Source organism: Cephus cinctus, unplaced genomic scaffold (assembly GCF_000341935.2).
Source record: "Cephus cinctus unplaced genomic scaffold, Ccin1 Ccin1_scaffold0160, whole genome shotgun sequence".
NCBI lineage: Eukaryota > Metazoa > Arthropoda > Insecta > Hymenoptera > Cephidae > Cephus > Cephus cinctus.
The window spans coordinates 2246738-2318826 of NW_014332886.1; the positions used below are offsets into that span (position 1 = coordinate 2246738).

The window sequence follows — 72089 nt, forward strand, 5'->3', positions numbered from 1 at the left end:
TTGGTACGCGCATAGGTACATGAGCGGTCGATCAAAGGGACTCTGGGACTCGTTTAATGGCCGTGTGTGAATATCTTCGGTTCTCTGTTTGCACTGCATTCGTATACCAGGCCGCAAAAGCAGCCGAAACTCACTTTGGTCCCTCCTGGGGGAACTTCATTTCTTTTTGTCCTGGGTCCGTTCTCCTCGGTGAGGACATTGGGCCAGAGTTTCTTTTGTTTTACCGGGCAGAACTGCAAGCTTCCTGGTTTCCTCCGAATCATTCATTAAACGTCATCTGCTCCTTTACCTACGTATACAATATTTTCATTTGAATTATCCTTTCGCACGGCGTACAACCCGATTACCTAATTATCCAATTCTTAATGACTATTGCCTTATCATTTTTTCTAATTGAATCATTCGGCCGCGAGGTCATCAACTCGGCCTTCATTAATAAGGCTTTTGGCATTTCCTGGTGATAAATAACGCACGCCTGCCAAGACATACTTCGCGGTGGCATCGTCTATTTGTAAACAGAACAGATTCTCGTTATGTTCTTCACATACTTATGCATATTCCAGAGTATTTATTCGCACACGCTGGCAAGTGTGTCTAATGTTACGCGAGGATGCCAAATGGCAGAGTTTGCGTGAGATCGGCAACACCTACGCTCCGAGGCAGCTTTCACATTTCCCATAAATGAAAGCGGGGCTTCCACGTCTAGTATCCCGCGGCAGCACCCTGTTTCATCTCGTCTACAGATGCTCTCGTGTGAACCACGTAGATAGTTACGCAACGACGAACTAATAGATATACATACGCCCAACCTTGTAAGATGAAAAGTTGTTCCTTAACTTTTATAGCTGATCAATGACCGATCTATGGGATTGGCAAATAGAATTTATCTTTTCCTTTTTTTTTCTTTCCTCTTTTTTTCTTCTTTCTCTTATTCTTGTCGTCGAACTTTAGAAGCACACAATAGTACGTTTGTCCAAGTCATGCTTAGTACTTCCTTATAGCGATTTACGGTAGTGCGATCTATTGGAAGTCTTAAGAACAAAACCGATCTTCCCGTCATGGATTAATCGGTTGATGAATCGATCTTAAAATCCTTGAGCGATTTTATAAACAACACTCTGACGAATTGAACAAATGAAAAAGTATCGGTACTGTCTACTCTAGATCATGTTTGTACCGATCGCGATCGCTAAAGATCTTTGTATCGCGCTGGGCGCGTCGAACCAGTATCTACGATTGTAAAACGTTTCGTAGTTCTTCGGGTCATTCACGAGGGATTATATAGATTGCCTCTGGATCTTTCGTATGGTTGACGTAGCTTCCGGGCATTTATCATTTGGCTTTAATGGAATCTATGGCAGTTTATATATATATACGCGTCGAATTAATTAGTGGATTAATATTTCATAAATTAACGGTACTGCGACCAAATATCATGGGAACACCAAGGTGACAGCCCAGTACAGAAAGCGGTAAACTGACAATCAATCAGTCGTCGCACCATTGTGAAACAGTCATTAAGTTCGTTTCCCTTAACTTGGTCGATATTACGAGATAATAATTCGAATAAATTTTATATCAATAAATTTTCATTCATTTATTTGAGATTTATATAACTTGTAAATAATGATAATAATAATTTTATCCGACCGTGCGTATACATACAGCATCAATATGTACACGGATGTCCCTTAATGGAGCTAACTGACTTCTTACGGCGATCTTCATAGAAACGTCCCATTATGGCTATTAGCCTAATAGATATATAGTGTTCCAAGGGTTCCTTAAGCTCCTACATCAAATACCTCGGCGTAAACCGGGCGACCGGATTTTACCGTTTGTTTCATGGCGCCATGAACGTCATCCGAGATAATTTCCCACCTCTTGCACTAATTCCAACGTATAATCTCTAGGCATTATGTACATGTTAAGACGTTATGTCTTTCGAACGTGTGAACCTGTTCATTATGGTTAGCTAATGATATCTGGATAACAAGGAGTTACTTTTGGGTCTTCTTTTTGTTGATCCATCATTAGTATCACGATTACCCTTGCGAAGGATATCACTTTTTTTTTCTTATTAATCGAATCTCAACTATACATGTTATATATATGTATATATAGTATCTGAATATAACTATAATGGATATTAGGTAAAATCAACAGTAGCGATAAATTGTATTTCTAAGAAATAATTTTTAACGCGTTAAAGATGACACGCAGATGCACAGTCATCGGATTCTCGACCCGTGACCAACGACACAGTTCTCCTCGATTCCTTAACGAATGACTCTTCGTGATTTAGTGCAGCGTCACGACCGAGCGCAAGAGTGTCGTGGCAACCGTATTGCGTAATACGATTTCGTGCGGAAATTACAATTTCCCAGGAAAACTTGCGGCGGAAGAGGTAGCGAATCGATCGAGCAGGAGAGCAGAAAGATGTCGTAAATTTGAGTGAGAGCTAGAGCTATTACGTACAGTGTAAAATTGAATGATAAAATTACCTGGTTACAATAAACGTAAAAATTGTTCTAATAGATTTTCTATTACGTCATTGATTTCTACGGCGTACAAATAAATCTAAAACATGCGTATAACGAAGCCTCCAAAGACCGAAGCACGTCCCAGTGAAATTATTATAATCATCAATATGAAATATGCATATACAAATCACTTACTCGATACGATAATAAAGTAAGCATAATAACAATATTAATGCCAATAAACGATTAGGGAATATCCTATGTTATTTGAGAATTATCAGATAACCTGATATTAAGATATATCCAAAGTATCTTCGAGATAGTCTATCGATAAGCAAATGCTAGATTCTTAGGTTAGGTTATTGCGTGATGGAATATAACGTAGGAAATTTCCGAATCGATAGCAGGAAGAAAGTAACAGTAACGGCAATCGCCGGAGACTTTATTACAGAAATTCTCTCATGGGTTAACCGCCTCTAGGTATATACGTAGGCATAGCAAAGAGTTGAAATCTTTGTGAGATCCTCTTTCTATTCTTCTACGTCCATCCGGGATCGGCGAGCAGGAGGAAGGTAACAGTACCTTAGGTTGGTGTAGTATAAATCTTAGGGTGCGAGCAAATTGTCCTGGCCTCTCTTATTGTTAGATAGGACAACGGGAGAAGTAAGGTACGAATAACAGCTAACAGGAAACGTTGTAGGTTGGTATCTATTGCGCGTTCGAGCCGCCTATGGTAGTCTGGTTATGTTGCTAGGGATTTTCAGGGTTGCTCGTGGTGGCTGCTCGCTTGGTTAGTCTGCCGTTCGCATCTATACAAGATGAATTCTATGGATGAACGTATATGGGGTTCGGTAATTGTCTCCATAGGTGCCGCAAGTATTAGCTACAGACTCGGTAGTACTGTATGGTATAAAGTCAATTGTGAACGTGGGACGTGTCCGCGCGACTCTTATTTATCTGATAGACGATTATTGATTAGGGGATTCAATGGTTTTTGTTCTATGGGGACTTTCTGGATATGTGGGATGATAGTATGGAGATAATTTTTGTATACGAAAAGTTTTAATGGGATTTTTTGTTGTGGCGAGAACATCGTGGACAGGAAGTGTATTTTTATGTAGTGTTACGTCGATATTTGTGAACGTAGGTTGATCGTTGATGATTATGCAAGAGAGTGCCAGGCCTGTCTTTATATGCCGTTGAAATATTCGAGGTCAATGTGAAAGGTTGACCTCGGGAATCATTAGGCTGAAAAATCATCCGGTGTTATTCTGCTATATACATTATTCTGATCTTGTCTTCCGATTGGACTAACCTCATCATGATGCTCTTATAAATTAGGGGAAAGTAGGGTCATTGGGTTCGTTGTGTGTTTTTCTTTCCGGCAGTCGTTTAATTTTTATGTTTGCATTTGATCTTTGGAGATATGGGACATCTAGAAGGTTAAAACTGAATTGAATGTCGTTAAGATTAGAGGAAGTGCGTTGGGAATTATTCGTAAGATGCTTACTTATATTTTATTGTTCGTTTAGTTTTTGAAATTTGTTCGTAGAAATAGCCTGTAGGGTATTATTTTTTTATTCACAGTACACTGTATCGATCGTGACAAATTGGCATTCCGTGTACCAAATCATTGAATCGTATTCTTTACATGACACGATTGGGTTATTTAGGTTTTGTATTTAGGCCGCGATTTCGCAGCGAAATTGAGAAAGTCGAAATCAAATTTCCCTTTCCACTACTTAAATTTCCCTCATTGTCATTCGTTGTCATGTAAGATACATTAATGATATTCTCGTTCCCATTACTTGCCTTCATTGTCTCCAACGCATGTTCGATTTTTCTGAAGTTAGCGATCGACCCAAATTCCTCCTTAAAATTTCACGAAAAACTTACCGTTTATAACCTCCAACAATAGCAATTCAGACAGACTTCATTTACATTAACATTTCCTCAGATCATTTTCAAAATTGTTTCTTGATACAAGCATTACTTCAAATATTTTCAGAATCCCTGAATGTCCCAAGAAAACTTTATTAGAACGTATTCTAAATAAATATCCCACAATTCGACTCGTATACTCTATAATTATAAAATGACCAACTAATTTCAAAGAGGAAGGTATAAATGTATACGAAGAAAAAAAGTACGGTACAAACTGATAGTGTCGCCATTTCGAAAGAAAGGTAATGGCAATTACGATTATCGTCCAGTCTGGCTTCCGTTTCAAAGCAAATAATCGCAGCGTGCCACGAAGTGTCGCGACAAGTAGGCGTAATAACAATGAAAAGTGTCCCAGTTTCGGTACCGATATCCTTACAAAAGTAGTGATACTAGGCAGTACCGGCAGTACTAACCGGTAGCACACGGCCTTTGCTATCTTCTCATTTATCATTCTCCCAGGCGCTTCTTGCATGCTAATAAGGAAATAAGTGGAGTAGCCCGACCTAGTGTAAGTACCTGGTGAAAATATGAGTCCTAGTGAAACTCGGCCACTGAAGCGAACATAGCCATCCCGATATCCAAAATACAAGTCTAGAAAACTCAATGGAACGCAACCGGTATAGGTTTACAAGCTAGTTTAAACATTGGCGCCATCAAATATTTCTTCTCTTTCACCTTGATCCACGAACGACCCAAGTAGTCTACCCAAGTAACTACACGGAACCTCGAACTACGTATCTCAAAAGTGACTGAGTACCGTACAACCGTGCGACTGTCAACCTTGTAAAACAAGTAATAAAAATGTCGTGGATTTAAAATAGCTACAAGTAAAGTGCCTTATATACAATAGGAGTGTCGTTAAAAGAACAAAGGAAAATAAAAATATTAACGTGGGAGACATAATTAGAATAATGGACACAAGTGTCCTATTCGATTTTTAATGTTGACGTGGGCGGATTGGCATATCGTCAATTAACATAAATTTGTTTCCTCGCGATTGCCAACCGATAAACGAGATATCGGATTAGACTCGCTTCACGCGATCGGCATGTAACGAGTCAAATTTAATCCACGCAATGTAATTTATCGACGATAATCGTGCTGCACTATGGCCCATTCGCACTTGTACCTATATAGTAGTATCTACACTAGGTACACACTATTTCTGAGTGAGCAGCATAGTCACGCAGTATTATAAACTTAACGTCTCTCGCCACTACGTAATACGTGAACGCGCGTGCATCTTCATTTCTATTAAAATCGCTATAAATCAGATTTACACCAAGCATATGTTACTACGTTAGATAAACGCGAAGTAGCTGGATAGCTTGCGTGCGTATTTATACGTAATATAAACCCAGGGGCATTCCTGACGGTACGTCAGTGTCGCGAGACATTATAATTTTAGCATATCCTACGAACGTATATATTTATATCTATAATATACTATAGAACATAGATACACGTGGGTACTGCGAGTATATTGCCCTACGTATTATATTCGTATATAGATATACGTATACAAACTGTTGTATTGGAACTTGCCGTTTTATAGCCCTGAATTACGCAACGTACGGGCTCTCCTACGGCCCCGATACACCTTCGCATTACCCGCACGCTGATTAACAAAGTCTGTAATTAAGCAAGGACGCTAGTCCTTGCGATTTATTCACTATGTATGTAGTACGTGCATTAACCGAGTTACAGCAGTGTTATTACCCGAGCCGCGATTCCACGGCGTGCCTACACGCATTTTACACTGAATTAAGAGGCTTCGCGTATGCCTGGTGCTTTGGAGGGAATTAAAAAAATACATGGTACAGTAATGATTGTTATCAGTGACATAAGGCAACGTGAGATTTATACTTTTTTTGTTTGTAGATTGAAATTAGGAAATTTAAACTTGGCAACTTAATGGTGAATTTGCCGGCTGGCTTTTTTTTTCTCGAAATTTGATAAGTAAGCGAAGCACGGGGTTCGAGCATGAAATTGTGTCCCTACGCAATAAGTTTTGATATTCACCATAACGGAGATCACTTCCTCGTGAAGAAAGGCGGTAGGCTGGAATAATATCACGGCGTGGTAGCCGGGTGCCATTTCGTAATAATAAGGGGTCCCACCGAGTTATGCCAACAATGGATGCACAATAGGCGTCGTATTCGATGGCAAAACTTCTTGGAGAAAGATGAATATCTGATATGGGAATATCTGGCGTGAGAATGCGGACACCTCCATCTTGTCTGACGACGTCGAGGAAACGAAAAAAAAACCAGACCAGTATTCGGTGCCGCAATATAAAATATAATGGAGCATTGATACTATACAGGTAATTTCGTAGTTCGCATCATATGATCAGCTAGAAATTTGGTGCACGTCGCTTGTGCAATAACGCGGGAAAATTGAATTGCTAAATTCGAGCAAGGTGTTTGGTTATTGCATACATTACCATGGTTACGTTGAACAGTTGCTTTCCAGTAAAGGCTTGGGAAAAAAGATCCTTCAAATGTAACTGGTTTTCCGGTCATGCGCAAGAACGTGGAATTCCGTGAGTACGTAGGTATACCGTATGTAGTACAAACGAGAGGAAGGAAACGTAGGTTACGGCTGTAAAAGCATTGCGCAAGTCTTCTTGGTTAATTCCTCTTAATTCCTAGCAATTGTCCGCGCGAACGCGTATTTAATTTTTTTTGACTTCTTTAGGTTCACTGCCTGTCTCGGAACTCTTACTTTCTTCCTTCCTCCACTTTTGTCCTTTGGAATTAACACTACATCTTGGGCAGATAAAAAACTTTCTTTGCAAACCAAATCGAGAGTTGTACACGTGGGTCGAGATGCGCTGTGTAATAACGATTTTATGGTTTTATTTTCTTTTTAAGTATCCCATTAATCTTATCTTCCCGTGGCACCAGAAATATTTGAGATTGCAAAAGAACTCGATCCAAGTAAGGCAGAAAATTTATTAATATACATAATTTGTCGGAATATATTTAAAGTGGCTGTTGCGTGTTAATTAATTCGTTGCGATGTTACGTAAACGAATTTAATTAGAGCTTACACTGACCTTTCTCAAAAGTGATCATCGTGCATAACCGATTAACAGTGGCAGCCTTGTAACATTAAATTAGCATAGCGTGACGCTTTCTGGTAATATCAACGCACAGAAAACATTTACGAAGTCTCTGCACAAAGTTAGTACAAGTTACAAGGGATACTTATTGCATTACTGTTCATCTACGTACATAGGCAGAAGGTAACTTATTCTGCATTCAGAGAAGAATTTCCAAGGCAGACTCTCACTTTCCTCGGTATTCAATGTTCTTCCTTGGCGACCATGCATGGACCAGATGACATAAGACCCCATGGTCGTACGGTACCAACATCGTGAACCAAGTGATTTATGAAGCTTTCTCCCAGCAGCAAATAGCAAATCACAAAATGTTCCTTTAGACTTCTCTCTCTCTCTCTCTCTCTCTCTCTCTCTCTCTCTCTCTCTCTCTCTCTCTCTTCCACTCTCATTCTCCTTCGATTTGCTTTATTCGTACTCGATAACTTCTTGGCGGTAAAGGACATACGAGCCATGAGAAAGGGAGTTGAGGTTATAAGGATCTACGGTAGTAAACTCACAAGACGTTGACACTTAACACGAGCCATGAGTACTACCAACTAGTAGACTGTACTATCGTACAACTAGCTACAGTTCGCAAGCGTGTCATGCCTTATAGAAATCTTTCAGCGATTCTTGTCCGTCTGGCGATACGAACGCCTCCGCCGTTACAAACGATAGTTAAGGTGTAGCCCGGTATGTCGAACGATGGATTTACTTGTGAAACAAGCATAATTCTCGTGGCTCGTGTCGAACGACTGAGACAGCTTAATAAATTCGTGGGACCCACTGTCCTATCCGAGTTGCAGAACAATTCACGCTTGGCTGAACTCGCGTTTCTTACGGTAATGGCGTACCGGTCCATTTTTGGTAGGGTGCTGGTGCCCTGATGATGATGATGACGACGACGACGGTACTAGTGGATAGCCAAGAGGTACTTCTGGTTCTTTAATAGTTATTAGGGTGTAATACCAGCTTAAGGGCAGTCTTTAAACTGGAATAGCCATCGCTTGGTAAACTTCACGAGTCAGCCGGTTTCTTTTTTTTTTCTGTGGATTTGGCTCGGTCCGATATATTCAGATGAGAGGCTCAACCTTGAACGGCTGGGTCGTCGAACTACTGAACATGAGCATGGGTCCAGCACGGTACTTTGAAGTCCCAGGGGCCTCACCGTACCTCACCTTCATGCTGACTCGAACCCAACCTTAACTTAACTTACTGCTACTGGGATACACTCGTTCAGTGTAGACACTTACGTATGTGCGATCGGACTACTGGGCATGGAAGAGGATCTGCTGAATCGATCTGAAGTATCCAGCGCAATTTATTCCGTTTATGTATGAATTGAGTCATTATCCAGTACCGTGTAGACCGGAGTTAAGTAAATGGAAATTATACGAAGTAATAACGAGTTTTCACGATGCGAGTGTCGTTGCATTAGCATTTTGATGCGGTACGGTAAAGCTGATAGTATTTCTAAATTGTTTATTGATCATTGGATTTTCTCTTTCTCTCTCTCTTTACAAGCAGTCAGATTTTTAAATCTTTTTTTTTTAATAGAACTACCACTTAGCTTTGAAACTTATCCTTAGCAAGGCTCCTTCTCTCATCACAATGGACACCGTTACTCTTGGACTTGATTCCGGTTAATCCTGGTGTGGAAAAGTAACGCCATTCCCAGTGAATCAGATGCCTAACGCCAGATAGGACTTAACAGTAGTTGATTAATCAGACGATATCACAGGATCCTAAAGGTACTGTTCATTCGTGCGAATTAAATCTCTTATAGATCTGAATCAAACTGTTTGAATCTATTACCCCATAATATTGCTTTCATGCTGCAGCCTATCCGGTACCACAATGCAAAATGGAAATGTGAGACGGGTAAAACTAGATCGGTAGATCATTATTCCTCTCACGATCTAACCTAATGATTTTACAAGGTAAGTGTCGTTTGTCGACTTAAATCAAACTAATCCATTCGTGAAACGAAATGGCTATGCCGGTGGATTAGCCATGAGCCACAGTAGCCAGTCCAAGACTGAAGTCGTTGCTTGGTTGCCTATAATACTTAAGTAAGGGCCCCAATGGTTCTTGGTGGACAATACCCATACGTCAACCTGCATGAGTTACCGAGCAGCTCTGCTCCTGCAATATAGAACCAACCCCCATATCCCATACGTAATCCGGTCTTGTATAAATATATATGGCTAAGAGAGAGAGAATATCTCTAAAGTGAAATAGTAAGCGAAAGAGAGCCGAAGCTAGAGAAGGATAAGGGGGAGGAAACGAAGTCTTTGAGGGAGAGATGGTTTATAAAATATTTGGGAATGCGTATTTATTGGCGTATAACTCGGCGGGGCAGTCAATCTGATAATTGGAGGCGGGCAGCCATAGCTCGCTCTGACCGCAAGTTGAGGTTGGAGTTGGAGCCGGTTTCGCGCACTGCTACCGTACTAAAATATTGTTCGCCGTGGGTGGCTTTATGGCCTCTACTGATCTAAGGCCCTTTTCGATTCCTTTTCTTGTCAGATACAAACTTATTGATAGTTCCGCCGTTATGGGCCTTATCACGGTATTGGTACTGTTCCATAGAGATGTACGTGCACGCCAATACAAGCTGGATATACCTCGCGGCCGAGGGGAACGAAACTGAATTTATCTCCCTTGTCTCCGAACTTAATCTCTGCAGTGCAAGTTTGTATCATTCCAGTATTTATGACCTTTGACTTTTTCGGAAAAATTACAGAGACCAACAGAGACCGAGAGCCGTTTGGTTATACCTGGAGAATGTCTTTGCTCTTCTATCCTATCCCGAATGCTTCAGGTTGGGATAGAGCTGAGAAAGTGGAAGGTACCTGTAGGCAAGATGCGAAAGACTACTGTTCGTGTGGTGGTGGAGGTACGACCTTCGTGCCAATACTAGGTAGGTACGTACCTGTTCCGATCAAAATTCATGCAAACTGTGCTGCGCATTACCTTACTTCTTGGTAGGTGGTTGATTATGCCTTTAGCAGGATGATACATGGACCCAATCTCATTTGGAGCGGGCCCCCTCGAGGTGAGAATGGGCCAGGAGACGACCTTCGGTATAAACTTCGCATTAATATGCCGCGCGGTAGCCAATCACAACGCCCACAAATTCTCCGATTAAAGAGGCTCATTTTCGAGCGTGTAACACCACGTAATGACGATTAATTGCGATACCTGTGATGCTCGCTTGATAACGATCTTCAATATTAATAGGTACCCACTGTGAGATCATTCGATTCGATGAAATTAACTTTGTGTATACGAATGATACTTTACCCGTTTCCTACTTCTTTATTCTTGGTCCTCGAATGTTTTTTAGATTGATCGATCCTTTTTTTGTTACACACTTTTATCCTTGTTCTCGAGACTCCCGCCGATTTTTCAGTTACATCATTTTGTGTTTTCGTGTCCTCGGGATAGGCACCGGATCGATCGTTCCCGAAGAAGCATTTACAAAATATGTTCATTGACCTGGTACTTTGGCTACTTCGTATGGCAAGCCTTAATGACATACTGGGATTAATGAAAATTATATCCAATGAGTGTGTTAATTCCATTTCTATAAATGACAGTCATTTGTAACAAGATTAAATTCTAGTTATCGCTCGCTATGATAATTTGAGATATTCTTTTTTATAAGAATATGCTATTCAGATTAGCTTCTGGAAACTAGATACCGGTATTAGAATTTTACATACATCCATTCACTTAATTACTTAACCTATCCGGCTAGTTTCATGTGTACGGTAAGTACCAAGGATAAATGAGGAATTTATAATACGAATTAGGTAAAAAGAAAAAAAGACGGTCCCCACCGGATGCAGCAATTACAACATTTTTCTTTAAATCTGAATATATTTCACAGAGAATTTATGGTCTACCATTATGCGATGGCGCGATGGAGTTTCTTAAATAATTTATCGCTCCCACTCTTTTGTTCATTTATCGACCGGTCGCTAGTCGATACGCATCCCAGTATGGTATAGGTGGTTCAAGTGGATTCCCAGGGAAATCGATTCCTTAATCAATGAATTAATCGTCTTCACCCGCCTAGTCTTGCTTAACCCTTGACCCAGAGTACCAACAACATCAACACCACCACTATAGAAATAAAAACCCCATTCAAGCGCAAGAGTATTTCAACTTTTCTCTTGGTACCACGATGAAAAAACAATTATCTACACACATGCGTCATACGTGCAGCAGGATCATCGTCCTGTTTGCATTATCCAGTACGTGCTAGATGCATTGTACGTTTAACACGCGTGCCATACACCTTATTCCTTCCTCCGTATACAACACTGGTATCTATTTGTACCTAGGTACTCTTACCAAGGCCAAAGTACTTTGCTACACTATATTATTCTCCGTATTAATATCCTAGACTAGAAATCTTATTAAATATCACAGTGGATCGCGTTAAAGAGTTTTCACGAAGAGGTTGGTAATTAACTTTTTCAATTAGCTGTCCAAGAGTCCCACAGTCTTCTCACAGCCCACGGGCATATAGATCTAACAATCAACGTAAGAGGATGACGTTAAGGTAAGACGTATAGCAGATTGAGTATTGGCCTCCTCTGGTGGATATAAAGTAGGAGCCACTCCTACTTCGATCAAGAAGGTATAAATCGGAGGATGTAATCAATTGAACTTTTTGCTCTGCTGCCTTTGGTGTAACAGTAACAGCTCACCGTGGTAACGGGTCTTTTTTTTATGACGTCACATGTTACAACACGTGTTAACTGTACTGCGAATATTTTCGGACGTTAGTTACAGAATTTATTTCATCTTTGCTAATTCCTCACGTCAGTCTCGTAAGACTGAACTTCCGGTTTGGAGATTAGATGAATAGAAAAATACGTTCTAGAGAAAGTCAGGTGAGAATCATAGCGAGTAGGCGAAGGAGTTAATCGTTTGAAAATTTACTTTTAATTAAAACGTAGACTAAAGTTCTGGCAGATCGATAATCATTTATTTTTTTTTTAATGTCTATTTAACCGCTACGGATGCTTCGATTAACCTTAATTGTCGCTTAATGAACTTCGTTATACCAGCGAACAAGATTCTTGTCTGTATCCATACTAACGCCAATTACTCAACGCACCGTATGACGATAATTTTCGTGAAAATCGGTGAAAATATTCTAGGAAATTTTATATGGAATTTAACAGTTCTTTAGTTACTGATAGGGCTTATTACTAAGTATGTATTGTTAAGGCACTTCCGTTCGCTTTACCGGACACTGCAGTGCTTGAGCGTACATACGATTTTTAAGGTATATACTGGCACGGTAGATACTTGTTCAAATTGGTCATTAAGGTACCAAGTGGAATTTAATGAATTGGGTTCTCATGCCGAGCAAATGGCATTCGACATCTGAGCTAGTTTCGACACTAGCTGTTTCTATTAATCCAGTTGACCTATTTTTTTTTTCACTTTATTCCCAGATATTTTTTATCCTCCTTTTCTTCACTTTCCCTTGATTCTCTTTCGCATATTTTCAACGCAGCCGCTTATTCGTATTTACAGTCATGGCTCCTTTGATTCCCATTCGAAGTCCAAAGCGTTGCGGACGAACCTAAGGCACGTCAACTTCCACGAACGTGGAAATCTCACGGGCGTGATTTACCGTTCCACTTTCTACCGAGGATTTATCGAACGATCTATTGGTCCATGTAATAAATAAGTCGGCCCGGCCTTTGATGAAATCTTGCGCGCTTATATGTAACTATGAGCACTTTTCATACAATAACAAAAATGAATTGCCTGTACCATTATAATTTTCAAGATCATTAATTCAGACATCGCTCTTATCGATCCTATTAAAAAATCATCATTATCCACAATTTCGAAGCGTAACAAATCATTTGATTGTACTCATATAATAAACAAGTTAGATTATGCTCTTTCGCCTAATCGTATGGTCTGCCTGATATTTACCCGACACAGTGTATATTTCAAATGCGTGATTCGTTTTCGACTAAACAGAAGTCATTTTAATTGCCATAAGGAAAATTAATGACTACACCACTCTTAAGCCCTATCGTCCATATTCCTCGTTTGCTTCAAGGTGGCCACAGTTAAATCTTCATTCTCAGTCGTTTAAACTGTCCACGATGTGCTTCCAGCAGCGCGACAGGATTTTCTCGTCTTCTCTTCTCCCTATCTCTATAGTGCGCTCTATTCGTACAGCGTCGTGTAAACCAGAGGTTACACCATAAGTCACTGGTTGCACAATGGAGGCCTCAGTGCATTTCCCATGTTTATAAGATAGTCAACTGTATTATACACGGGACTCCCTGCTGACTTTTGCACAGTTTACCTACCAGTTATTCCACCAATTTGCTTACGTAACATCATACCGTAGGTATAACCCATAAGGCTACAACTACTAATTCCCAATGCAACGTGTTACACGTCAACGTGTAGTAATATCATAGCCATGTCCAATAAAAGCATCGCGAAATCGTTTTGCCTTTGGAAATAGAAACCGGGGATTTTAAATGAAGTAAATTCCAGCATATAAGCTCGGTAATAATGTTTACGAATAATAACGTACAAAAACCTTCAGGTCGATAATACCCATTGCGGATTCTATACGTCACAGAAATGCCCAGGCTAATATCCGACGGTAGGAGCGTCTTATAGAAATCTATTTGGAGTCCAAGAAGTCCTTCCGTCATCGAGTCGTAGGTCATCTTCATTATATTGGAATTTTGCTAGCCAGTCCCCACTGTCATGTTGTACCATCAGATGTTGCCTGATGGCGTAATGTTCACAATGGCTGTTAACCTCGGTTGAACGTCATGCGACGAATGAAAAATAAAAGTGTGAAGTTTGACAGAGAGGATTATTAATAAGGGACTGGCCACGGTGTCATCGGGCTATCGTCCTTTCGTCCGAGTCATCCTCTACGGGGTCCTTGGACGATGATGAGTTCGGTAATCCCCCCATTGCTTGGATGCCGGCGAAAGTAATTCCGTGTAGGAAAGAGAAAATTCTCTTTTACTTTTCATACAGATTTCTTCGTTACCGACCGACCAAATTATTTTCTATCAATTGTTCGATTTTTCCTTTAAATCCTGCGCCATTCGAAGACTCTCGTCCTGTTGTTGCTGCTTCGTAGCTGATATCCCATCCGAGTAATAACAATCGTCTAAGAAGATGGTGCTTTTCAAATCTGCAAATTTCACGCCTGAATGACGTACCTACCTTAGTAGCCTAAGTTTATAGATGTCCGGGAATACGTCAGAGGCTATGTTAGATGTAGCTATGAGAGTCTTGTGGATGTTTATTTTTTGTTCCTATTTCCTTTCTCCGCAGGAGTACGAGGAGGAAGCGATTAAAAATGAATGAGATGACTCTTCTGTCAGCGGTGGCCTTGGGCCATAATTGCGGTTCAAGAACCATTCGACTTCGTGTCCTGTTACCTCTATTACAATCTCTTTGGAAAAGAATGGCGCGGTTGTTTGACCTATGACAATGTCGAGATTTCATCGATATCCCTCTTAACTTTTCGAAAGGATTTCGTAATACGCTGCTGTAACTTGACTGGGGAGATGTTTTAGAGAAAGAAAATGGACATATTTATGACGTGTTCTTATATGGATATTTTGTATTCCGTGGAAGATTTCGAAGCGGCATACGAGAAAAACAGTCGCACCTCACGATAAGATCGAACGATGGTAAATCTCGGCACGTTTTGCTTTCGTTGCTTTCCACGTGCGTGGTGCCAGCTCCACTTTTTTGCCTCACCGACATTTCCGTTTCACGTGGAATCAGAATTTCCAATTGAAAATTCCCGCCACGATCGGTTCTTATAAGGTGAAGTCAAAATAAATGTTTCTTCATAGGGATATATACTACGAGATTATACGGACAATCAGATATTGGTATATCTGGACATTATTTTATTTTGACTGTACATATAATAGGTAATTAGATTTAATTATTTTCTTAAGACACAGAATCCATTTTGTCTGAACGATTTTGAAAAATTATAATTGAACTGAGTCTATCTATACGGTAATACATAAGCCTGCTAAGAGAATACATCTAAATTCATATCATAAATCATAGGGCTCAATGACCGTAAAAGTACGTTTACCATCCGATTCTGTACTCACGTGAATATCCTCTGTTCAGTCTTCGTGTTTTGACGTTCAGTTCTTCGAGTGTTACAAACTCGTGAGGGTCCGACTGCACGTTCCTTCCGATCTGATAAAAAATGTTATGCATTCAAAGCATGTCTGCCGACCGCCATATTGGCCATACTCGTAGGCACTTTCGGCATTCGAGTGAATTCCTAAGCGACCGGAATCGTACCCACAGTGAAACTCCCTGTAGCGAAGTCAGTCGTACCATAACAAAGAATCCTACAATACCCTAAAGACCAATTGCATGGTGTAATCACTAAAGTAAAACATATTAAAAATTCATTTCCTGATCCACGTGCTACCCGAGTGGTGCTGATTGTTCGCGGGGTGCAGCCCCTAAGGCCAGGCAATTTATCAACTCCGAAAGATCAGGGCAGGTGAGCAGCGTTCTCGAAGATACCGGAATGCCGGTTCCCGAGGGTCGGCTTAACAATGCAATTTATCAAAACTCTTTTTCTCCCAACCATCCACATAGCAATTAACGTGTCCACCGAAGGATATCATATTTTAAAGTTTATGGGATTGGCACGCCCATACAAAATTTGCTAGCCATCTTTTCGATCACTCCTAACAAAAGATTTATTCGCACCTCCGTCCGCACCGTAAAAACTCCTTTTCGATATCGTCCAATCACAATCCATCATTGACTCAGAGCAAGAAACAGTGGCCTCTTGGAGAAACAATCAATTCGAAGGAAAGTCACGAGTCATGAAATCAACAAAATCATGGAAGGGAGTAACAAGATGGCCAATACATAGTAGTCATCAGGGTATGGAGTCAGGAATGGGCGCTGGCTTGGTCGAATGCAATGGCAGCAGCCTTGACTGAACGGTCGTCGAACCCTGGACAGTTCGAATCTTCGACCCCCGTTGTCCGGGTGAAGTACCAACTACGAACAACCGAGTATCAAGTGTCCTTTTACCATCCCGGGTAACGAGTCTACCTAAAGACGCATACCCACGTACGAGAGACGTCCCTAGTCAATTTGGTAAGGATCATCCAGCTAGAGCCCTTCGTCCTGAATATGGTGGAGGTCAGGCCGACGTAAACGTGCGTAAGCCATTCGCGTGTATCCGAGTGTGCTAATAGCGAACTTCGTAATCTCAACTTTTACTCTTGTGAAAAAAGCTCCATTACTAAGGCGAACAAGAAGCTCCGTGCCACCTGCAGGAAAATAAAGTTATTATTTATGCGACGTACACCTATTTAATGAGCCGCGCGAATGTATCTCAGTAACATCTTGCGAGTATAATATAATTAGCATAACCAGACACGCGGGAACAACCAATACTAGCTTGTATATACTTATAACTTATAACTATAACTGCCCTGGATGCTGTATGGGATTAGAAGTTTAGTTTGATCCACGAAGATTTCAAAGACGGACGTACACTCCCCTTATTAATAAATTGCATCGATAATTGTGTCATTGAGTACTGAGATCAATTTTCCTAAGTACCTATTAAAGGTACCTACTATCTTGTATAACGGTTAGAAATTATCTGGATAACAGTAAATATAATATAGATATATATATTTATTTTTTATCTGACTCGTTTTATACTATCATGTTTTACATGTAGGTATAAGGTGTTGTTCGAGTGTGCTTAAATGATTTGACAAGATAGGTCCATATTGGTATAGATAAAATATCGTAAGAGACTAGTGCCAATAACCTCGTTATCGTTTCTTACCAATTGGTAACGGCTAGTTACCAATAACTGTAACCAGCTGGATCATAGATCATATTCTGTTATGAAACCGGCTCGGGCTAAGATTCTGGACAGGATGTTCTCATGGGAAGATTACATATCCTCTTGCACCTTTTTTTTTCTTATAGACACCTTTTTTTGACTTTCAATAATATTTTTACCATAAAACTTTTTCTCCCTTCGTCACCGAGTGAAAATCAATGTTAAATTGCACAACGCTCGCCTTCGCAATTTGCGGATACCGTAAAATGGGCTATACCCGACACGCCTCGTACTTTTACGGTTCTCGTTATACGGGTAGGTTATTTGCGCCATAATAGAATAGTATATGATACGAGAAGCGTATTACGCATGCTGGTTAAGCATAAATGTCTAGAGGTGATCTAATAATAAGTAACGCGTTTCTTACCCCCAATTGGTGGAGTCGCTGGTTTCTTGTTGAATGATCAAACGACGATATCCTTTTCGTAATTTTACACGATATTCAAATTATAAATAGTATTTAATATAGAAGCTAGAATTTTCATTATATTCGTATTTGGTCACGTTCGTGTTTTCCCGCGAAGTTTGCCGTGAGCTCGTCGAGTCGCTTCTTTCTCTCCTATAGGTATGTATAGACTAAATAAGTATGGGAAAATGTATGCAACCCGTACGTACTGCTTGCTGCACTACCGTTGCTTCTCTGATGCATGATGCCGCATCGAACGTGTGCACTTGTTGCAGTAGCGGGTTACTGGTCAGTAGTACGCGAGATTTCTAACGAGTAGTTGATGCTGTTGCTGCTGGTTGGTTCTGAGACTGTTGCTGTAGATCGGGGAATATCTTATAGAGGAGAAGGAATTTATTCCGTAGAGAGATATTGCTAGGAGGCTATTATTCCGTTATGGTTGTTTCAATGATCTTGAGACATTATTGTTTTCTTTTTATTGGAACGTAATACACGTATCGATCCTTCTTAATTGGAATTTATTCCCACGGGATTGCACAGTGGGATGATTTAGGTGTCGTTGATATTTCTTTTTTTGGGTTTCTTTATTTTGACTTGTCGATCCTCTGGAATTTCATTAAGGGTCTTTCAATTCGAATGATTTGTAGATTAACGTGCTGATTGTTAAAGGTATACATTTTTTTATCAATTGTTATCAGAATTATTGAATCTATTTAAAAGAAACGTTAGGCCATGAACGGTTTCTTATTGTTAGGTTTATTAAAGAAGCATTAGGTCACCGGTACGTGTTCTTTTGGTAACCGCTATTTGGACGTGACCTTAGTGACTGAAAAGGTGAGGTGATCAATGAGAAGTTTGGTATCTATGTGCGAAATGTTGGATGAGTGATGGATTCTTGGAAGATGGAATTAGTTTGAAATATATAACAAAGTGTCGATTTGGATTCGAATGTCTAAGACCCAAATGGTGGGATAGGCTATCGCGTCATTTTTAAAATTAATTTTGATACAGTGTTATTGGAAGGCTTAGGATCGTTTTAGAAATGTTATATTTGAATTGTTATGGTGTTTTATTTATTTATAATTTATTTGGTGATTTATATTTCTTGACTGTATTGATTAGTGAAATTGTTATCTCAAGGTATATGCCGCCTGCCTAATTTGATGTTCGGCAAATGAACCCTGTCCTGTTGTTACTTCTTATTTTACATAGCCGTCGTCTCTCGTTCTCCCTTGCCAAGGTACCACCAACTTAGATTTGCCGATTCAGATAAGAAACACAGCCAAACGAAGGGTCTAAGCGAAATCACAAGGGCCAGTTTCTTCTTCGTGGCCCGAAGGTTGCCTGGGGTGAGCAACCTTATTTGGCGAGGCGGTCTGCCGACTTACTGACAATCAGCGATGGCTTTAAGGAACACGTAAGACTGTGGATTTATTCAATATTTGCACACTTTATCACACATCAATATATTTCGAGCGTAATCACCATGAGAGTTACTAAATTTTTCAAAAAGATACCTAAAATCTGTTAAAAAATATTTTTAAGTAATTTCACTTGTACGAAATATTTTTAAAAATATTACAACTAACAATTACAAAACGAATAATCTATTTAAAAGAAAGTCCTCAATCTTCATTTAATTTCTTCAGTTAAAATGTACCTCCATAAATTAATATATTAATTCTTCAAAGATTCTACGTTCTTTCTAAGAAGTCGTGACAACCGATCCACTGCGTTCTCCAGGACGAGACAGAATCACGTGGGCGTCTAGGACATCGTCCTCTCTTCGGGATCCCTTTTAGGGTGCGTACACCCCAAGGTGTGCGGAACCTCATGGATCCTAAATCGTGGCGTTCGCATGGTAGATGCTGGAAGGATGCCCGAAGGATCTCGCAGATCGTTAGAGCCATTGTGAAGTGGTCATTGCGCCCACGTTCGCCAGCCTAACCAGTTATCGGCTCTCTCTTTAGAGTCTCGCTCGGTAATACATACTTGTCGGTAGCTGGGCAACATATTCGTTTGAATATTCGGACAAAGGACAGCCTAACGCGAGACACGTACTTTGGCCCGGGTGTTCAAGTTAATCCTACACTGTTGGATACAGTACCTCGGTACACGTGTGCCGGCATTACGCATACGAGAGACTCTTAAGCGTCTCGTTAGTTAAGAAATTTTCATATGACAGGCATAGAAAACCGGAAACGTATGTGTCATAGGATTACAGCAATACGTGATGGACATTGAGTATAAACTATATCTATTTCATAATACTGAACTCATTGTCATCCATAGTCACTTTCGACTCTGTATCACTTTTTAATTCGTAGGATTTAAATTTACTATCAGAAGTACCGTCATTGATTCTAATCAATTGTAAAAGATTATGGCATCGCACTATGACTTCTCTCGAACAAGTATCTAGTTTCAACTGTAGGAAAGACTCGAGTCTATCTTATATGGACATGCAAGGCAAGGCAAGCAGTGTAGCACGCGTCGGCATTCTGAAGTGCGGTGTTCCTTTCCGGTCTGCGTGCCTGTTCCGTTACCTAGATGGACTACGTTAAACGTCGTGATTGTGCTAATGGGTCAAATGGGGTACAGGACATTCGGAATTGAACTTACATCCGGAGTATTTAATTCGACAAGTGTCTAGAGTGGATTGACTAATGCGGGAGCAGTTCGATCCTGAATTTTGAACTATGGAGCTTAGATAAACGTTAATTAGTTTATATGTAAAATGATTGAATACTATAAATTTTAATTTCTAATAAAACAAGGATTAGGCTGATCCATTTTATGAATCTGAGAGTATCAATGTCCTGGTTAGATAATTATCACTTATTATCGGATAAGCATTCAAATCAAGTGGTCGATGGGTCAAGCTATCGATCGTCGATCGTTTTGCGGTTTTGGAGCTTTATAAGGAGAGAGTTCTGGCAACTGCGATAATGCGCCAGTGAGCATCTGCACGTACGCGCCTAGTCAGGACCGCTGAAGATCACCGGTCGATTCACTTGGATAGTCCGATTAAAGAATTGATATTTAATAATAATTTTATCACGCGAAAATAATGATCTCGGTACACTCATAAAAATACGAATAAATCCGTATCACTTTCTAGCCATTGCATTATACATTATATACCCACATTGTCAAGTAATACCAACTATCAAAATCCCCATATAACATTGAAATAAATGTCACGCACGCATTCATTGAATATCACCATGCTTGGCACTCTAGAAATGTTGGTACTGAACAAAAATTCTGTTTCTCTCTGAACAATACCGCCTGATTACTTACACGTAGGTGCGCACGATATCCGCGCAATGTGTTCCCCAAGAGATATATTTACTCCCATAACTGTAGCCACACACGTTCTAGCCACACGTCATAAGTAGATGTAAGCACGTATTACCCGCAAGCCATAGAAAACTTGCGCTATACGTAATCTTTACATTTGTTCTCCCATGTTATTCTTTATTTCCCTTCGTACCATCCTCACCATCAAACCACCATAGACTTCCCCATGAATAAACATGCTCGTATAATTACGACATATAATCCCCCCCTGATTTTCTCCCCATACAAATTAAACCCAAGGATTCACCGACAATCTATTCGTCCTTGTTACACCGAACAACGAGCAAGCTCACCGAGCATTACCAACCCCTTCATCATCTCGCAGCATCATCCCACAGTATTATTCTCCGGCATATCTCTCCCCCGAGATGAAATTAATCGTCCAGCTTCTTCGCGCATGGTAAGATCCACAAGGTATCCTTAGTTCAGGACACCCAACCGTGAAGGGAGGAGCACCAGGAATAAGTTCGCTTTCCTTGCCAGCTTTCATCTCGAGTGAAACATCCTGTAGGGAGGCTGTAAAAGGTAAACCCGTCGTACCGGCACCGTTCGTGGTCCGCGGGCATTCCAGGCGACGCCAACGTGCACTCTCCCTTCCCCTCTGCCTATCTCTCTCACTCACTCTCTCTCTCTCTCAGTCTCTTTTCTTCTTCGTTCCCTCTTCTTCCTCTTCGATCTTCCTTCACTACGGGTTGGCAATAATGCAACTGTATGCAGTTGCGTTACTACCGCGCTATACGTATCTACCTTACGGGGGTAGCGTATGGCGTACAGTACGTATATATAGCGCACGGATGCTGCAAGGCCAGTGCTCAGCCGGGAGAGGCTGATTCATTCAATTCCACGGCAGGCTCGGTATACGAGCTACTGCCAACTGATTTTCTAGAACTGCTTAGTATGCATTGGACAACGCGATAGTCCTCATCATCTAACGGGGATTCTGCGCTGGCCTCAGTGCGGTCTGACTACCGGCCGGCGCGCTGGGATTCACTGCTGCATCTAATATACCCACTGCTTCTTGCCCTACGCTCTGCGTGATACACTGCGCTGGATTATGTCACGAGTGCTTATACTCGAAGCTGATTTTCTACGGGGCACTTGTAGAACGTGCCTCTGCACACTGGTGCATTGGGTATTACGTGTCTTGCGTAACAGCCCTGATATCAGTCTGACGCGTGGATACGTAGCATGGCTTCCGATGGGTGGAATAAAGTGACTGGATGTGACTTGAGTCTCCACTTTTTTTATTTAACTTTTTTTTTCATCCCATCGTACAGTACTCGGTACACGGCTCAGGGCTTAAGATTTATTTAAGCTCCGTTTGTATGCTTCCTCGTCTCAGAGATCGACGCCTATTTGATATTCATAGGGTTATGAAACTGTTGAGCAAGTTCAGTATCTCGTGTGCTGTTGCCTTGCTCTTGGTACGGATACCGTTAGTTTCGTATAAAATGGAATTCTGTGTTACGCTGATATGCTTTGGATTGAGATGGGTATATGCAATGACTTTTTGATATGAAGAATAGTGGGTGATACTTGTATATATAGAGTGATGGGATCGTAGATTCTTATGTCTGACGATGTAGCTGGTACATCTACTGCGTTTAATAGAGCAAGGGTATTGATGAGCCTTCGCTTAATCTTGTTCCATTCCACGGTCATGAATAAAGAGCGCTCGTTCATCATATGGAGATTATGATAGGAGTTATATTGAATGAAGATGTTACATGTGTGATAGCTCTAAGATTGCGCAGTACGATAGTAGCACTTTGTATACTTACACGAGCCATAATTTACTCTTGTTAAAACTGGTCCATTATAACGTTACTACTTGGGATGATGATTTTTGCAAATATTTTTTCATTCATTTCATTCAGGCTGTACGCGAAAATTTTTCTAAAGATATTCTATGAGGATATTCTATTTATTTTTTTTTTAATTTCTCACGATTAACGATCTGCAGTTTCTCTCAAGGATCATCGAGAGGAATGGACCCCTTTTACGTTGTTCGTGTACTTCATCATAAGTTGCGAGTAACAGTAGCTCTTCACCATATAGAAATACATTGCTTACGTTATAGTCTATTTTTCAAGTACCATCTAGTAAGACCAACTATTATTCACCCTTAAACCCTTTCATCTTGGACAAGGATGCTGCGCGGGATTCTTCTTCGGAATAAGGATCTTTTCAAGTATCCTCGTTTCTCCATGAGGGATTAAGGATCACGAGTTATTTGTCAGCCTGTCAAATTTCATCCGCCCCTCTTATACCCTGACGCCACCAGACAGTAGTGCATGGGTCCAGCATCCGATCGGAGATTATAACAGAATGAATTTTCTAGAATGAAGACATTATCATTCAGCGGAAGATGCTGCCGGGGTGAATCTTATATAAAGCTTACACATCTGTGGTGTAGCGTTACTTACCAGCTCGATGTGGGAATGCGGGACGTGCATTTATATTGTAGCTGGGATGCGAACTCACTGCTGGGGATACTTTATTTATTCTCCCGTATAGAAGCTGTTCGGTATAGAATTTAATACTTGCATCCTGCCAATATGTCCTCAACGTGAAGATCTTCATTGAGAGATCTTCCGAGATCTCGTTTATGGCTCAAAAGACCATTCAGGTATTAATATTGTGTGTACCCCTATATAGGTACGTAATGGAGCGACCGAATAGAGGGTTGCGTGACGGGATAAAAGAAATTTTTTTTTGAAAATATATAATTCGGATAAATTTTTTTTTCTTTAATACGTTTATACGCGTCTTGTATCTACGGCCTCCCCTTTTAGCGTACCGTAATTTATATGGTTAGCGTTGGGAAACCAGGGTAAAGAAAGGCGTTCTATTTATTTTGATAACCAGTATTTTATGCGGGTATAATGGTCACACGTGCGTATGGTAATCCAGTTTGTCATTTTGTCGTAAAACAGACACAGCACTGGCTGATGGTATCTCGCCCGTATAACAGGCGTAGCCCAGATACTCGACAGGAGAAAGTAATAATACATTGAGTTTGATTAACGTAGACGTAAATTCATCACAATTTCATTTTTTCTCCATTTATTTAATAATCAGCGATCCGTTTATAACGTATATACTGTAGTTATAAGCGTGGCAGTGTGATATCGCAGAATGTAGCTTGTAGGTTATCTGGATCGATGACGTGTGGTGATATAATAATCCGAAAAATAAAGCAGTCCTATATTTATTCATAGGGGAAAATTGTGCTTCTTACGAAACTCAAGTACGATTAGGTTTGTGTATTAAGCATTATGATATTTACAAACTGGTTTGATTTATTGTCTGCGAATGATTTAAGGTGTAGACAACTGCGTCTGGATCTGGCAATATATTAAGACAAAATTTCGGCTAAACGCGTAAACAGAAAACTTTCGCCTATCAAGACGACCGATGGTTTTATATTTGATGACAAGATTTAGTATTTGATTTTACTCGATTCTTAATTGAGTGAAATGATTTTTTTTTTCAAAAAAAAAAATAATATTCCGAGACCTGCTAAAAGATCGTATCCACATTGGCTATGAAATATCAAACGTGAATCTCAGATTTCGAGATCGCTGGATTCGACATAAATTCTAAGGCGGTTAATGGCACAAGGTAGTCGGATTTCCAGTAAACGTATACCTTTTTATATTTATAATAAGAAACGAAAAACGGTGAAGGGGAAGCTTTCGAGTATCTTACGATCGAAATTAAAATCACGGCAATTCCGGGAAATCAAAGAAATATCCCGAGGCAAGATCGTGCGAGTGAGATAAAGAAAAGAAGATTGAAATTGCAGTCGCAGGTACAGGTGCATCAAAGAACATTTTGCCAGTCGTGAGAATCCTCTCGAAGCTACCAGGGATAGAACGTTCGATTCCTGGAGTCGGGGGTTGTTGGTTAGGGCTAAAAATGAGGAGTGGGGATTATTTGCATATTAATTTGCATATTAAAATATGCCTTCTCGATCAGTGGAGCAGCATGCGAAATATGATACCTTATTCCGCGCCCGTCGCATTAACGTTGTAAGGGTGAGTTACACGACCGCAAGGCAACCCGACGGCCATGAAATCGTTCACGCATGCCGATCTTGAAATATGCACCCGTGGACCAAGATCGCTAGTACCGATAAGGTTGTCTGGATCATCTGGAGTATCGATCTATCCTATTTATGTCAAAACCGCGTTTATATGGGACAGATCCAATATTAAATTTCGACCGGATGAAAATCGACGCACCTGTTCGACGATTCCATATACGAGTGCGCGAAATAATTTTGCTAGGATTTTTGCGAAATGTAATCATAAAGCCGCAACGACGTTCGCACTGCATTCTGTGTCGCCGGTACAACGTGGGTGGGTCGGCACGGGACGAGCCGCTAAAAATTAGAATTGTAAATGACGCGGTAAGTATGCAACATCACTTTAAAAGCGACAGCACTTAGTTCTCTCGAAGCCGAGGCCGAAAGTGTAACCCTTTAAGGTGCGTGCACACCGACCAGTAAACATATCACCCACGTATGTCAATAGAGTGAAAAACAATTTTTGCAATTTTTTCTACTTAAAATTTTTTTTTTTTTAAACCACATAGATATCCAACTAGCACGTGTAAGATGTTACCCATGAAAGTATAGATATGTGCATTTGAAATAATTAAAAAAAGATATAGGAAGCATGTGAGCTTTACAGGTATACAGGTAAGCAGTACAAGTAGGTATATGGGATGACATCACATTTTCATATCTCTCCCTTGAGTTCTCGTCATCGAATCATTAAGTGCAGCCCACACGTCTCATGCCATCGGGCACCTTCTTGACGCAAGAGAATGATGTTAGAATTCACCTTAATTAGAATTCGTCATTGTCTGTCACTCCTCATAGTTGCGCAGGCGCATACGAGTTTATCGTATTAATTAAAGTTTGCATGTAATCCTAACAATCTCACATCCCGTCGATAATCATTAACAAGGATGATAGACGTGTATTGCTATAGTGACCTTACTCCGATCATCTATAACCTGATATATCGGTACAGGAATAACCATCAAAGCGAATCGATATTTATTTGCATCTTCAATCCATAAAACTATATGAAGTATCCTGCACGTAGTCATCATGCCTTTTTCAAATCCACCGATGACTGAGTCTCACGGTCCAACAGCGGAACAGGAAGTAGACCTGTTTTCCATTTTCCATGGAATCCTCGCTGCGAGAATCAGTATGTGAGTTAGTTACGTATAAAGAACTCGACTGCAGTATATTATATAGACAAGAGTGTCTATGTTGGCGATGGCAACATACGTGGTAACCATCATGGAAAACTCTTCCCCATAGTTCTCGACAATTATCATTATTCAAGCTGTTAATATTAATGGACGTAATACGTGTCTGCTTGTTGGAGAGCAAAAGCTCCGTGGACTTCACTACTTGGAACGTAATTGAATAGTCGCAGCTGTGCGTATAGGACACGGCCTCGTAAAATGTTAACGGCCTACGGCTAACGCGCTAGCCTTAATCGTATTCCATTATTTCACAAAGTCACGGTCAACTGTTCCTTTGGCTTTTTGCACCTTCGCTTTCTGGGTTATGGGGGATCTAAAAAATAAGTGGATGTGGAAGACAAAAAGACGAAGAAAAAATAGATTTTTCATAGTGAAATATTTTTGTTACGGAATCCAATGTTTCTTTTGAGAGAGAGAAGGTTCGTATTTTTCTATCTTTTGTTTTCGAGTATTTTCATGTGGTTTCTGCGCGAGGAAGAAGCCGTTTGATATTTCTTCTTCGGGAGGATCCAATCATCACTTCCAAGAAACGATGTTGTAGAGTGCAGCCAATGTGCGTGTTGCTTTACCTTACCGTCATGGGATCCCACCACTTAACTTTATCCCGTGTCGCCTCGTTAATTAAGAGCTGTGATTAATCGAGGGATTCTTTTAATTCGCTTCTGTGTTCTCTTTGGTTGATTGCCCGTGTCTCTGGAGTTGACGAAAAGGAAAACGAGAGCAAAAATGTTGTTTGGAGAAAAAGTGGTTCACTCACCTTTGCGCTTGATTTACGCCGGCAGTTGTTCTTGCAATTTGGTCCTTCTCATTTATTTTTAGTAAGAAAATTGGAAATTGATTGTTTATACATGCACGTATATATATATGTATATATTTGTTTGTTATTTATTATACAGCTCCGCGCTAATATACACAACGTACAAATATTACAGGTTTCATTGAGTTCGGGAATCAATCTGTTAGGATGGACGTTAGAAGAGGTTACTCTTTTTTTTTTTCATCGATCGTTATCACGAATTTATTATCTTTCGATAACGTCAAAGTCTCTTATCAGGATCCTCGCAAAAATTATTGCAAGTCCCAGTGGGATAATCACAATGTTAGCACCATAATCATAAATGCCGCGCGTCGCACGTGCTTCCGCCTGAGGTCGGATGGGGATGCGTGAAGTTTACGTCATTTATATTTTACCATATCGATCGTATCGAAACTAAATACTTTTGGGAGATGTGGTACCAAGTAAAAAGTACTTAGGCCGCGTTGTATTCGTATATAAAAATTTGTCAAAATCCTAATTCAGCATACAGTATTATAAATGCCTTCCTCGTCCTCGGTGCTACCGGAAATGTCAGAAAATTCTGAACGGGTTGACAACTTTACGTAACCTCTATCCATTTCTCTGATAGAAGATCTTTTATCAGGAGGCAGCGGCTTTTCCTCGTGTGAACCTTGCAAATGGCTACCAGTGGGTTCGCAGATTTCTGCGTAAATATCCTCCATCCTGGGTGGTGGAGTCGGTGGTAATGGCGTCAGACTGTCCCTGACCTTGGAGTACGGAGGATCAAGATCAGGTTGTGATTGAATCTCAAGGACGCTGGTGGATATAGATCTCTGAACTTGCTGTCTCGATGACGATATTATTGGAACAAGAGAGTTCGCGTCTGACTCTAGACTCGCGTATCTTTCCGGTGTCCTCATGCCGAGTTCCGGTCTCACAGCGAATGTGAAAGACGCTGACTTCTTTGCTGGGTTCCTGCTTCTTCCGCCTTGTGCTATCCTCGAGATCCGATCGAGGAAACCGTTCCCTGTACTGTTGGCGGTTCTTGTGTTGCTACGATCTCGGATTGTTGTCTTTTTAATATGCTCCAGTCCTTCCTTCAGACTCTGGAGGATGGGCTTTGCTTCCGGTTTCGTTTTGATCTCCTTCAGATGGAGCTCCTTTAGTTGGGAACTGGTTGACGTTGGCTTTGGTGGGGCTACCCTGGGTTCAGTTGCTCTCTGGTCCAAAGCCCTTCTGTAATACAAAGCACAGTAACACTTTCCAGGATGAGATCAGGTCACGCAAAATATCTAATAGATCATAATCAGTTGTTGAATTGAAAGGAATTGAGGATTCTTAATAAATAATTAAATACTTTGAATCCAAGTACCTGCATGCTGATAATAGTCGTTGCATCTTAGGTGACGCCAGTAATCTAGCTTCGGATGGACATCCTAGTCTAGCCCTTTTTACTCTAGGAGCAGTTGGTCCGGTTGCTACCAATTCTAGAAGTTCAGGAATCGTTGACCCTGGTAAAGGTCGCTCAGGGACCAATGGCACAGCACAACCCAATACAATGGGTCCTCTCGTTGCACCTTCCAATTGCATCAGACCACTATAGTCTCTTGGCAATGGTATAGGTAACGGTCCAGCAACGAGTCGAACCTGATAAAAAAATATAGAGAAAACATATTTTAAGCTTTGTCAAAAGTCATACGTAAACATGCTGATTCAGTTTACGATCATTAAATTAATTACTACGGCATATTTGATCGTGATGGATTTATTATAAACAGGTTATTTTACCCTAAGGGGAAGATCTCTCCTAGCGAGCTGATGCACTCTGTAAAGTACTGCGTCACTTCCTGTATCAAGGCTTCCGCCCTGGCAAGTCGCGTAGAATTCACCTCGTGCCGAAAGCGGTGCAAAAAGTTCATGACCATGGGAATCAAGGCACTGAGCGTACTGATCTCTCTCGGATGACCTGGAGCTTTTACCCTCGGGCATGCTCCCGATAACACCAGATACACCAGTAGATACGGGAGATCTTCTGGTATCTTGAAAGACCGCGGCAAGCCGTAGTACCTCGCCAGCCTTGACCGTAGTTTTTGTATAATGCGCACGTAGATTTCCATTCTCTATTGCAAACAAAAATAAGCAACATTGTTTTGCCCTATACAAAAAAAAAAGTACCGTCAAAAGCTGCATCCCAGACATTAAAATAAAATACAACTGAAGGAAAATTAAATTTTTGAGGTTACGTATCGTAAAAATAATATTCTCTGTGGTAGAAATGAATTTCGTGAAATAATAATGAAGTATGGTGAATACGATGACGTAGCTTACAAAAGCTGTTGTAATATCGATACGTAGATGGTAAACCTTGTGCACGTGCAGAAAACGTAGAAATCGCATATACGAGCACCGATTGCACTGGTGTAATGGTATAACGTTATATCGTAAGAACCCCATGGCTTTCACCGGACCGCGTGCCTATTACGTTACGTGCGCAACTCGCCTACGTTTAAATGCACGAACGACACTCTACTCTGGGTTACATTAACAGACACATTGACATTCGTGTCACGGCCAGTCGCTGCACCCAAGAAAATAATCTCCCTTACGGCCTCTATCTATGTGCATTGTTGGGTCTATGGCTATAAGCATATAGCTATGTATATACCTATACAGCGCGTCTGTCGCGTCTACGTCGGCATCTCTTCATCGTCGTTAACGGTCTTTCACGTCATCGTCCTTGTACACTTCGTCAACGTCATCGCTGCAGTCTATCCGTCGTTTTCTATTCGTTGCGAAGCTTCGGAAATACCGTGACGAACGGGTATAGCATTTCTATGGAGAAGTTTCGCACATGCGTCGCGAGCAATAATTCAGCCCTAAGGACCAGTTACTGAGAGAAGAAAAATTTTAGGAGAGAAAAAGGCAGAAGCACAGGACATTAATTTTATTGATATTTTTTACGGTAAATTTTCTGAATTGCTTTGCCAAGCAGATAAGACAGTAAAGACGGTCGAGATATTATGATCCAATGTAGGTTTATCCTTTGTGCAAAGTGTGTCTAGTTTAGTACTTTGCGTTTCGTTTTACGAGGCTTAATCGCAAAAGCGGCGACACGTATACGGCCGGTGCTCCAGGCCATAAACACTGTCGGCAAGAGGTAAAACTCGTCGCGGAAAGTCACTGAAAAGTCTGAATACCGAGGAGCGTTCGCGTTCGCGTTAATTGCCTTTTGCGCGAATCGTGTTTTGCCGTGCGTCACGATGCGTGCTGTGCAGCAGTTCTCTCTCCCTGATGATGACGGTCTACTTCGGCCGTTACGCCGCTCTACCTTCCCGTGGGAAAACATGGAGTCTGATGGAGAAGTTTCACGTGGAAACGGTATTCCCTGGTGTCTCTGCGGGTGCGGCCTAATGCGCATCCCGTTTTGCAAAAATTACCTAAGCCTCTTATATACGTCTTGGGACCTTCCTGTCCTAGATATCAAGTATTGTCAAAGTCTTTTCTGCTAATAATTTTTATTTCCCATGCGATCATCAAAACTTACCCATCTTCGAGTGAGTCAGTGTATAAGCACGTAATGGTTTCGCCAGTAGAAACGCAGGCACACCAGCTCTGACCAAGGCACCTATTCTCCTGTAGACTCTGGCACTTCCTGTACCGCTATTGCTGGACACCACGGAGAACCAGCCTGAAAATTGATTAAAATAGGTAATTAAGGTAAACGAATTGACGTTTTCACTAAGCATTTCGAAACTCTTATTTTCCTTTCCTCGGGAAGAACAAGCAGTACCTTCCTTCTTGTACGGATGTATGTGTGTCAGAGAAGGTGCACTGTCATTCCGTGTCTAGTCTGGTAAGGCTGTTTGTTAACGTCCGGACTTCGGTTCCACGAAGGACGTGACAAACGTTACCGTTACCACGTGGAGTGGAACGTGCTCCAATTCAGGCACTTTCCAATTTAGGAAAATTCACTACTGGTAAAACGTGCTTCATTTCGTGATCATTAAATATACTCACGGATCCTAATAATTGATCAGAGTCGACCGTTTTAGGAAGTCAGTGCTACGTACTTCTGTACCAACCACGTCCACCCAATGGATTACATAAAATTCATTTAATTGATTGTCAACCAAATAACCTGTCCTATAATTCATTTACCCGTCATAATAATTCGTCGAATTTCACATAGTTAGGATATATCCAGATGGTTCTTTGCATACGTTAATATTATCACAGTACCGGGAAACATATATGTCAAAATCAAGAAACCTACTTACGGTTCGATACGTAATGCCATGTGTACCGAAAATCTTGGATGGCATTAATTGTAAGTTACCGATCGTAAAGGGGTTTTCGTACGGTGGTACTGGTCGTGGCAATAAGTTAAATTAATAATTTATAACCGATCCAAGAAGCGGAGGGCCTTTACGTACGCAGATAATCGCCGGATAATTTACAGTCGAATGTAAACATCCGTTTCTTGTCGTCGCTATTTACAAGGCGAGGCGTATAACTTGCCAGAGCGATTAGCAAGCCGCTCGCAGTTTACACGGTATCTCCGCCATCTTGGATTGATTTACAACGAGGACTAACGCGCGCTCTCGATGATACTTTTATTGGGCGATGAGGAATTTATTGGGAATCTAGCGGCGTACAAGGCATCACAATGTAATCTTATACTATGGGACCGCCCGAAGGGAATCTCCATAGGGGTGGATCCCTTTGAGATCCCCATAGGTACGATCGACTTCTAGCCGGTTTTTATTTTATTACAGATTTCAATTTTTTAAAATTTTTTATTACATTATTTTTAATATTCCCTTGTCGTAACTTTTCCTTTTTTTTTCTTCGAAACTTAAATTTAAGTGCTTCGTTATATACGTATGTTATATTTATTGCGTTACGTTTCCTCTAATAACTCTCATCGGTAATAGTCTCGGCAACGCGTTCTTAATTAAGATATTCTAGTGGTAAATATAACGAGAGCGAAGTAAAAAAAATATTATAGAACTGGCACACCACTTAATCTTTATTGCCTGCCGATAATTGTCTGACATAGTTGAGACAAGTTGCCGAATATCTGACAGTGCTTATTATGTATTACCTACTAAATCGATAATACAGGTACTGGTCAAAAATACGTACAATTGGTACCGACTCGGATTGGGCCGAAATTAGCGTTGAGATTAAAGAAAGCAAAAAAAAAGAAATGAGTATACTCAAGTCGTTTATGTAATTCTCAAAGTATACCCTTCGCAGCCCGTTAGTAAATCACGGTAAAAAGTTGTTGGCGTGAAAGGACATAAAAAAGGGTGAATATAGGCAAGACGAGAAAAAAAAGAATAGAGGCAATTCTCACACACAATCCTCTTCAGAGAATTTTCTGATGTCCTCGTACAACCCCGTTACGAAGTTCGCATTAAACTGCCTATGAATTAGAGACAGTACTTTTTTATCATTTTTACAAAGAATTCCATCTTTTTCCGTGGTTTACTTTATTGGCTGGTTATTATATATAATGACGATGTCATTCACCGTACTAGCAGTTACCTTTTGATTATTTTTCACTTTTCTTATATTATTAAACCCACCTTCGGTTCATGTCGTGATCTTAGGGTTACACGTGGGTAAGAGATATTGATCCTTTCTTGAGTCATCGATCGCTCATCCACGGTCCGGTAACGGTAACCGGTAAAAGATCATCAGTGTACGAAGATGACTCTGACGAAGGACGACAGCGAAATATTTAGACAAGGGGTTGTCTCATTGATCAATAAAAGACAAAAGTTTCTATTGGCTAATGCACAGTTGGTGGAATGGTTATTATTTATTGAAGATCGATAGATCAAATCGATTGCTCAATCACAGCGCTATTGCAATTGTTAGGACAATCGCGAAAGGCGCGTATACGCTCCTGCCTTGAAATTCAATGATGGATCATTCGAAGGTGGTAAGAAGAATAGACGTGGTTCTAGCCAATCGAGGTTCATGAATATACTCATATACATATTGTATAATAATCAAACTCACACAATGCCAGGGATCTAGGTTATTAAGAACCAGCTTGTTCGAGCTACTGCAATGATCCTGCCAGTCGCTTGAGCAAGGCGTGTCCACAATTGGCGACTCTATCATCGGCCTCGTGTCGATTACAGCGACAATATCCGGTAGTCATCCGCCGTCTGATTTGGACGTTATAACGAAATAATAATAATTCAATGAAATTACGTTATTTACCTGGTAGTTGGTATTCATGTCGCTGGTATATGAGTACGTCGTTAGGTATGTTTAAGCCGGATCCACAATAATGGCCAAGTCATTCTTTAACACCTTGCCAAATAATTTTTCAATTGATTTCACTGACTGTCAGATCGTCTAAAGTGTCAGGGCTGCGATAGTCGATGATAGGCTATTTGTGCGTTGCATCATTTCTCAAGACCATCCTCAGGTAGGTATTTAATCATCATAACTGATCTTGCTTGTGAATAGGCGATGCCACTTTCGCCGTAGAATAATTATTATCGAAAAGGACAGTTACGACGCTTCTTACTGTAATGGCGCTGGGTATATACGAGGATCCTGTAAGATCATCTAATTAAGAGCGATCCTTAGATGGGTGATTAATGTCGGAAGACTCGACTGTTATTTCCACGTAAATAGCGTAATAAGATCGCGCAGTAATTTACGTTCGACGTTACGTACAGGAGGTAGGTATGTATCCTACTGTAGGATGTGCATTTGTACCTATTGCCAGGATAAATAAAGGGTACAGTAATTCATATTATTCCGTTATAAAGAAGATCCTCGTCCGTGATAGTCCTAGGAGATGGTGCTTTTGTACGAGTGCCCAAGCCGATTTAATTATACTCGACGAGGGAGGTGGAAGGCAAACATCCCTTAAATAAAAATAATATCCATCCGAGTTACGTTGTTATTTATGGGGAACGAGTCCGAGTCGTGAGATACTCCAGACACTTCATGGTTCGGTTCAACCCGTTACTCAACCATGAAAAAATGAATCCAACGCCAGGATCAGGATCGGAATCAGGACTGGGATATGATCTCGATAAGAGCACCGCGTGTATTCTATGATATACATTAATGCATCAGCATGGGGTTTGTGCTGTTACAGTTAGCAGTACTGTTCGTCATTAATATGCGATTAACTCGGATTTCTATATACCCAAGATCACGACTGGACCAGAGTCTGTGATCTGGAAAGATTATGAAAAAATATTATTCCAATGGTCAAGAAACCAAATGATGCTTTACTATACACATTTTCTGTTATTATAGCAATATTATTTTTATTCAACGATTTCGCCGATCCAAATGTTTATCTCTGTTGGCGAATCTCACACAGGTCATAACTACCAATCAGAGTGAACAAGCTATTGGGGGATTTCGAAAAGAGATTTGCCACGATTTCATTCTGACAAGTGTGTAAGGAATTTCTCTGAGCACGTATGTTATTCGTTTCTCTTGTTTAGGCCATTACGTAACACGGGCCAGTTATGCTAAATTCGTTGGCTGGTTCAAAATACCGGTAATCATTAGTTCGGGCCACTACCAAATTCCTCGGTCCAGATCATACGGATCATTCGCGTCATCTCGGAGGTCAGAGCAAGTTGGCAGTAAGAGTGAATTCCTCAGTTGGCTTTCACGTTATGCAATAACTCACTATACCCCTCGTTATTGTGTGTAAGCGTATAAGTACCACAGCAGCATTCGCCTTCATATAGCATCGATTATACCGGACTGTAGATAGAGATATAAGAAATAACGGGTGTTCAAAAAAGAAAATTGATAAAAATAATCCTAACAATCTTTTACTACAAAATTAATCGTACTACGTATATTTCATTGAAGCAGTTACTAATTTTCTATTATTAGAAAATCAGTATATGCATGGAATTATGAAATGAGAACCAATGGCGCTTAAGGGTGAATTCTCAATAAATAATCGACACACTCTCCTGACCTTTCTCCCTCCTCATAAGGTCTTATTCTTATTGGAATTCTTCCTATATAAATGCTACGTGTCAACCTGAAAGGCAATCGTGCCAATCCCTGACCAGCATTCAGTATAACGTTGCGTAAGGCAGCCCATTTTCATTATGGCTCTCCTGCCTCCCATCTGTCCGGATAGTCTCGAGACCCCAACACTCCGATGCCACCGTGCCAATTTTATATGCAAAATCCATGCAAAAAGTGAGGATCACAATAAATAATGATCGCCTGCAAATTACACAGCAGCATCTCATTTTTACTTCATCCCGCGTATCCACCTCGGGCCACGTATCGTTATATACACGCGCGAATCGCGAACCACGCCTTTGAGAAAGGAGAAGCCGCCGCGATTCCTGTAGCAAATTGATTTTAAGGCACAGACAGCTCGTTAAGGATTTCGAAGGATGCGAATGATCGAAATTAGTCTTTGTTTCGCTAAAAGATCACAGTGCTTGTCCCACTTGACAACTGCCTTCCACTATCTCAATTTTTATCGTATTAGTTGTCACGTGTGTTCCTTTCCATGAGGTAAGTAGAATATACCATCAGCCAGTCCCATTAGTTCCGCTGAAATATTTAAAACTGTTGTCCGAATTATGCTGGATACCTCATTTCTTTACCATTACTCGGATCTCACGCAGGAAGATCGGGAAAGGCTATACGGTTCGCCGATCCTGAAGCGTCATTGTAAAATCATTTTTTTTTCACAACCGATGTTGACTTTATTCTCATGAGTCCGTTTCTTTGATCTAACGACAAGTAGCGTAGTTGACAAAGAAAATAAGCGTAACACTAAAGTTTCACTACAGCTACCGTAAGGAAGTAAAAGAAAAAAAAAGTCTTTGAATTTCCTGCAAAAATAAAAATTCCATAACAAATAAATACATATCAACCGTACTTTTCACTCTGAAAAACAATGACATTCTTACAGCTTCTCGTAAACCGACGAGCACTAAAATTAAATAAATTTCGAAATCTCCATGAAAACGCAAATGCGAACGATCCATAAACCAACGAAGAATACAGTGGCATAAGCCTGATTACACGATACCCGTATAACCAAGTAAGTATTGAGGTATGCAAGTAAGCAAGCAGACGAAGTAAAAGCAAGCAAGGAAATTGAAACAAACGATCCGTGCAAACGGTGCACGTAATGTACCGTTTATAAAGAAAACGAGAAGAGGTTCAGGAAATTCAACGAATTTTTACAGGTAAAGAGAAATACGCATCGAGGAAAAGCATTATGCAAATAGCAGGTGCGATCTGCGAGAAATCATCGTTAAACGAGAATCTTTGACGACCATAAGAACAATACGATTCTCATGGCAGAAAGATGCGCCATAGAGTATACATATAAAGCCACTAGAAAAACATGACTGGTCCTCGGGTGGAAGAACCCCATGTGACCAAAGTAGCGTGGGCGTTTCACTCTGGCTGACAGGACTCCACGCACGTGATTGCATAACGCATGAGTGCGTTACGCGTATGACGTAATTAGAATCGCGTGCATGAATTTCCAGGTACAAGCAGCTTCCTAGTTAACCTATGAACCCTGAGTGAGGGGGTGAGGGTGACGAAGTGCTGGAAGAGGGAAGTGGGTGGGGACGAGAATACCAGAAGAGGAATGCAAGAACAATAAAGAGGCGTGCGTAACGAGATGCATTTGCAAGACATTGTCGAGTCGTCGGTAGTGCACGGTGTGGGCGTACCATAATAAGTTGCCTGATGACGTCTCAGGTACACGGAAGATGAAGCTACTCCAAGTATACATATAGTAACGGTAGCAGGCAATGCCTACTGTACTAGTAATCGCAGTATATCTCACGTGTAAATATATCTTGGAAGTTACTAGGTACAAGGGTGCACAAGATATTTAACATAGGGAACTTTCGTCCTGGTTACCTTGGCATTCTGTTCTGGATACCGATTAAAAGAACTATGGGCAGTGACCATTGATCACGATTCCAAGAAGATTCACATGTGTATAAACGAGTATACGTCTGGATCTGATCTTCGACCCACTGCATTAACTCCTGCATTCCCCATGCAAATAGTAGACGTACGTACCCTAGCATTACTTGCATCGAGAAATCCTCTGGTAACTTCTGTGTAGTCAATTTTTACCATAGACTTTCTTCGTAGGCCTCGCGCATCTTTTTGTACGATGAGAGATCAGAGACACGAGCATTAACTATGAATCCTTTACGGCAACCCCGAGGTTCTTGCTTATATCTGTATTCGATATATATATGTATACATATACGTATAGCATGGATAATCAATAATAATTAATACGTTACTCCATACTCATCGTCATAGGCATTGTAATGGTAGGGTACGAGAGCGTGAGCCGGGAGCACGTTGATTTTTATCTAACCGATCATGCAGCCGACAAACGAATGAGCCGAATACTTTCTCCTTTCCAACCTGAGGAGTTCCGACCTTGTCCGTAGTCAGCCTCCTGGCCTCCTGCTACGCCACTTTCAATTTCTTCCGGGTAAACTAATATTACCTGTAGCCTTACGTCTTACGTGTGCTGTGCTTTACTACTGTAACACTTATAACGGAGTTTCGATCGTCGATCTTACGAATTCGCGCGATGAAGCGTGTCGACCGTGAAAGTTACGAAGCCATTGATTGCTTTTATACCAGACGATAGAAAATGAGAGGAAAGTTTAAAGCCGATAGAAAGAACGCTGTTATAGTTGGTAGATCGTATATATTCCTCAATTGAAATGCACGAGTGATTTTAGTACTGTAATGGTAGTCCTACTACCTGTAGGAGTACCGGAGGTATATCTATGTTGGATGCTGGTACCACGTGGTTAATATAATAATGGGAACCGATGTGAGTATGCGAGACTAATCGATTCGGAGATGGATGCAAAAGCGAGGCGAAGTGCAGGGATTTTTAAAAGTGCATTGGAAACGTCAAAGCTCAGCTGATAGGACGCTTGGGATATCAGCCTGTGGCGACATTGTTCGTGCGTAACTTGCTGGCACTTTGTTCGCTTTCTAAGGAATTTGCCTGCAGCAGCGACACTCTGCGCCGTGAAGCGACTGTATCTACTGTGCGGTGCTTCAGGATTCAGAGTCCTCGTGACCAGTCTAGTCAGTAGGTAGAGAATTGTACTGGCTGCTTGCTAAGGCGATATCAGCTTGGATGACCTTGCGATGATCCTGCTACTTGGTACGGGAGGATCCTGGATGGTAGAGCATGTTAAAAAAATGATCCCGATGCAACGTCTAACTCGTAATATTTCTTTGAGGATGAGCAAAGGAATGATCCAGGATCTAGAATAAGTTGACTGATTCTATAAATTTTATACAATCGATGCAAAGTCCTGGACGTAGGAATTGTTCGCGTTTCATCCTACAGAACTTCTATGGGCTCAGGATGCATGGCTATATATGGTGATACGTCTTTGGCATAAATTCTACTGACGGTTATAATCTGTAAATGTGGAAGGATAATTACTATCAGTATTTAATGAGCAGTTATGACTCTACCTTGTCACTCGGAGGCATACATGTACTCCTGATATGTGGGTACCTTTACTCAGCAGGGATACAGGGTAGCGACAAGCTCGAGGTAGAGATAAAAGTCGATCGCCTCGAGCCAATTACTAGTAGCATGATAGGATAGGGTATCCCACCTATGAGAAATCAGAAACTCGTAACGAATTATAGCCTGTAATTAACATAACGCACAACGAGAGCTACAACCTCAATTACGTTGAACCATCGAGGTACCCACCTTCCTGCTATTACCTAACAAACGCTCTCAATAATCTTGAGCCATTGGATCTGGACATTTTCGTTTGCCCCGAAGGTATCGGACGCTTTCGAATAGCAAACTTTATTTGTCCGACGAAAAAATTCTTAATTCACGAACAGATTAAATGAAACTTCACACCGAGTAATATCTTTGAACCGGATCAAAGGAATGCGAGCGGCTGTCGTGGAATTAGTCAAGATTCAAAATTTGTTCTATGGCACTTTATATAATTTTTATTAATGTTTCTTGATTATTTATATATAATGCTATGGAAATTGTAAATGTATATATGTGTATACATTATGTGGATATATAAACGTAAAAGGAATAACCTCCTAGGTGGATGGGTTAAACAGCGCGTTTAACCTTTACGAAGATTTCAGGCTGTATTCCGCACATCGAGGCGTCTTGCGGAATGGTCTAACATTACTTTGCGTGGTCATAATACTGGAAGTATACGGCAAGAGCAAAACCGGAAACGATTAGTCAGATTACGTGATCAGAGCACCGTTGGTCTCAGCGCAGCCTGTAAGTGTGCTACGTGCTACCGGTAGGTAGGTAGCTGGCCAGGCCAGTTCTAGCGTTGTAGAGTTAAGGTTTTGATTGCGTTAAGCCTGTATTACACGTGTTCTCGCAAGCGCGCCTATACAACTGGATCTCATGCCATAGACTTCTAGAGAGAAATCGTGATGAGTGGGTTCTGGAAGACGATCTTCCGGGAAGCGATAGCTCGGCCATTGCTAATTTGGCCACCACCCTCGACTTTCAAGGAATCGTAAAGCTAATCGAGGCCTTCAAAGAATTCGCAATTTCGGTTCTGTAGTGTTCGGCGCCCAAATACCAAAATGTCCGGATGACCAGATGATCATCGTTGTTGACTAATTTTGTGGCGTAGAGACTCGCGAAAGTTTCTATATCTGAAATAGCAACGGAAATCTATGAGGAGTCAGAAATACTCATGAAGTCTCGACATCCCGGAGCATAAGTTAACATAAACACGCAGCATTATCGTTACGCCAAGGCGCTGTTAAACGCGAGATCCTCAACCGTGTGTTTTATGCGCATAACTGTTGAAGTGCACGCCCGTACAGGATGGAGGCTGCACGTCACGTCGTAACGTGTATTACTACTATACTCTGCCTGGTTCACGGCTATATAGGTACGTCATGCAATCTTGAGATTCTCCGATAAAATATGAAAAACGAATGGTTCTTAAATTATTATAACAAAGATATTTATCGAGACGAGGATATAAATTTTAAGGAGTAAATAAATAATGAACCAACATATTAAACGAGGCTAATGGTAAAAGGATTCACTCGGTTCTTACGAGAGACTCTCGGGTGAAACTAATTCCCCAAGCACTGGCCGAAAGAGCACGTTTAATTCCGCAAGAAATTTCCACAACTTGGACTTCACGGCTGTTAACCAGCTGCGGCTTAATATCGCTGTGTGTCAAGGTGACTGTTGATTCGTGATCTAGTAAAACGACGGAAAGAGGAAGATAAAGAATAATTTGCACTATGCAAATGGTTCAGACGATACACAGATATTGCCATGACGACACATTCTGTTTTAGCACGAATTCACATGTAAAAGAAATCACTACACTTAATCGATGAAATTATTAAATCACCCTAAAATTTTTCGTCGCACATCCGATCTACATACTCATATATGGTGTACGGATGATTTCTGGAAATACTAAAAAATTTCAAAATTTTTTAAAAATAAAATTGAAAAAATATAACTAACGGGTTATCAGCAAAGAAAAAGTATCCATGGTGGTTTCATATGGTAGAAGCAGCCGACCTTCGGTATTTTGCGTGGCGGACAAACCCATAACGACACGTCACGCGTTCTTAAATCCAAAGACAATAGACACGCGCACGCGTCCAGGAATACCGTAGGTGCGAACCAATTTCTTGGTAAATTGTTTCAGCAGTCCGTTACCGAGCTTAGTAGCGAGATAATGACGCCGGACATTTTCGTAATTAGCACAACGGCCAGTGGGTTAACAGTAAATTACCATATTGAAAGACTTGAATATTCATGCGACGGCTAAAGGAAAGTGGTCCTTACGTATAAGAGAGCGTTTCGCTCGTAGTAGAATTTCTGTTCTCACGTGAGATCAACCTTGGGATGATCCCGGGAAGCATCTCGCGTATACATGATACAGGCGAGCATAAATATCTGGCGAATATCGCTAGATAGTCGCGATCCAGAGAAGGCGACGGGTTAAATGACTTTCTTAATTAAATTACTATCCCACATAGTTAGATGGTGCACGCAGATATCCATACACTAAAGCCGATTAATTCACTCGGTAAATGCAGCTTTCAAAACTGGTCCATATTCCTTCTTAATACACAAGACACTAGGTTCGAAACGCGTTAACGCACTCCTGTAATGGGATGCTCATTAGATAAGAAGATACACTCACGGTTATATATTGGTAATGCAATAAGGAAGATTGAGCATAGAATATAATAAATAAATTCACGAGGTCCCATCGTCGGCCTGGGGTGATTTCAATGATCAGCAAGAACCAGCATCCTCGCGTCTTGGTACCACGACGCGGCAGTTGTAGGCGCGCATAAATATCTATAAATATGGCGCGGGCAGATCTACGTAAGGTTGCATATTAAATTACTTTCTTAAGCAGCGCGGCTGGCATATCGAGTCAGCGCGTTGATTAAATGCATCCAGTCGACTGCGTACAATAAGAGGTCTCTTACGGGGGCCTCTGTGATGTTCATGGGTGTTCACGGACACTGTTCACTCCGGCGGGCAATGGTGGTCGCTGTAAACCCGATGCTAATTATTCTAGTCCGTGTGAGCAATTTGTCGGCTACGGGAACGTATATTTAATACCGTAGAGCTTCTGGCCCCCTGGGTATTTACATCTGTGGCGAATACGCATAGGAACTCTGGATACCACGGGTTGCGAGAGAGATACCATAGGATTATAGTGCTTGAACCGACTTCTATTACATACCCCCTGAGGTTATGGGGTATCCTATTCGCGGGATCGAAAAAGAGAGCAACGTGATAGGAAGATTCCCCTCGAATCCAGAATGTCTACGTATACCCTTATTGGGATAAATTTTCTTTTTAACGTTTCTTCAAAATTCCTCAGAATCTTTTAACTCCGTCGAAATGCGATCCAACTAATATCCACTTGCAGGACGAGACAACATTTTTTTTCTATGCTCCATATATACCGTACAGTACGTTGTTGCTCTTGTGGCAAGTATCTAACGTTTACTTGGTAATACACGTGATAAAACATCCAAGAAGCGGGAATGGCTTCTTGTCGTTACACAATCCAGCCGCACCTTCGATGTTCGACATAATAATTCATTTACCAAACGCTGAATAACTCGATGTTACCATGGCGTGGATATACTCCGTCAATATATGTATGTGCATATCAGTGGTGTATGGTAAGCCGAAGAAAAAGTGACGCCGGTATACATACCGATAACGTTAGTCGCAATTCGAAACCGGTCGGGCGTTACCATGACGTCGAGATCGGTTTTCGTGGTAGAAACGTGTAGAGATAGTAAATAAAGTATTAATGAGAAAAGAAATACCTCGGTCAAAATGAACGAGAAAAAAAACATAAAGCCGATACCGATCAACCGATCAAGTATCCTTGATAAATGGATTGAACGTTTGTCTACGGAGAAAAAAACTAAGATTCGCGAAGGAGCAAATCAATTATTAAAAGCATCGTCACTTAAGCTCTTGAGAATAATTCAAGAGGAGGAAAAGAACATTATGATATGTGCATTCGAAGCGAAGGTTACTTATTTATAGGGCTTCTAACTGGAACGATCTTGAATACACGTGACGTCGAGATATCGAAGATTAAGCTTAATTATTCTACCGAGCATAATAAGAAAGAACGCCGTCTCGAGTCTCGTGGTGTATATAAGGTAAAGAAAGAAAAAGAAATCCTGCCGCCTTCGAGACTTCGACAACTCGAGACTCGAATACCTCGATGCTGCAGGAGCAAGACAGCCTCTATGCTACGACCTTCGCTAGATCGATCCACGTTCTGCGACTCGTTGATGCTCGCTACATGCCAGGAATAGCTTGCCATCTAGCAAGCCAAGTCGTAACTGAGAATGATGACACGTTGGAGATCGTACGAGCTCATAGCTGTAAGACGTAAAGAGTGTAGTAAGGTATATATATATATGAGAGCTTGAGAATATGGCCGATAGAGTCTGGACTGAGGGTGCCTTGGTACTTGGAGGCAAAGTGGGCGAAATAGCGATCGAGTGGCTATGGAATAAGGAGATATCGTTAGTTCGTCTCTCGTCTTAGTAAGGACTTGGGTGGAACTAGAGAGTCTATTCCACGACCCGCCTCAACCTGACTACGACCGATCGTAAACTCGACTCTCGCGCAGCTCGTCGAGGCTGAACTTTCGATTTCGCGGTCCGGCACTCGCGCCTTCTCCGGTTCGTTTCTCTTTCTATGGATGTTCCTTCACCTTAGAACTCTTCTCCCTTTACTCTTATTCTTCCTCCTCCTCTTACTCCGCGCTCGCGCGCTCATAAGATTTATGCAAATCTGGACAAGCGCGCCAGAACGCTCTCCTGTGCACGCGGCTTAGGCTTTGTGCCCGCTTGCGCACTTCGCCCGGCTGCGCTCTGAAATACGTACTGCCACGTATTTCTGGCTGTAAATCACAGGGTTATGCATTGGAGGTAGCGCGGGTTCACTTCCGCCCGACAACGCTCAACATTTCAGCATTATTTTCACCCACGAGTGAACCCGAGAGAGATTCCTTCCTTAAGTCGCTCTTTTGACTTGGATGCAAAAGCGCTATTACGCGCGTACAGGCAGCTTCTCGTTTTATTGGTAAGACTTATATATGCGTGGGACAAATTTTATTATATATCGTTTTACCATTTTCTTTTTGGCATTCGAGTAAATGCTCGAGTGTCGGAACCTGTATACCGGGTAGGACCATTCCATATGCCATTATTACAGTTCCAGAAAATAAATTCAAGGGAATCTCGGTGTCTTGTATATACCTTCTTATGATGACGGGTTTTAACCGCGCTTTAACAGCGTATCTCAACAGCCACTATAAAGATAGGCTTTTTACAAGGAGCCCAGGTCCGAGCACATAAACTTAGTCCCCAGCGCACCTGATAGACAACTCCAAGGCTAGGTGTAGTGATAATACGCGCAGCGTGGAAGAAACGGGTTGACGCTGGAGGGGATGCTGAAGATGAAACCGAAGAAAGATCCATTATTGTTTACGAGTAGGCAACTAGGAAACTGGAAAGTTCCTGCCAGACACAACAGGCTGCAGCGTCTGTCAGGGTGGAAATGTAAACATAAAAAAAAAGAATAAATACCGGAATTACGTATATAGCCAAGCATGCTAATTTTCTGAATTCCCTATGACCTCGTACGGTAGCAATAAGATTTCGTCACTCTTATCGGATTCGATATTAAATTTCAAAATTTCGTCATTTTCAAATCAACGTTATCTCAACCTATGCGGCTTGATAGCTGCAGTGCCTATATAATTTATAATTCACTCCTTTTCATTCACAGCTATCACATAAGGTTATGCTAATACGATTTGTATTTTATCTCTAACCATATGTCACTGACCACCTACCACTGGCCAGACTGAATAATAGACAGGCGACCTCGCGATCGTTACACTGGGGTACCTCAAGGTATACATACCGATACACGTGTAGGTACTCCTGTTACTGTAAAGGTATTTAAATATACCGACAGTGAGACAATATTATATTATAATTCACAACACGCTCTCGCGGTATTACCTCATGCTTTCCTATAACTATTTATAGAGCGACGCTTGGGCGCAGTTTAGTCACTCTAGGCGCTTAGGACTCAAGACAATCGTGTCTCTAAATGATTTCAATTTATTGGGTGGAACAAATATTTGTTTAAAGCGACACTCGTCAATTTTAATCTGGTACACGCAACTTTTAATAGGAATTGTCTTTCGCTCTGGTTAAAACTTGTCGTAATATATTTCTGTGCTCAGTCGTTGATAATTCTAGTGTAAATTGGCGCCACGAGTGGGCGAGACAATTGAATAGGTAAAAGAGCACGGGGACGCATTGTCAGTTTTGGAATACTCGATTTGTTACCATTAACATTTTTATCGAGTACAGCTTCCTTTAGGAGATTTCGCAAGATTTCATCCCCACGCGTAAGTTTCTCGAATACCTTACAATAGCTATTAACAAGGCACTCTTCATTGTTGAAACCTCCGTTACCACCCACAATCATCTGTTACTTTCATTATGTAGAATTGACTTATATCACCCGATGCGCCTGCTATATCGTTACTCTAAAGTTAACATAGTAAAGTGTATCTAGTAGGACGGTGACTGGCAGTGTACTAATGCGTTAGAAAAACTAGTCAACAGCTGTCATTAATGTATTAACTACCGTAGGTAGAGCGATGAATATTTTCATCCAGCGTGAAGTTATAAAAAAGCACATGCTAGTATATGCATGGTTAAGAAAACGTAACGAAGGAATAGAATCTCATCTTACATTTTGAAACTATTACGAATCGATTCGGTACTCATTTGGTCCATCGGCACCCTTCGTGATAAAATGATCTCCATTGGATGCTGAGTAACTGTACCTACCTACCAGCAGCAGGCAAGCCGCAGGCGGGACAGTTACAGATGAATGGGGCTAGTCCCCCTGGTCTTGTAAAAACAAAAGAGAAAAAGAGAAGAAGAAAACCTCATACCGTAGAAGGATTATTTATTAACGGTTCATTTTGCGACCAATCTGCTGCCACACGCTTAACGTTATGCAATCAGCCGCTATTTCGCCGGCGATCGAATAGTTTGATAAGATTGGCCGAATCGATCGATCATCGCGATCAAGGTGGTATTGTGATGTACGGGTATCACCATTGGTCAATTTCACAATAGCGATTCTATTCATTTGGACAGTGTTGAATCATCGTCGGCATCACGGTACTGTCGAGCTACTCATTGTGAATGGTAATTTCAATCTGAAGCTGAATAACTATCGTTCCTTGATTGCTAATATTTTTTATTTATAATTTTTAATTAAGTCATTTAAATATTTTTATATATTCACTCACCAGGATATCCTTCGGGGATGACTATTTCCGGTCCAACTTTGACGTCGTGCCGATAACGATGCATCAACAGGGTTGCTGTTACTCTGAGTGATCTTTGTTGCTGCTTATACAGGAGAATCGGTCTTCCACCAGCACCCTCTACTCTCACTACCCTTGGTAAGGAGAATCTGTCCAGAAATTCACGTAGGGGTACGAATCCACCCCCGGGACCGGCTGCTTCGGCAGTGGCTTCACGAGAACTTGGTAAAGAGTCATCACCGGTCCCTGTTGCTTCGCCGCTCGAGAGAGTTGAGAATTCACCACTCGATGACATGATGACTTGGGACTCTTCGGGTACTCGAGGGGGTCTTTATCGATTGGCACAGATCCGTGAACCGGTCGCGTACGATTCACATTCTCGTCGCGTGAACCAGCGAGTTCCCCAAAACTCGATTTCACTCGAAGCCTTTCTTTTTCAACCCTGAAAACACGTTTTACGACGTGACATAATAATCACCGAGTTTGACTCTGACATTCTTTTCACCTGATAAGAATTTCCTCTTTCTTACTCTTTGCTCTCAGATAAGCATTGTACGCACGGAAGATTCACGGTTTCCGTGGTTTTAAAGATTCTCAAGGTTTTCTTCCCAAAATATACTACGTAAATGTACCTTGAACCTAGCTTTGAATTACGTTTCTCTAAAAAAAAAAGAAGTAGAATGCTTAAGTAAAATCGTTATTTCATAAAGACGTCGGCCTTGAGTGTCGTTGACCGAGACAGAAAAAGGTTTTAAGATTTACAATTTTTTTTAATTCTATTAACGGATACTAAAATTTGATGATTATGATAAATACAAAATGAATGAATAATAAATTATTTGTCATAGCATTCGTTTTTTTTTACAGTTTTAGCACCTCGGGCTTTCGTACGATCCTACAGTGTGCACGTGCAGGAAATTCCATATCGGTTTAACAAATGCACTAGTATTCAGCAGCACGGATGCAATTCTACCGAGTGACTTGCACCTATAATACCTCGCAGTCGCGCCTTTATCGTACGACACGGATGTTGCATACGAATGACGAAAATTAATATTCCACATATGTAAGTTATGATGCGTGACATGTGTAGGGGACGCCGCGTATTATCTACGCTCTTAGCCATGAATACTCATGAGAAGAAAATGCATCGGGGAACAAATTTCTTTGCAAGAGCTACCGGTATTCTCACCTTGCACACTCACTTGCAATGGACTGCAACGCGGTACAGTGTTCGATAAATCATTAGAAGTCCCCTAGGAATTGCATGCGGCAATATTGGCATAGGAGCCTTGACAGATTTCTACAAGTCTTGTAACACGAAACACCTACCATTGGAGTTTGCAGTTACTGGTGATTAAATACTTTTAAAAATTTTGCATAATTTTGCAGAATCAACTACAATACCGAATAAAAATTTCTGACGTCCAAAAATATTTATCGCAAATTTTTTACAAAATTGCAATAGCGTCATATTTATATACCAAATACAGAAACCACTATAAGATACTCGTATATTTATCTGTGTAGATTTTCTATGGTGTTCCTATAGAGCTTACAAGCTTTCCTGTTTGTAGTTCATACCGTGACAATTCCATTGTTCCTTCAGAGCATTTTTTTATTTTTCAAAATTTTGTATGCAACCCTCGATACTTTCAATCTGTATTTTGTATTCTGGTCAACGTTATCCCAGCATCAATGTATACGATGTTCCTTTCAATATATGTATACGCATACTTGCGCACTAATTTTTTTCCCCCGTATACTTCGTCATTCGTTAGCTCGGTAACTATACGTCAAGGTTATCGTCTTCATGGAATTACGATTTCACTCCTGAGAGAAGATCTTTCCAGACTTGTTTCTCGTCCTGGTCCATAAAGGCTCTAATGTAAAATTCCTCAGCTATTTGTATATTAGCAGTATTCAGCTGTATCAGGGCGTTCAGCATAGCCAGTTTTTTATCAAGTCTCAGTAAAAAAAAAAATGTCAAAAACTTTTGGAATAGGATGGGATTTTTGTATTACAACTTCATTTATCCTGCAAGACACGTGTACTCATGTTTTACATATGTAAATACATAAGTTAAGTATATACCGGTTAAGGGTTAAATCCCACAAGTCCTTTTCATTCTGTCGAGTGGTATACAATTAATCATTGCTTGCTCGAGTAATTTAAAGCTCAAGATCTTACGGCACTTCACTTCAATCGCGAATTATAATTTGCTACTATTAATCATCCCTTGAGTCAGCTGATTGGATAGAGTGCTGATTCAATGTCCCTAGTCATGTTAACGATAATGTGGCCATGTTTTATAGTATTCAAAAAGATTTTTTTTTTTTAAATTAATTTTCTCACTCTATATATGTGTATATGTAAAAATATGTATTAAATTTTGTTGTGCCTAAATCACTGCATAAACTTTTTTCAAACGTGACGAGTAATTGTAAAGCAGCGACGTGGGCCAAGGTATAAAAATATAATAGCAGTAGCAGAAATCCATTAGTTTTTCGAGTCTGGTGTAAAACCGCAAGTGAGCGTGACTAATTTGCATGACTGCCTTTATGTATTTTTAAGAAAATTCAAAGAGTGATACAAGAGAGTCACGTTTACAAATTCAATACAGTAATATGCTTTCCCCTTCCATGGACCAGGAATAAAATAAATTAAAACGATGATTGAAAATGCATTAGCTTGTTTCAAGTGAATAAAAAATTACTATTGTTCACACTATTAAATTTCTGATTTGGCATTCGAATTTTTCAATGATTCATTCGATTCGAATTAATCGACCCGTGGTAATATTTATCGATCAACGTAGAGACTTACAATTTTTAATTTCATCCAAGAGGTTCTCGTTTGTTTCCTTTTTCTTTTAAATTAAAACTCAAAAAGCACCAAATATCATTAATCCTCTTCCAATCTAATCGCTGTATCCTTCGACGTGTAAAAACTAGAACATTTCCCGAATCGGAATCATCGAGTAAACTTCTTTATGTGATTATAGTCCTTTGTTATTAACACCAAAATTTTTCCCACGTGCAATACCACGATCGGTCACGATCCTAACGCGATCTTACGGGTTCTGGAAAGCGCCACGGAAAACCGAGCGCGACAGGCGTCTCGACGCTCCGAACGAGATCGTGCGACTGAGCATACAAACTGCAGGGACGCGCGTCTACGTCGAACTCTCCCACTTCCCAACTGAAACCAAGTATATTACACATTCTCCATACTTGACAGGTTCGCCAGATCTTTAACTTTTAATAACTCTTATTGACCCTTTATAAAAATAAAAGATAATTCACGCTATCTTAAATATCAAATTAAACCAAGTATCCTTTCCTTTTCCGTATCACACCGTGTCACTATCTAGATACAAAATCATCTAAAATTGTATCTTTTATCATTTAACTAAGCATTAAACGCTCCTCGTTTTATATTCTAGCCTAGGTAACACGTCGATAGTCACAGATTCTTCGCTTTCGCTGAATCCTCCTCTCTCCTGATTTTATTCACCATCCACAGCTGATCCTTTCTCTCACGTATACTCCTCCTTAGTTCGGTTTTTCCCACGGAATGGCGCAATCGAACGAAAGGAGTAAAATGGATGGCAAACTAGTTGGTGAGTTCGTCGAAATGCCAGTGACGCCATTTTTCCTAGTAACGCAACCTTGATCGGTAACGATTAGTACGAGGAACTTATAGACAAACCAGTAGAATTCGTCGTGAGCTTGCTTGGCACTACTTGGCACGCGTTACGGCAAATCTGTCCAAGTATATTGCCCAAGAGTTTTCCACCGTCATTATTATACATACTGTGGTCTTGTGCATGGAGTAGGACACTTATGGTCCGTATCAACCATATGTTGGATGCTGCGGCATATGCCGCGCTACTTACTGCGGATAGTCTCGACCGGCTAGATATCCGTGAGGGTCCTCATCTTAGTATCCGCTGTTTAGATGGAAAAGTGGAAAATACATTGGTTCGACCCAGACTGATAAATAATATATGTTATTATTTACATAGTATGAAATGTTGCAACAATATATAAAAAATTCTTGAAACTGTCTTAACGTTTGACTACTTAATTTTACTGTCAGATAGGTAGGTACTGTACTTTCACATTCCTCGGGTCTAAGCGGCATCCAATAATTAGGCTGGAACGTGAGAATATTAATGTCTGTGTTCAGGTTATGTTGCACGAGTGTCATTGTCTCGGTAATTGTACCTCTTAGAGTGATTATCAACGGGGATGATGATTACGAGGAAGAACCCTGCGCCATTGTACTAGGATCCTGCAGTTTCGTTACCTTGTGCCAGGTCAGGGATCAATGCGTCTCGTTTCGGTTTCGCGCTAATCACTCTTGCATTTCCACATTTTCTTGTTTAGCAAGTTTAACTGCCGTGAAATGGATATCACCACTAGTTCTATATGACACCTCATTAATTCATTGAATAAATTACAGGGGATCTTTATATCCGCCAATTTCATCAAAAGACAACCGTTGACGGTTAGCAGGACGTACCTGGATAGACATATACGTATGATATAAGGTGACCTAGAATTTTTGGTGCAATTATCATAAATTTTACACGTTAATAAAGCGGCTTGCGAATGAGGTCAATTCGTCACTGGGAACAGAAATGGCTCATGCAAAATTTGTAATATAAAAATTTTATTACAGAAATAAACTTTTTAGCGCAGCGAATAATTAGATGAATTTCTTTTTATAGTTTATGACGACGCTATTAATTTTTTTTTCGTCCCCAAGAGACAGTCAAGTCTATTGATTCTATACGGAAGTATCCTCCAGGCTGGCAGGCACTTCGACCTTCCATAGGTCATCGGCTTTACTCTTGAGACAGGCTTGTATGCGTACAGTATGGCTCCTGGTTAAGTCAAGAATAAGAGGAAGAGGTTAGAATGAGTCCTCCGTGTGTGAAATACAAGAGTGGAAGAACACAACGTCACGGAAAGTAGTAAAACGGTTCCATCATCATCATCATCATCTTCCGCGTACATGGGTCGTCATTAGACCACTGTATAATCATTAATTATTACAAATGATACACTATTTGCCCTATCGATATACTATTATATATATTACACGTAGAAATTTCCACGTAAGCACATACCGTTCCAACGTACTGTATATAGATATACCGTATTATCCACACGTGCAAATACAAAAACGTCTCTTTCTTATTTTACAGTTTCGTTCGACAACAGTTAATACAGAAGAATTAATCCTGCCGTTAAGTAATAATTGTGTCTATTATTTACAACCAAAAACTCTGTCTTTCCATCCAGTCTACGTTTACAGCGATAGAAGATATTTTTTTTTACTAGCAATGCGCATCGATCCAGCATTTGAAATGCCCGAAGTCACGCAAAATCACCAGTCCGAGTTTTCTTTATCCAGATCGTTGTAGAACGGTTAAAAATGTTCCTTGACAAAAATAAGAAAACCACCTCGTACCCATCGTTAGGACATGGCTGTTCTTCAATAACTAAAAAACTTAACTCCTTGAACAAGCAAAGTACCTGCACCCTTACCAACCTGAGAATACTGTTTACCCGCATTCCACGCATTCTCGCATTACTTAAATCCTCGAGTCTTCACCGTCACAAAAAAGATCTTCACTCGCGGTTAACTTAGCCAGCCTGTTAACTGCAAGAAACGAAAAAAGCATTAACGATCACGGTTTCCCATCGACGGGTCAATCCGTCATATATAAAAAGTATTAATTTCCATTTGGAATGTGCTTACGTCACACATTAAAGAGTACACACAGTCATATAGATATCTCAGATGCAACAGGGTTAACCAGTACACCGCATTGCTGCAGCAACAGCAGCAACAACAGTGCATGAGTTAATCCGAGGCCGAGCGAGTGCACACAAGACACTGGCATACATAAAACATTGCTACCAACGCGGCAGGGCTGACAATGCCGCATCTCATAAAATCTCGTTCCGCGAAACGGCATTTCGCAACGACACAGTAGCGAACCTGCCGGCAATTTCGCTTTCGTCTGCAATATAACCCGGCAACGCGCGCTGTGTGTCTCGGCTGCCCGAAGTTCACTTGTATACATATTACTATACCTACCGCGCATGTTACATTGCTTGGAAAGTTACGAGCCGCTCGTTTTAAAGTGCCAAAGCCTACACGCACAGTGCACTTTTTAAAGGCACTTCTTATGGACGTATGCAATTGCTGTATATATATTATATACGCTACGCGTAGCACGTAGAGTGCTGCTTGAGCTCTCTGCCGCCTCTCTTGTGCTTCCTTTTATTTTTGTTTAATATTATTCTCTCGCCATTCCTTTCTCCCCTTTTCTCTTGCATGATTGAGGTCCGAACTCGCGACCTCGTGCCCACTTAACCCGCGGGGATGCGAATATGAGAGAATACGCTCATGAAGTGGGTGTACACGTCAGGCATGAAGTGGAAGATCTATCGTACGCGAAGCTCGATCGATCTTCGTAAGGTTTCTTAGCAAATATCCAGTCTGTATGTATAACGTGTGCGAACATGAGACCCAAGACGTATATGATGATTTTTCATCTTCGAATATTTATCAGATTGATGTCATCTGCTCGGGACGTATGATGAATAATAAAAATCAATTTTTGTATCTTATACAAGATACGAATAAATTTATTCGCAAGAGACACGGGTACACGTTGATGGTTTCGTTTTACAAGAAGCTGTGACTCGGTTTGGTCCATGCCAATGTACTTGTCGAAATTTTAATATACTTTTTTCTTCAAGTACCAATATGGAAGTGTAATTTACCGTCTCGTGTAATTGTCTTCGTTTTTGGTCCCCTACGCCTTGGTCCTTCGTTTTTCCTTTATTCTTTTCTCCTAACCGTATATACGTACCACCATGAGAATATTAGTCAACGTTAAAATACGAGAGTCACCTTGCTCCTCTTATACGTTCATAAATATTAAACTCTCCATTTCGCTGGGACGTGTTCAGGCGATCTTGGGTTCAATGTTGTTGAGCAATCGATGATGCATCCAGTACACATCTCGCATGCATCTGACCATGCATGTCCATATGTGCCTGGACCACGCGCACTTTGTCCGTACTTAATCGTTTATCATTTTAAAATGCGGCTTTATTCGGACCGAAAATCTCATGCCAATAATTTCGTAAGATTAGCGAAATTTCATCTCGGCAGCGATTATCAAAAATTACAATGATCGGTATAATAATTAAATAATTAATCAACAGTCATTTTATTTTTATAATCTAACCTATCGTGATGGTAACTCGTATCGACGATGCTGCACTCTATGTCAGGCCTATGCTACCACGTTGTCATAGCATCGATCGACAATTACATGCCCGCTGACACCCTTGTAATAGAATGTCTATGTTCCGCGTGCCCGGCGTGTCTCGTAACCAGAAGACCGTGCAATCAGTTTCTGATCGACAGGATATGCACGCACGTATGACTGCACGCGTAGAGCGTACACAGACGGGAGCGTGAGTACGTGCGGACATACCGAATTATGCGTATCCGTGTCAGGGGAGTCGTTAACTTATAGTAATTCCGTGTGCCGCGAGACAAGACGTAAAAATTTTGATGGAATTTTAAAATTATTAGACAGACTTAAATTATTGTTATTTTATTTTGAAACAATAGGTGGTTTACTCGATTCGATATGTCGCTTGAACGTATAGGGATATTTTATAGGTTAGAACGAATTTATTACAGGGCACTTATTAACGTTACCAGAAAATCGATACCAAGGGTCGGCAAGCTTTGTATATAGTACTTTATGAATTTGTTATTAGGCTTGCGTGTCGTTTTATTAATAGAGATTGTTATTATTATTTTAAACCAATCACATGAAATCGGTTGGGCTCTTCCGCGTGCATGAACATTTGACACGCGTTACTTCTGGTTATCTTTAGTGAACACGTGGAGTATGCCTCGTTACTATAATACGAGTACCTTACTAATTATCTCTTCTATTAACCCCTGTGACACGTGAAGCACTGAACGATGCACTTATAGGGTTCCGCGCGAATCTTTATGGCATAACGTATCACGGGTAAGGATAGTTGAGAATACGAGATAAAAAAAATGCTAAGAAAATAACTCGTCATCGTCAATATGAGAAAACCGAATTTACTTTGGAAAGTTTAGCTTGTGCTATTACGTAGAATTTTTATTTAACATGAAATCATGTATCGGCCCGTCTTCCACGTATGTGAAATCATTGGAATTCGACGCTGTACGTGGAATTGAAAATTTGCCGTTATATTGTGATTAAAAAGAAATGAATGCCAAAATCCGTGACTTCTTTTTAAAGACTCAGCATCAGCAGTTCGCAAAAGTACTTGGTATAATCAAATAGTGACTATAGCTCTGGAACGCCGTTACGCCAGTCAGTGATGTAATAATGGCTTATGACAGTAAACCCAGATTACTATTACAGATACCGGGGCAAAAAGCCATCAAGTTACAATATACATAGCTACGTTTATCTACATATTTGGCTATGCAGAGATAGAAACTCTTGAACAAGGCACTGTTGGGTTCATTGAACCCATTTTGCTGTCTCCAGTGTGGGGTAAGTAAAAAAAAAAAATGAGAAAAAAGGATAATAGCTTTAAAGGGTAACGTCCTTAGCGAGGATAGATTGTGCTTTTGATTAATTACAAGCACCCGAGACAAGAGGGAAGGATCTAAGGATAATTAACGTTAATTTTATCCCCATTGTCCAAAAGTCAATTTTGTATTGTTTTCGAAAAATTCTTAGTATTTTTTTGAAAATTACGTTTCAGCATATTTATCGTCTTCGTATAATGGTGTATATGACGTGTATGAATTACGAGCACTTATGACAGTGGATGCTCGTGGAATTTAGTATATCGTTTTAACGTTAGTTCAAATTGAATCAAATTTCACCTTACAATCCAATCCAACCTAACCTAACTTTCTCTTGCTTAACGTGCACCATTATTATAATCGTTAATTTACGTAGCAAGACCGTACGTTTTAACGCATCGTAAGCATCATTATAACCTCGCTTCCGGACTTTTCTCTGAATCAATTCAAAACATGTTGCGGAAAACCGTATTAACGTCCATTAATGGTGCCATATGGACGCATAAAGGAAATTACCGAGAGGTTATGAATTTCCTCTTGATACACCATCAGCCCATTTCAAATCCATTAAAATAATCCCACCAGGAAATCACTGCTAGTAAATTCCCCAGTTATATACGTCTAATCGACACAGATGATTTTCACAGTTTAACGATAAACAATTCCATTCTCACTTTTAAATAAATTCCGACACACGCGAATTGCTCGACCGTTACAAATGGACACTAAATAAGAATAAAATTCTTACGTAAATATCTACACGCGACCTATGCACTGCGTACAGTAATTCCCTAGCGCAATCGCACTGCTTTGCTTTCTCCGGCAGATTTAAGACGACGCGCGTTCCGTTTCCTCAGGACGCTAAACTTCCTTTACAAAAACTTTTAAACATCCTGATTACGTCGACAGACCGTAAACAATTGAATTCGTCGCGCCGAAGTTTTTATAAAGACATCAGAAAAGTACCTACGTAATATACACGTATATAGACATACATACAGAAAGAAATAATTCATCATTCATTCGGAGATTGAATGATCACGTAAAATTTCAGATTTACGTAACGATAAATCCTAGACACGTTTCGAGTAAACATTTAAGAAAAGAAGTAAGAGAGAGACAAGGGAAAGCAAAAGATTAAACAGGCAAAGAACGAAGATGCGAATTTATTGCGTCGTGATTGGCTATTCGGATCGTACAGGATTGAGCGGTTTCTTTTGACGGCTCGTGAAAGACATCCGGAGTCTGTTCATCGAATATCGGATGCTGTATGGACCTATCTTCTCTCTATCGATTCTGATATAATATGTATATGCATGAGGAAATTAGTAAATATTCTAACCTTAACACGTGTGAGTGTTTCTCGTGTCGAGGTTGGGTGAGGCTTTTAAATCCTCAGCGACGAGGCTTAAATCAATCACCGTAATTAACGCGCTCTTTGTACCGCTAGAATTCAGATTAGAATGTTCTTGCTGCTTGCTTCGGTTCAGCACTCTACAGTATGTGCAACCTAACTATAGTTATTATTATTCACAATTAATTTTCACCGTCGCTGCATTCTCGATTCCTTATATTCACTTGTAGCAACTGTTTTGTTGAATTGAAATTTTTTGAATGATTAACATGGTTATACAATTTTGTCTTAAAAATTTTTTTTTTAAAATTGAATAAATTTTTGAGACAGAGCAATCGGGGGTATGTTCCAGAATTTTACTCTTGGACGCCTATCGGTAAGCACAGATGGAACTATACTATAGTGTACAAGAGTAGATTTCGATAAACGTCCTAGGATGTAAAATTAAAGTATACTTTCTGCTAGTGATTTTGTTTAGATGCAGTTTAGATATTGACACTTTTCAGGAAACAGAAAGTCTCATCTCGTTCAATGGCACTTTATTGCCTTTTGGCATAACTGTAATCCACTGTCCATTCTCAGGATGCATAAACCGTAACGGTACTTGACTACTTGACAAGCCTATCAAATTGCACGCCTATTTGCCATTCTCATTACACGCATCACAATGGTGATGCAATGATATCTATCATTACGCACTACGAAAGTTGAACTACGAGTTGAAACACAGTAGGGACTGTTAGGGACTTACACGTTTATAGTATACTAAGTCATTTTAAAGCTGTATTCATATGTATATTTAACATCAGATCGCTAAACATAGCATTAATCAGCACTAACGTTGGCAATAATAGAAGATTATCGAGTATGCTTAAACCATGTCGGATGTTAACCAACTTTGTTACAAAGCACAATCTTAAATGCTTATTGAACATCCTTTGTTTGCAATTACCCATAAGATTAAGAAACCCTTAAAACAGTCTAGTAGAAACCCTATATTGAGAATGAAAATCCTGAATAGGATTTCCATGGCCATGTACACCTAGTACTAAGGACGTGGTTTGGCCTATGGCTGGAAATGAGTTTCCATAGTCAGAAAGTGAGTTCTTTATCTGTGATTTAGTGACCTTCTCCATATATTCCTGCTTGAGTACGTACGTGTACATGGTCTTGAACGGCACCAGTTGTTCGGCTTCGCAAAACAAGTGGTCTAGCCAGTCGAGCAAATTACCCACACTTATTCCCATAGGAGGTAAGACGTCTTCATCTGGCACAGGCCGATCCAGTCTACGGTCCTTGGTCCTGACTCTATGGTGTCCCGTTGCAAATGATTTTTCTCTCCTCACGCTCGATCGACGATCGATAATTATCGTCGGCTCCATGGTCGGCCGCAAGACTCTATCTCCCGAGGATCTTCTTAACGGCTTTCATTTCTTTTTTTTTAACGTTCACTAAGGAAAGTCGTTCGCTATTGGTACCCTTACGGTGCACCATGCTTATTTCTAGTGAAACCATAACCCTTTTATAGACCCATCCTGAAAGTGGACCGATCATGGCACTTGATAATTTTACGGATCAACTCCTATCATCGTAATAGGCGTGACACATAACGACCAAACGAGAAAATTTCACACGTCTTCAAGGTGCACCTAGATCTAGATGCATGGGATAAGTATCTAGTAAAAATAAAAAAATTTATCCGGACAGATGAAACGGTACTAACTTTTGCGCCTTGAGACTATACCTATACCGAAGTTATCTAATGCTCGGAACTTCTAGTCCATTCGTATGCTCGAAGCTAAGGGATGATCAGACGCGATACCTACGTCCGTAGATGCGTACCTGGCAGCGTCACGCTGCTGCACGGTAGATCATTAGAAATCAATAAAAATGATAATGGTCCCGGCCGAAAAATAAAAAGGGCCTATCCGTAATTGGATTGCTCCTCGTGCATGACCTTTATTGTAATTTATCTCCGGGACGGGTACTTAGATATCTGTAGCATCATGGCATCTGCACATGCCAACGTGATACATCATGACTCGCGGGCACCCATGCTACGTACTCTGTGTTCCAATCGTGCAGGGTAATTCGTTCGGTCAAGTTCACGTGTCCGACCACGACACCTGTATTTACCCAGTACTACTCTGTACATAAAATTATTTTTACCCTCCACCTAACATCAGCAAATATTTTCGCATGTAAAGTACCGTTAGTAGGAGTAGCAAAAACATTAAGTATACTCTCCAGGAATTCCATTGATTGAACAGCACTGACTTAAGTTCAGTTGACTTTTTACCAGTGCAAAGAACTTGCGTCCAGTACCGCGTGTCGAGATTTCCAACCGTAGCTTCAGTCTCCTATAAACCGACCCACCCTGCCCTCCCCCCTCCATAAATGGAACATGGGGTTCCATAGCGTAAAGGTCACCAACCGTACAAGCCTGGATGGCTCACGATGCCTAGGTCGTTGTCAGAGCGGTTGTTACCCAAGCTAAGTGGTCTGTCGTTACCCTGGCTAAGTGCTCTATATTCTGCATGTAGTTTCTTCGAACAAGATAATACTCGATACAGGTAACAACAAGGTAACAATTCAAGGCATGGCTCAAGCATGCCACTTACCCTAGTCACTGTCCCACGTCGTTAGGTATGGCAAACTACATCCACTGGACACTCTTCGTTTCGATCGATTTCAATCACATTGACCAAATATTCTTCAAGATGTATTATTTTCTATAATTTCTTAACATGAATGGTTTACTTATGGACACTAATAATCGCTATACAATTATCTTAAAATTTTAACCATGATATTAATTCCACGTTCATTTATAACCCATTCAATTTATAAAATTACGAAATTAAACGTACTCATAAAAAAAAAACATTGAAATAGAACTAATAAATTATACACTAAAGTCAATCTTATAGGAACCGATTATAATTAATATTTCTTATCTGTCTGGATAATGATGACGGTGTCCACCGGTTTAGTCTCCTTATTTGAGTCCTAGTTCGGTTCGTAACGACTCAACAGTTTTATAATATACAGGTGGTTTTACATGGTAGATTTTGTTGTTAAGTGATCGACTTCCTCCAAGCGCTTCGTCAACTTATCATCTGTTATCCAGTTTTATCGTTTTATAAAGAATTTAGGTCCTCATTTAGAAACCCTGTCGCCTAGTAGGAATGTGCATTAAATAAAATTAATAATGGAATATATATATATAAAATATACAACGGAATGTATAATACCTTTGATCGCACTTAGCACACGCCTTGCTTACACGACGGTCAATTGACGAAAGGGAAGAGCACGATAATTGCTATTCCTACCAGGGACTCTTACTTACTGGAGAGGGAAATCTATCGCCGACAACGCTATCTATTGACTTAATCTTAAAGAGTTTGTAACCGCGAGTTTCGTTACAATTCGCAGGGAACTCACTGGGTAAACGCACGTTACAAAGAATACCATGGACAGCTGCGAATAGTTCTGAAATTCTACAACGAACGACTAGAGCATTGTTGAGTAAGACGTGTACCAAAAAACTAAATTTGCCACCATGAAAAAATAACCCAAAGTAATTGGATAGCCGATTGTTCTGAAAGTTACATAATGGTTGCAAGATCAGCATACAATTAAGAGTAATGCTAATGCGCCAGCGTGTGAACTTTCTATGATTCGTTTAAAATGTAAAAAGAAACTAGGTCAACTGTCATTAACCCAGGAGGTGATTATAGTGAAGATGATTATCGTCCCCGTTTACCAGCCAGGCAGTTCCAAAGATGCACCGTTGCACCTTCAGGACTCCTGCATCCCGATGGTCAGTATCGCACGAGAAACTAGAGATGCACCGACGTAATAAGTATGACGTGAGTGAGGAGATCCATGGAGACATTGGAAACATAGGTCCAGGGCCAGAGGCCATCACGTTCCTCTCATTATGCTCCTCGCTCTTCGAAATCCTAACTGTACAATGCACTCACCCCGCCCAAGGGCCACCGGTCGAGTATGTAAGAACGTAGTTGGCTATTTCGTTGCATCTGCTATGGGTATCTATATAGGTGTTCTATAGGTTCGCACAAGACTGGTATATACATATATATATGTATATGCCACGAGCAAAAGAGTCAGAGCCTGGCCCCGGGTTACTCTCTCGGTCGTAGGTACGTGTACCAGAGCACGAGAGCGCCAGGTACCTACCTACTTGAGGTATAAGGTACCCACCTAGAGAAGGATGGGTACCTGATAATGTACAACTATACTGAACAGTGTATATAGGATCGTGCATAGATCTTGTAGTGTATGCACTGTAGTACCTGTATATGGCTCTCGACGACGAGACACGATGATCCACGAATGCTGGATGCATCCTAAGCTAAGTACACAAGCCCGAGGTCTTTTCCTAGAATGCAAGGCTGATTAAGAGCCGATAATGCCCGCAAGGTTGCCTGGATAGGACGAGAGTCACGCCATTTTGAAAGGTGCCATCGACCTGACTTACCTGTACGCCTGGTGCATTACAGTGCACGCCGTGGTATCTGCTACTGAATACTGGACTTTGAGTTCTTTGAAATAAGTGCATATAATATTTCGTTTTGTTAATTCCAGACGATAACTCACTGCCTGTTTATTCCTGGTACCTTGCACCGGTATACATGACTTCTGTACGGCGAGCGATCTTGGGACTCACTTGGCCAAGTTCAAAGCCTGCTGACCGTGGTTCTAATAATAGGTGAACTGTGCTGCCGGCGAATCCTCCTACGATTTATAGGTGCACGATAATAGCGATGGAGGTGAAATCATTGATCGTTTCTATGTACGTGCAGTGTTATTTTTTTTATTTATTTTTTTTCCTCTGGGATAACCGTCGATGTTAGATTTGCAATTAAATTACGTGCTCGGGATATAATTACTTTGTGATTGTATCATGCTCTTATTGCAATTTTGAATTGCGTAATTAATCTATTGCTATATAATTCGAATAGGGCCTTAATAGGAACGGTAGTGATAATCGAGGGTCGGCTGTGCAGTCATGATAATTGATCTTAACTCTCTGGCACCAGATATCGATGACTGTTACGACATTGATATTTGGACAGGTATATGAATCAAAATTATTATTTTTTTCTCCGAGCCAATCACATTTATAGTCCACTCGCATTTTTCGATCGCGAACTTAAGATTAATCGAATTTTATTCGAAGCACGCACTTTCTAGCTCTTGTTATTTATCGTCGAACTGTCTGCGGCGTGGGATTCAAATTGCCACGGTATTTCAGTAATGATCCCCATAATGCACGATGATCGTGCATTATTCTTAGTACCGTACCCGAGCCACTTGCAGTCATTAAGAAAAAAGGTGCCAGGGGCTAGTAGGACTTTGTGCTTAAACGTATTCGCTAGCAGGAAATGTAGGTAACGTGCGAACGGCGCTTAAGGCTGTGCACTGTAAAATATGTAACGAGAAAAATTTCTTCACTCGAACAAATTAACATATCATCATAGCCTAAAGAAACCACCTTGCGCATCTCTTGCGTGCGTTGTGGATTCATATTGAAATTCGACTAAATCAACCAGTCATATTTTTAATGATCTTTTTCTTTACATCGGTGCAAAACCCGTTGGGCCAGGGTCTCGGTCAACCACCGTAACGACCTGGTCAAGTCTGTCGTCTGTCTGGTGTCTTGGTGCGATTGTAAACTTTTTGGAAAAAAAATCACTCGATCAACCTGTTGCATATACCCAAAACCCATTAAGGTGCGTTCACAGTTCGTATAATATAAAATATATTGGATGGAAATCTGCGAAATTAATAGTATATAAAGTTACGTATACGTATTGTAAATAAACCATTTTTATTTTAATACCGGCCGTTCAAATTGTTCTTGCAATTTTTCTTACTTTTTCTTTTAATTTACTCATCGGTAGGTCTGGTAGTCCGATCCAAGCCTAACGCTCGTCTCGGGAGAATCAGAACTTAAATCGGCCCTGACAGGTCCCAGCATACAATGCACACTAAACCGTGCTTGCAAATAATACAAATGAACGTAAAACAAGTCGAGCATTGCCTTATGGAAATTATACGACGGTGTATAATCTTTTTGAGAAATGCCAGCTGAGCTATGCCCCTTGGCGAAGCATACACATTTTTTATTACCCTATGGAAACACTGTGCCGACTTCTTTTTTTCTCCGCCTAAACTCACTGACTAACCACCAAAGTCAGAATATAATTATTTTACAAGTGGCCGACATATCTGGTTATGGTTTCACCGATTTTTTACTGAGTACCACGTAGTGTATGTCCTAGAAAACAATAAAAAGTATTCGTACTAGTTACTCCCATCGATTTCACAACACACGGATTTTTCGGTCGGATTGGAAAATAAGCGAACGCTAAAATTGAGTGTATATGGATAATTGGATAATTAATTACTGTCCCATTTAGATCTATGTAAACTATACTCGTTAACGTGATAATGCTGCAATTTGCTTTTTCTGATATTTTTAGTTCAAATAGGAAGTTGAGAAATTCTCAAGGTGCATGATATATATGTACGTAAACACATGTAGTTTCACGAAATATATTTCCGCGATAGAAAATAAATTCAATCGGCTTGAGAGTCACGCGTTAACAATTCACCTTGAGTCAATTCCGTAAAGTTTCCTTGAGGTTTCGAAATCCGCGTAAATAGTCGTTGGTAAATTGTTGACTGTGAGCGTAAGGATCTTGCTTATCGAGAAATCGAGATTCGATTCGTCTAGTTTTACGTCCGTCACGTATTGTTATACTTTTTTTCTCAGTCAGTGGGATATGCCTAAAAAAAGAAGTCATTAACGCCCAAGCAGCCAAAGTAACTTGAAGGTGATTAAGAATTGAAATTGGCACGTTTATACTACTAAACCCTAATGAATCCATTAGATCGTCCCTGTACTTTCAATGTAAATTAATTTGAAAATGATTCTTGTCTCTGGGCAGACTGAGGTGAGAGCATATATTTAAAAGTACTTGAGTACTCGAATACTTGAAGGCATGGAGCCTGCGAAGAACATAAAATGAAGATTTAATGAACGGCTTTACCTTCGGTATCCTGTTTGGGTCATGGTAATTGGTGTAATTGACTTCATCTTGTCGGAGTCATTTTAGATAGTAAACGACTGATTTTTTTTCGGTATGTTGGTATTGAGAATATATCACGTGCTTTCGGTGGAACTTGAATTCCTTCAGGAATTTATTTAATACTCAACTGAAATATATATTATTTCGAATTTTTTTAAGAAATTTTTTTCAAATTAGTGAAAATAGACATTGTTACCTAAATGGATCCAGTGAAAGTTCATTTTTCAAAATCAGAATATATATATATATGTAAGGAGAATACTAGTGAAATTTAATAGTAGGATAGTTTGGTAAGACCGCCGTGCAAATTCGAGGAAGTTCGACCGTGCCCTCCATGATTATAGTCTTTACGTGATATTAAAATGCAAATTCGAAAGCCCTTTGGCTTCTGGTCGTCGACAGGGTGCAACCACCGCGAAATATCTTTTCTAAAAATTTTACGAAAATCGACTGAGTAAATAGAAAAAAAATGTTTAAAAAATTATTTCCTCTCGACTTTAATTAACGAAATAGTTTCTCCAACGTTTGCAACAGTTTATTTTAATGAAACCTGAAATCAGTGACATCCGACAAACTTTTCTAGATTTTTGTTGTCGCTCGAGCGTAACGAACAACTGACTATTTCTAAAGTAGGTAACTGCTTATCAGAAAAATTTACCATGCATTATCCCGTAATGCAAAATCCTTGTTTTACAAGAATCAGTCATCGTGCAAGAATCGCGGTCATGAGTTTCTGTCGTTTCACTAATCACTAAGCGGAGGTATCAACGAGTAATTGAACATCAGCCTATCGAGAACATTAATACTAAACGCATGTAGTACGTATTCCGTTATTTAAACAAAATTATTTTCAAGCAATGCAATGTGCATATAAAGTAAAATCCCTTTATATTAATAATCCACGAGTTTGTTATTCCATTCTACCACGTTATAATATTTGGACTTATCCCTTAGGCTATTCTTCTAATAACTGATTTTCTTAACGATACCTTGCCCTAAAATAGCATCTCAGTGTGCGTTCTTTTTTTCCTTAGTTCCTAAAAATCACTTATTCATCGTTATTGATAATTCCAAGTTATAATAAGAAAGTACGGTAAAACCAATAATATACCTTCTCGCTAACAATTTAGTTTGTTGACACAGAGTGAAGAGCATTTACTATGATTTTCGTAGAACTTATTGGTAAAATGCCCGGTTTGCCACCAGGAGCGGGACGCGAACCCCGATTCTTTTGGTGGAAGTCTGCGACCATAACCACTGGGCTACGGGTTTTTCATATATGTTTAAAAAAACTTATAAAACTATATTTCGCAACTGAGTTGACAATCAATCATTTATGAAAGATGACGACACGCGTGTGAAAAAGTAGCTACCTCGTTACGTAAAGATATGAAATATGATTACGTACACAGACTACTACAGTCTGATTATAGAATATCAAATTTCGAAGATTGTAAAATATCACTAAAGAGAATCCTGATTCAAAAGATGTCCAAGGTACGTGCAAACCTATGTATATATATATACGGTTCACGTTTCTTCATTGTGGTATCGCGATCATCTGCGTTTTATCCAACATTCTATTCAAAGTTAACCAAGGAATGCAGCTGCATCTGTAACTCATAACCGGAGGTGAAAGAGAGACAGAGATACAAGAAGAAAACTCAGGATGGGAGTCCGGTACGTATGTGAACGAGAATGGAATTATCACTACAAAGACGGCCATTATGGTGAACCGTATGACGCCGTAGGTTGTGCGTAGTTACACAGCTCGCGGCCAGTTTTCTCATTCTCGGTTTCCTCGACACATCCTTGGACGCCATTCAAATGCAAAGTCCTTCGTAAAATGCGCGAAGCATCGCTGCCCGATAAACGTTCCCAAGTACCGTGCTTGTGGGAAAGGTTTTATGACTTTTGGTACGAGCCCTAGGATCTCTCGTTTGGTCGCGACAGCTCGTGAGAGAAGAGAGTGAAAGAGGGAGGACGAAGGGGAGAAAAATGAGAGAAAGAGAGAGACAGAGTAAAAAGAAATATGGAACGAAACGTTGGGAAGCTAAGAGAAACCAATACTGGAGTCCAAGATATATATTTTTTCTATTAAACTTTTTTTTCACTATAAACCTGATCTTGATCCAGAATGTCTTCGGTACTTCGGAATCGATCTTGGATTTACGAATTTTCCATGAGATCCATATAGATAAATTTTTAATACCTTATTGATCCAGGTTCGATCTCTCGACCGAATAACGGTCGAGATAAATAGTCTCGCTACGGAAACTGGTTCCATTTCGCAATGAGCGGATCAGAGATCGCGCCAAGCGCTCATTTGACTTTCCATTGTGTTTGACGTAAGACGTTCTTGCCCCAAGCTCAATAGAGTCTACACGCGTTATTACGACTTGACGGAATGATCTTTCATTGTGCTATAGCCATTAGTATTGCTGGTGATCTCATCAGCGATCTTATAATATAATTTTACTTGTTCGCACAGGATCAATTTAGCAACGACGAAATGTGTATCTATTGAAGTAGCTCGGGTTGGCTAATTGATTTGGAGTGTGAAACTTTTTACACCGTATGTCTTTTGCAGCGCCCTGTATAGTCGGATACAGGTTCGATTTCACAATCCTAAGATCCTGATCGTGCAAGGGACCCATTCGACTTTCCATTTCGTTCGGTACCGCTGCTACGTTTATGTTTGTACCGTGATCTATTGAGCGCGTGCCGGTAATGGCTTCGATCATGAATTGTTCACACATTCGGATGTTTTTGGATTTTTATTGATTGATTAGAGTCACGACATGTAAATCAAATAGACTGTGGTATAATACCGGCTATTGAGATATGAGTAATGTAGGTATAGTAATAAATATCGTCATTGGCAAATATGTATATAGCGAAAGGATATATATATATATATGTATGATAAAAAAATTGTGTAATTATAAGTTGAATAATTGATTATATTTGGTAAAACATTTACAAGGTAATAAGATTTTTTTTTCATTTAACGTGTGTTACATTTACAGGCAAGGCATCCTCAAAGACCGTACCAACTCTACAGTAATCGTAATAATGTAATGTTATTTATAATAAAGTATGTACCATCAAATTATCTGTCTCGTTATTATTAATATTAATGTTATTATTATTACTATTATTATTTCTCAGGAACAAATACATGTTTTTTTTTTTTTTATCAATATACATCAATTCGCAATTATCATATAAACCGTAGAACTGTCCCGGTAGGGATCAAGGAATGGACACTTTCGAAATATATTCTTTTTTGCATAGAGAAAAAAGATCTCTCGAATATATCCAAATGTTTGTTTCTACAGAAAATCGATAGTTTGCGAAAAAAAAAAAGTAAATCCTCCCCATTTTTGTCTTACAATGAAAGTGTCCCATTTTTATTTCAACCCTTACTGTCGCCTGTCCCAGCACGTGGTCGTCCAGACCGACCAAGTTCAAATTTAAAAAAAAAAAGAAGAAAGGAACAGCATCGTTAGCACACGTTTTATTTATCACAGAGGTCAGCCCATCTTTTTTTTTTTTTTCTTCTAAGTCATCATCCGCAAAATTCTCAATTCCTATTAGAACATAAAAAAGAAACAGGTTGCGGCCGCACCTTGAACTTTTTTTCATTTTTAACACTGGGACGTTCCAAACGATCACGAGCATTGCGCCGGCGCATAATGAAAAGGGTCCTTATATCCGTACAAGTCGTTAATTCCTGGTTAATTGCTATGAATAAGATCGTGAAAGGTGGGAAGAATAGGGTGGGCTTGGTTAATGATACTGACGGTAATAATGACGGTACGTTAGTGATCCGTTAAGAAGCACGAAAACGAAGCCTTGATCGCGCACAAGAATTCTGGACCGGAAAACAAAGAAAGTTGGAATGAAGGAAATACTAACGATGAAGAAAACTACACAATCCGGACTAACGTCACGTTACGTTACAATAATCGACGTGGATGACTTTGTCTCTCGTTTAGGAATAACTTCCAAGATAATTCATACACTGAAATCCTACGGACACGACGTGTGGCTCCTTAGCGATTATCTCGTCGTTCGAAAGTGTCTCCTTCTTACCTGCTTTCTGGAAGCTTGAATTACTGGAGCGGAAGTGACGATTTTATTCTACATTGATTATTACGCGGCGTATAGGCGTATTATAAGATAGGACAGGAAAGTCATCCAAGGATATTTTTATCCTGAGGAAACGCATAATGGGATCGTTGATTAGATTGGAAAAGCAGTGGCCACTGTATGAGATCGAAGTACGGTACTCTGAGAAGGGTGAGAAGTATAATAAAGTATTTGGAGAAAAGGGCTTTAAGGAAGTCGAGAGACACACGCGTATTACGAGTAATTGAAAAATAACTGGCATTGCCGTCTGATTAATGTAATTTTATCAAAATTTCAATAAGCTATTGTACACGTGATAGCGCCAGCGTGACGGTAAACTGTATAGATGCTTATAAAGCCACTCGTCCAAACATTTCATATAGATAAGAGACAATGTATAACAAACATAAAATAATTAAAGAATTCTTTCGGAGAACAGAAATAACGAAAAACTTTTTTTTTCCCATCCACGATTAGTCATTAAAAATTCAAATTTATCTCCCTCCGTGCCCTTCCCTCCCCCAACAAACGAAAAAAAAAAAAAGTGGAATGTGTCTCCGCGTTTGTGAGTTCATCGTCGTCAATCGGTATCGGCATAAACATATTCTTTATATATTTTTCATATCTCTATATATATATTTATATATTCTCTCAGACGCTCTTCACCACTTTTCTTTTTTAATTCTCTCGCGTTAATCATCAATTATTCCCACGGTACACGCATCTCTGCAAGTTCACTCAAGCACTCACTCTGACTCATAATCGTACAATAGATAATCTCCAATCGCACCTCACGAAAAGCAACTTAATAATCGTTTCAATATTTATACGCACTTAGCTAGATAAATCTATGTACAAAACAACGATAAAAGTAAGAGTGCGAATCCGTGGAACGCGGATCCGAATAATAACGGATTCGATCGTACCGTGATCGTCCTGTTTCCTTTCCATTATAATATTTCCCTAAATAATAGATCGAAGAAAGTACAAGGAAGTAGTAATTAATAAGAAGAAAAACAAAAGGAAAAAGAAAAAATGACAAAAGAATAGAATAAACAAAATACGAGTCACCTGTTCCATCATTGTCAAAATCCACTCATGCTACTAATGATTTTCCTTTTCTATCGCGTTCGCTCATCATTCCGGACATTTCCCACAACATCGTACAATAAAATGATTTCAGGCGCTACAGAAACAGTGTTATCTCAACGATCTACCACTATATTATTATTTATCAGTATTCTTTGGTAACTCGGTGATGTATATGGAGACCATACATGTGTACGGACGCTGAACGATCACCCCTCCAAGATCGTTTGCGCAACCGGCATAAATAAAATAGTATGTAAACTCAAATATTATTCGATCGGTAATCATCGACAGATCGTGATCGTACAGCAACAACCGTATCTAATCATTGTGCCAAGTGTGAAATTATACATAAAAATCGTTCATTCCTCGCAGTACTGCCTCTATATACATATATATATCTTCACACGTGTGTATATATACACATATACAAGGTGACTCGAGTATTTATTTAAAAAGAAAAAAAAAAGTTTCTTTCGATCCTTCAATTTTTTTTTCTTTCTTTACATGTAATATACGTCTTGTCTCATCTTCGGCGTGTCAAAATGCGCTTTGTGCAATCGCACAGGAAAAAGAATCGGTACACTTTACACGTTTATATATATTTATATTATGTACACAGTATGACTTACTAACAAATGCATTGGCGTGCCACGGTTAAATAAATGATTGATCATCGATTTTTTGATTGATAGAAATAAATAGAAAAATTATTTTCCTATGCCATCTTTGACTTCCCATTTCGTTCTCTCACGCAGGAAACATTGGTTTACACCGTTTATATAATAGAGCAAAGGTATTCAGTAACAATGAAAACATATACTGAATCAATGTGATTATCGCGGCACGCCAGGAATCGTTTAAACTTCGTTTCTTGCCATTCGTAATGTCGTTAGGATTAATAGTTATCGTTTGAAAAATTTGTGCTGATCTAATATTAATGCCACGATAGATTTGTTTTTAAAAATACTAGTACTTTCGAACGTGAATAATTTTGTTTTGTATCGTCGACTGTCGTTCATTAACATTGTGATCACCAGACTCTCATTATACATACATACACAGTCATACATAACAGTAGACAGACGCCCTGTAGTTTTTATTCTCATTTCTTTCTATTTTGTGCTCAATCGCACAATATACCTATATATTTTTTTCTTTCTTGCTTCTCTTGCAATCTCCCACTCTCCGCCTTCTATCGAGTTTCTCCTTTCTTTCGCTTCGTCGGCCTTATCCATTATTAAGTAAATATTCATAGTTCCTCTCTATATACACCCTGTTTGAATAATTTCCTTAAATCGAAGGTCATTAATAATTATAACTTGCGAGCAGCCACATGACTTTACTCGCTTACTCTTCTCGCAATTTTCGCGTTTTCTATATATTTATGTATTTATATAATATTTTTATGGAATAACCTCGTGTAACTCTTACGAGTCTTAACAGAATTTACACTATTCCTTTGTTCTCTCTCAGTGCCTTTAAGCTTTGTAAAATTTAATTTTTTTTTATTTTTCAATTTCTTGCATTTTCCTTTATGATACTCGAAGCACTCTCAAAGACGCGCAGTTACGTTTCCAATTAGTTTCTATGAATTTTCATGTTCCACTGTCGTCTCCAGTTCCTGATCGATGGATTTCCTCATGGTCGTCTTAATAACAACTCACGATATATCTTGAATATGTAAGTGCCTGTGTGATATCGGACTGGCAGTCGCGCATACCGAAAGTACAAAATACGTTGCCAATGAGATCGGTAACTGGAAAATCCATCGATAAAAACTTCCAGCGAGAAAAAAAAAAAAAGAGTAACCGTACCGCTTAAGCCGAAAAGACAGTGTTCGCGCATGGCAATTGATAGACAGACAATTTTGCTCACGTTAAACAGCAAATTAAAAATCGTTAGAGATCGTTAAGGATTCTTACCGGTCTAACGAAATGCTTATAGGTAGATTGTACACGTATTTATATATGAGCCTGATGAATGAATCTGATCCGCTGAAGAAAGAACAATGGATACAAGGAATTTACAGGAAGCCAAGTGAATAAAAGCGAATACATTCTAACGATACTAAACAAAGCTATCCCATTTACCAACAGAGGGAAACGCAGTCTCCTAGCGTTTGTTGGTAATTCAAGAATCTTTAATGTGAACTTGAGATTATAAAAATCTCACGCAGTAGACCGGACAGAATCCCACATTACTTAAGGGAGATCACACACGGTCGATAAACTTTAATAATTACCGACCGAGATGCATTAGCCTTTCTGTACACTACATTCTCTATCTCCTCGGTCCAATTACGGTGGTTTGGGTAAGAACCCTAACTGTTGCATGGACGCGACGTACATGAGGTAATTCTAGGGCTGCTGGAGCAAAAGCTGTTCAAGTTCATCCGCAGATCTTAAGAGGAACGCCGCCGACTCCCTGTATCCGGTTATTAATTGCCTAACGGCGGTCATTTCCGTCGCATTTAATTTGTGGCTCAGCAACGGCTTCGTGTTCTTCATGCTGAGATCCGTGGGTCCTGAAAAGGAAAAAAAAGAAATAAATAAAAAACGTGGAAACTGAATTGTTAAGATCAGAGGAAAGGGTTGCGTTTACGCGCGTTGACAGACATGCTACTACGCTAAGTGATTTGGCAGTAGCATCAAAGGTGCTCGAGTACTATTGCAATGCCGTTGTAAATCTTCAGATTTTAGTGCAAGAGACATACGGAAGACCAACCGAGTGACATCAAAGAACTAAGCATTGTGCATTGTGCGCATTTAAGAAATAAAGAAACTTAAGAAAACACCAATAACCAATATTACTTTGTGTACCGTTGCTGAGGAGACCCGAGGTGAAGCTCTGAGTGGGATAAAGTCCAGCCGATAATGTTGGCGGCACAGCTGGCGGTCCAGCGCGTTGAAAAGCCTGACTAAAGTTCGGCCTATACATGGCTGTCGGTGCACCTCCACTCGCGACACCATTAACCGCTGATGAACTGACTATCGTCGCCTGACTGAAATTTATAATCGATTATAATATCATTAGTAAAATCGTTAATGAAAATTTAATGGAAAAAAATGACTTTTCTTTTCTACAGAATCATTGCACTATACCAACCTCATGAGACCCTTGTTATCCGTGGGAGTGAGTAGCTTAGATGCTGGCGCTAGTGATAATGGCGTCGAGGTAAGGGTGCTGCTCGGTAAATTTGAAAGACTGGTTAGAGGTGCCAGGGACGTTAATGGCGCAGGTGGGGTGTCCTCCCTCTTACCAGGCAGAGACTTCACCGGGGTGCTTGAGAAGTGCTCCAGACTCGCTCGTACGTCCGTTTGCTGAAACGAGGAAATATCGTCATTAGGCATTAGGGACGTTGGATATGCGTTTTTAATCAAAGAAGGAAAAAGCAGGTTAAAAATACATTTGCATCAATCCAGCATGGTTTCTGTTTATTATATGAGAAATTGAAACTACGTACACTGAATACGTTCTGTTTTGTACAAAACAAGT

At 40.2% G+C, this 72089-nt stretch overlaps 2 protein-coding genes and 2 long non-coding RNA genes across 10 annotated transcripts in view; 1 reads left to right on the forward strand and 3 right to left on the reverse strand.

The window, feature by feature from the left end:
• Positions 1-18185: 18185 nt before the first annotated feature.
• Positions 18186-20970, forward strand: LOC112493778. Its single transcript, XR_003058506.1, has 4 exons — positions 18186-18548; positions 18634-18713; positions 19120-19296; positions 19571-20970. It is a non-coding gene; the product is annotated as an uncharacterized LOC112493778 (long non-coding RNA).
• A 6426-nt stretch (positions 20971-27396) lies between these two features.
• On the reverse strand, positions 27397-49420 carry LOC107263822. 2 transcript variants are annotated; one of them, XM_015731449.2, is made up of 6 exons: positions 49077-49420; positions 46233-46692; positions 30854-30997; positions 29098-29429; positions 28682-28956; positions 27397-28545 (listed from the first exon to the last, which is right to left on the reverse strand). In XM_015731449.2, exons 2-6 carry the CDS (start codon positions 46543-46545, stop codon positions 27828-27830), a joined length of 1782 nt encoding a protein of 593 aa, XP_015586935.1. In that variant the 5' UTR covers positions 46546-46692; positions 49077-49420; the 3' UTR covers positions 27397-27827. The 2 variants fall into 2 exon arrangements, with proteins under 2 accessions (XP_015586935.1, XP_024936683.1); XM_025080915.1 differs by having other exon boundaries at positions 46233-46910.
• A 9616-nt stretch (positions 49421-59036) lies between these two features.
• Positions 59037-59705, reverse strand: LOC107263560. The gene is made up of 2 exons (XR_001536707.2): positions 59499-59705; positions 59037-59423 (listed from the first exon to the last, which is right to left on the reverse strand). It is a non-coding gene; the product is annotated as an uncharacterized LOC107263560 (long non-coding RNA).
• A 6605-nt stretch (positions 59706-66310) lies between these two features.
• LOC107263792 (nucleolar protein 4-like) overlaps positions 66311-72089 on the reverse strand; it is a 42440-nt gene continuing 36661 nt past the window's right edge. For 5 of the 6 annotated variants that reach the window (XM_015731368.2, XM_015731366.2, XM_025081154.1 and 2 more), the window contains 3 exons: positions 71700-71914; positions 71405-71595; positions 66311-71118 (listed from right to left, as the gene is read on the reverse strand). In XM_015731368.2, the coding sequence (XP_015586854.1) occupies positions 70952-71118; positions 71405-71595; positions 71700-71914 (573 nt within the window). In that variant the 3' untranslated portion in view covers positions 66311-70951. The remainder of the gene's footprint in view (positions 71119-71404; positions 71596-71699; positions 71915-72089) is intronic. The other variant, XM_025081152.1, reaches the window with a different exon arrangement.

Coding starts and splice junctions, on each gene's coding strand:
- LOC107263822 (XM_015731449.2), bottom strand. CDS start 46,545: ATGTCATCGAGTGGTGAATTCTCAACTCTCTCGAGCGGCGAAGCAACA. Junction 28,957..29,097: donor GGAGAGATCTTCCCCTTAGG/GTAAAATAACCT, acceptor TTTTTTTATCAG/GTTCGACTCGTTGCTGGACC. Junction 28,546..28,681: donor CGACTATTATCAGCATGCAG/GTACTTGGATTC, acceptor TTTGTATTACAG/AAGGGCTTTGGACCAGAGAG.